General features: G+C 44.9%; 2 protein-coding genes across 3 annotated transcripts; both read left to right on the forward strand.

Annotated features, from left to right (window-relative positions):
• Window positions 1-8,423: 8,423 nt before the first annotated feature.
• On the forward strand, window positions 8,424-28,706 carry LOC115097514. 2 transcript variants are annotated; one of them, XR_003858295.1, is made up of 5 exons: window positions 8,424-8,523; window positions 8,721-8,786; window positions 21,405-21,479; window positions 27,513-28,349; window positions 28,482-28,706. XR_003858295.1 is itself a non-coding variant. In XM_029613433.1 (4 exons), exons 2-4 carry the CDS (start codon window positions 8,774-8,776, stop codon window positions 28,283-28,285), a joined length of 861 nt encoding a protein of 286 aa, XP_029469293.1. In that variant the 5' UTR covers window positions 8,424-8,523; window positions 8,721-8,773; the 3' UTR covers window positions 28,286-28,415. The 2 variants fall into 2 exon arrangements, 1 of the variants encoding a protein (XP_029469293.1); XM_029613433.1 differs by lacking the exon at window positions 28,482-28,706 and having other exon boundaries at window positions 27,513-28,415.
• Window positions 28,707-34,638: 5,932 nt separating this feature from the next.
• Window positions 34,639-43,332, forward strand: LOC115097580 (phospholipase A and acyltransferase 2-like). Its single transcript, XM_029613516.1, is given in 5 exon segments — window positions 34,639-34,786; window positions 42,589-42,691; window positions 43,035-43,099; window positions 43,101-43,211; window positions 43,213-43,332. Coding segments are annotated over 5 exon segments (414 nt in total). The 5' UTR covers window positions 34,639-34,771.
• The last annotated feature ends 28,757 nt before the right edge of the window (window positions 43,333-72,089 follow it).

Consider the following 72,089-nt stretch of genomic DNA (forward strand, 5'->3'; position numbering starts at 1 on the left):
GCGTGAGAGAGAAAGGGAGCTTGTGCGGACTGATTATAGGCTGTATATGCAAGAGAGAGAGACCCTGTATGAGGGAATGTGTGAGTGAGGAAGCCTGTATGAGGGTGTATGTTAATGTGTTCTAGAGAAAGGGAGCATGTGTGTGAGAGAGGGAGGGACAGTACTGAGAGCGGGGTCAAACTCTGGGAGTGGCGTCAGAGTGGAAGAGATTGAGCCTAGAGGTGGAGGGGAGAGATACTGGTAGGTGTAGGAGTTGGGGCCTGAGAGGGCAAAGTGGTCAGGGGAGTAGGGAGAGTGAGTGGAAGGGTCACTCTTACAGTGAATTTAGAAATTCTGCTCAAAATATTTAAAATTCTACATCTTTAAGTAATAACTTTTTTCTGAATTAATTTAGTTTAAAACATTTTTTTATTGAGCATAAACACAAAACATCATCAACCATACGGCCAAGGGGGGCCTACACTCTTGAACCCCCCTGGATCAAAAGGCTTACAGGAAGGTGATTAGCTCATATATACAATATTCTCCCCCCCAAGAATCATTCCTCTCATCTCCCCCCATCCCCCCACCTCCTCCCGAATCTCCAGCCCCCCTTCCCTCTCCCTCCCAAACCCCAAACAGCTTGAATTTTTTTAAATGATTGCCAAGGAACGTTGCCAAGGTGGGAGCCAAACCTGTATTACATTCCCGTATGAGTAAAGGTTCTCGGAGGTAGTTCGCCATTGGTCATTAAGGATCTGACTGTGGACCTGATGTGGGAGCGATTGCACATCGACATTCTAAATCTTTAAGAAGTTGCGGCGATGTGGAGGTGAGGATCTGGATGCCAAATTCTCCATCTGGAGTAGCTGATGGAACGCATTTCTCCACATCCAGTAGGTTGGTACCACCGTGGTTTTCCAATGCAGCAGGATTAGTTTTTTCCCCACATAGCAGGCCTTCTGGATTAACAGACAGAAGTCCGCCCCTCGAACCACAGATGGGCCCTATACAACCAAATAGAAGGGCGGTGTGGGAGAGCGGAACAGAGGCACCCAGCAACTTCTCCAAATGGGCTGTGATGGCGGTCCAGAATCATCGGATTCGAGGGCAACCCCAAAACGAGTGAGACAGAGTACAAGACTCAGTAAAACATTTTGTACATTGACTCGTCTCTCGTAAGTGGGATCTACACAGACGTGTGGGAGACAGATAAGCCCGCCACAAAAATTTGTATTGCATTTCCCTGAAATAGGAATTGCACTTGAGCAACTAGTTTTAATCACCTCCGCGGAGACCTTGAACACCCCATCACTGTACCACCTCTCTGCCAACCACCCTCCTTGCGCAGTGAAGGCCAGGTTCTTCAAGCCTTTGTAAGCTTTGGTCAAAGTTAATTTGGACATCTATCCAGCCGCAGTACCCTATCCATTGCCTCAAATACCGTGGGCGCCTTACACTCTACTGGTAAGGAGCCAACATAGTGCTGCAATTATGAATAAGGAAAAACCTGAGTGGGTCTTAGATTGTATATAGCACTGAGTTTAGGAAATGGCAACATGCCCTAGCTGTGTGATGCCTTTCTGAGGCCAGGTCCGGAAACTGGCCGTCTGTCAGCCCGGTGTAATCTATAGGTTACCTTGTATGGGTAGTAAATAAGCACAAAGTGAGGGAATATGTAAGTAATTGCATAACTGTTTCCTTGCCAACCAACCGCAGCGGCTCCAATAATTTGTGTGTCCATATTGATTCTGGTAGGCTCTGGGTGGCGGTTTGCACCGTGAATCTTAAATCTAAGGGAGAAGGCTTGATCAGCCTGGATATGGGAATAGTGTGAGGAGCCCAGGAGCCACTCCCAGACGATGCGGAGGTTGCTTGCAAGGTTATATAGTGCAAAATCTGGGACTCCCATCCCACCCCATCCCCACCGCCCACAGAGTGTTGCAAGGGCAATCCGAGGCTTCCTACCCTGCCAAAGGAATTTTCAGAGAGTGGAATCTAAATTCTTCTGGTCCCGCCGGAGGATTGGAAGCGGTAAATTCTGAGGTATGTACAACCACTGCGGAAGGATCACCATCTTAAAAATATTTATGCGGCCCCCCCCCAGCCAGAGTGGCAGATCCCGCCATGTGTGGAGCCTATCCCTTGTGTGGTGCAGTAAGGGAGGGATATTAAGGGAGTATAAGGCACTGGGGTCTGCAGATATTAATATCCCTAGATATCTAAAATGGCCCTCCGCCCATCTCAAGGGGAAAGGCCTCTCCCAGTGGTCCTTGACGGTATGTGGATAACTAAGGGCTTTGGATTTGTCCCAGTTTATCTTCAATCCGAAGAAGGCACCATAGATATTAAATAACTCCAAGAGTGCAGGGAGTGACCTCGCCGGTGTAGTGAGGAACAGCTAGATGTCGTCTGCAAAGGCGGCGTATTTAAAGATTTGTTTCTGTAACCGGATCCCTCTTATCTCTGATGTAGCCTGTATAGAGCGCAACTAGGGCTCTAGTGTCAGAAGAAATAACAGCACCACTGATTTCTGTATTAATTTAAAATGTAATTACTTAAAGACTGTCATGTAAATTGTGTTATTTTGATCAATATAAAGTTTGTAGAATTTTAAGTTTTTGTACACAGAATTTTAAATTTTTTTGCGCAGAATTCCCCCAGGAGTAAATGCATCACTTCCTGGAAGAACTAAGGACCTGAGGAAAATTATTGGGAGCCAGCCTCTAATGTGCAAGCTCCACAACTCTTCAAGGACTTCCACAAGAGATTGCTCAATAAGCCCAAACCCAGAAAACTGGGGAAGGGGCTTTGGAGATGGTGTATTCTTCTGTTTTGGTGGCCCATGAGATGTTCCGTGAGCCGCAGCACTCACTCAGACCCAGCGGGCCTCTTCTCCCGGCACAGACGCCGCCGATGAAGAAACTCTGTGGAGTGTAGGGCACCACACCAGGACTCTACTACTCTCCTCAGTCTCCTCCAGGCCCTCCTGTGGGCGCACACACAGGGCGCTGAAACACTTAAAGGGCCCGCGGAGTTCTGGGGGTGACATCATATGCTGGGGCCTATTTGAGGACCCCTGACCCAAAGTTCCCTGCCTCAGCAACAGGTCTCCTGTCATGCTTCCCTCGTCAGTGCATGTTGCCTTGTCCTTTCATTCTTGTCTGGCTCCATGTCCTTGTGTTCTTCTTCCAATTCTGTTTCTGTCTCTTGTTCTTGTGTTCCTGTCTTGCCCCCTTCCTTGAGCTTGTCCGTCTTGTCTTGTCTTTCCCTTCCTCGGCTTGATTTCCTGGATTCTGACCTTGGCTCTGGACATGACCCATGCTTTGGACCTGTCTTCTCCTTGTCTGCTGCCTATCCTGACCTCTGGCCCATCTACTGGCTCCCCTGGTCTGCTGCCTTCCCTGACTTCCATCTGGCTGTGGACTTTTGTTCTTGCCACTGTGCTAGGGACCCACCTAAGACCTGCCAGCCACCAGAAACCAAGGGCTCAACCTGCAGGTATAAGCGAAGCTCCAGTCCATCCCATTACAGGGCATGCTTGCCTGTTGATGGAGTGGACCTAGTGAGTTTCCCATTAGGTTGCACCAACCACTCCTCTGCATCAAGGGTCCACCATCCAGATCTGTTACAGCATGTGTATGTATAGTATGTGCATAGCATGAGAGAGAGCGCGAATGAACATGTGTGGGTGTGGAACTTCACCTTCCCTTCCCTCTCTATGCCCTCTTCCCCAGGCATTATCATCTTCTCTTCTCTTCCCTTCCTTCTCCCACCCTCCAGCAACATCATCACTTCTCTTCTTTCTCCCCCACCTCCTGGCATCATTATCATCACCTTCCCTCTCCCCCAGCCCTCTCCCTCAACCCCCTGGCATCATCATCCTCTCTTTCCTCTCCCCCCCCCCCGGCATCATTATCATCTTTCTCTTCCTTCTCCCTTGGCATCACCTTCTTCCCTTCCCTGTTCCTCTCATTCCCTAGCATCATCACCACCTTCTCCCTTCCCTCCCTCCCAGCATCATTATCATCACCTTCCCTTCCTTCTCCCCTACTCCCTGGCATCATCATCATCACTTTCCTTCTCCCTCCACCCCTTTCCCCCTCCCCAGGCATCATCGCCTTTCCTCTCTCCTGGCATAATCACCTTCTCTTCCTTTTCCTCTCCCTCAACTCCTGGCATCATCATCATCATCATCACCTTCACTCTTACCAACCCCCTCCCCTGGCATAACCATCTTCCCTCTCATCCACTCCCCTTCTCATCCCTTTCCGCCAGCACTTCGTAGCACATTCAGATTTCCCTCTCCCCACCCCCTTGGCATATTCAGCTGTAATTTCTCTCTCCTATTGTAAGTTAAAGGCCAGCATAAATTTCCTTTTGGCCTAATTTTTATATATTCCTTTTTATGTACACATTAATAGTTAGTAATTTTTTTAGGTAGATAATGTAATCTTGTTTTTCTCACATTTCTCTCTTTGAATTCTGCTGACTTCTAGCAGAAGTCCTGGTTTTCTCCGTCCAGCTGACCTTTTACCTTTATCGTCTATTATCTCAAGTTTCCTGCTACTTTTCTGTTCTGTGAGATAAGGAAGAATGGAGACACAAAATTTTCTTAAGACAGATAGAGGCTTAGATAGTAATCGCAAGCTGAACTGTTTATTAGCCAATGGCTGTGAAACTGTTAGTGGTCATGAACTCATCAAAGATGGACATTTGAAATTGTAAAACCAACAGTTGCAGTTTTTGCAAAGTGCTGAATGTCTGACTTTTGTAAGTGGACACTGTTTCAAATCCTGGACATTGGAAACAGCAGCTATCAGATGGCATGTAACTCTTGCTGAACTGGGAAGAGTTTTCAATATCTTGCATGAGCAATGCTGGTATGATGTCATGGCAAGATTTCCGCTGCTTGGTTTGGGAAAGTATTAGCACCTAGGAGACCGCTGCTAGCAGAACTCATTCTTTGCAGAACTCACTTTGAACACTTACTCACTCTTGAAAGAACTTCTTTCATACTAACAATTCACTTACACACAAAACCAGTGCTTGGCACCACAACAATGCATGTAAATATAATAAACATGTTGTAAGTGATATTTTACCTCAGCAAGTCCTTTTTCATGTAAAATCTGGTATTATAAATGCATAATTTTTAATTGGGGTCGACTGTAAGAGGGTGATACCTATAGAAGACCAGTGAGCTTGACTTCAGTGCTGGGAAAAATAGTGGAAACTATTCTAAAGAGCAAATCACAGAGCATATAGAAAGACATGGTTTAATGGAATACAGTCAGCATGGATTTACCCAAGGCAAGTCTTGCCTCACAAATCTGCTTCTTTTTTAAAGGGTTTAACAAACATGTGGATAAAGGTGAACCAGTAGATGTAGTGTATTTGGATTTTCAGAAGGCGTTTGACAAAGTCGCTCATGAGAGGCTTCTAAGGAAACCAAAAAGTCATGGGATAGGAGGTGGTGTCCTTTCGTGGATTACAAACTCGTTAAAAGACAGGAAACAGAGAGAGGGATTAAATGGTCAATTTTCTCAGTGGAAAAGGGTAAACAATGGAGTGCCTCAGGGATCTGTACTTGGACCGGTGCTTTTCAATATATTTATAAATGATCTGGAAAGGAATATGACAAGTGAGGTAATCAAATTTGCAGATGATATAAAAGCATTCAGAATAGATAAATCATATATGGTTTGTGATAAATTGCAGGAGGACCTCGCGAGACTGGAAGATTAGTAATCCAAATGGCAGATGAAATTTAATGTGGACAAGTGCAAGGTGATGCATATAGGGAAAAATAATCATTGCTGTAGTTACATGATGTTTCCATATTAGGAGCTACCAACCAGGAAAACGATCTAGGCCTCATAGTAGATAATACATTTAAATCGTTGGCTTAGTGAGCTGCAGCAATCAAAAAAGCAAACAGAATGTTAGGAATTATTAGGAAGGGAATAGTGAATAAAACAGAGGATGTCATAATGCCTCTGTATCGCTCCACGGTAAGACCACACCTTGAGTACTGTGTACAGTTCTGGTCACCGCATCTAAAAAAATATATAGTTGTGATGGAGAAGGTATAGAGAAGGGTGACCAAAATGACAAAGGGAATGGAACAGCTCCCTTATGAGGAAAGGTTAAAGAGGTTAATGCTGTTCAGCTTCGAGAAGAGACGGCTGAGGTGGGATATGATAGAAGTCTATAAAATCATGAGAGGTCTAGAACAGGTAAATATCAATCAGTTATTTACTCTTTCGGATAATAGAAGGACTAGGGGACATTCCATGAAGTTAGCAAGTAGCACATTTAAAACTAATCAGAGAAAATTCTTTTTCACTCAATGCACAATTAAGCTCTGGAATTTGTTGCCAGAGGATGTGGTTAGTGCAATTACAGGCCCATTTTATAAATTTACGCGCGCGCGCGTACTTTTGTTCATGCACCAGGCCACGTAGCCGCGCGTATCTTATAAAATCCGGGGTCGGCGCGCGCAAGGGGGCGCACATTTGTGCAACCTGCTCGTGCCGAGCCCGGTGCGCGCTGCCTGCTCCCTCCGAGGCCGCTCCGAAATCGGAGCGGCCTCGGAGGGAACTTTCCTTTCACCTCCCCTCACCTTCCCCTCCCTTCCCCTACCTAACCGAGCCCCCCGGCCCTATCTAAACCCCCCCCCCCCACCTTTGTTGGCAGATTTACGCCTGCCGAAAGCAGGTGTAAATCTGCGCGCGCCAGCGGGCTGCTGGCGTGCCTCACCCGACCCGGAGCCTGGTCCGGAGGCCTCGACCACGCCCCCGGGCCAGCGTCACATCCCCGACTCGTCTCCCGCCCCGCCCTGAAATTCGTTCCGCCCACCCGACACGCCCCTGACATGCCCCCTTTGCAAAGCCCCGAGACTTACGCGCATCCCGGGGCTTGCATGCGCCGCCGAGCCTATGCAAAATAGGCTCGGCGCGCGCAGGGGAGGTTTGGGGTAGGTTTTCGGGGGGTACACGCGTACCCCTTTGAAAATCTACCCCTCAATGTAGTTGGGTTTAAAAAAGGTTTGGATAAATTCTTGGAGGAGAAGTCCATTAACTGCTATTAATCAAGCTGACTTAGTGAATAGCCACTGCTATTAATTGCATCAGTAGCATGGGATCTACTTGGTGTTTTGGTACTTGTAACCTGGATTGGCCACTGTTGGAAACAGGATGCTGGGCTTGATGGACCCTTGGTCTGACCCAGTTTGGCAATTTCTTATGTTCTTATGTAGTGGTTGGATTGGGGGTCCATGATTGCAGGGTTCTGTAGGTCCCCAGCCCAGGGCTGCCAATGCAATGTCTGAGTAAATAAAAGTTGGGAGCGGATATAAAATAAAGGAAAACTAGATCCTTGGTAGTTGTTAATGAAGGTTCATGGCACCAGGATCTCTGTACTGGTTCTGACTGAGCTGGAAGCCCAAAGGAGCAGGAGGAAACTGCGGGGTTAAAATAAAAATCAAATCCCCCTACATAGGTGCCAAATAGCCTGGCTATGGCTCTAAGAGAACCAGAATAATTCTGATTATAGAGGGTCCTACAATTGTTTGATGGTGGATGGAAAGATTTATTACTTTATGCATTCAGCTGCTTTAAAATATATCTGAGTATCAAACTTTAAGACATTTTATCCAGTCAGCTTTATTTATTTTTGGAAAACCAGACCCTGTCTCTGCAGTATTTCTTAGGTCCCTGAAAGTGACCTGCCCTGTGTTGCATTAAGTCACAGCTTCTCCATAGTCATCCCCACGCTACAGTGAGTTCACAGGATTGGCAGAGACATAGTTATAGGAGGTCAGTGCCTCCCCCAATGATCTGGATGCTAATGCTAAATTGGCAGCCAACAACATCACATTCATAATCATACAAATAGACCCACATTACACAAAATACAAATAAAAACATCTCTTAAATAACACTCAGCATCGTATCTCCCTCTGAATATAGCATAATCTATGTTATATGGTTAAAGTTTTCCTGAATAAGTCTTCATGAGTTTCCTAAACCTCAAAACTTCATTTACAAGGTAGAATTGTTTTGATTAAATTCAGCTTTTCAGGCAATTCCATTCAACTAGTGTAGGTATTTTCCTATCCCCAGAGGGTTTATAACCTAAGTTTATATTTGAGGCAATGGAGTGTAAAGCGATTTATCCAGGTCACAAGGAACAGCTGTGGGATTTGAACCCTGGCTTCCCCACTGCTCTAAACACTAGATTACTCCTCCACTCCTGGGAAAGATGTTTCCAGCTGGCTTGTGGCCACACTTGACACACACTTCCACAGAAAGAGGAACATCTGACATATTGCAAGAACTGGCAGCATTCTGATCTTACGTGTGGACAGGCTACGTGTCGTGTTTCCTGACCATGCACTACACCTCCTTCCAGAGAAAAACCACAATGTGTCACAATAAGAGAGTGCTCGCGCGAAAGCTATAAAATAAAATCCCAATGAACCAAAGAAGGTAGGCGAGTACACTCTCTCTTTGTGGACCTGTTTGACAGATGAGCTGCAGGGTAAGTCTCAGGATAGGCAGTTAGAAGAGGAGAGCCATGTAACTAAACTGGCTTCAAAAATTGGCAATTTTTTTTTGTAGTCAGTTGCTGTGAATTTCAGTGCAAAGCACTGAAGCCCTGAGGATGGGAACTGCTGCTAAGTTCTGAACTTATACAAAAGCCAGCTTTCATGTACTGACCCTTCTCTCCCTCGGCAGGTTTAGGTTCCTCCAACGTTGTTTCCTCACTGGAGGGCTAGGATCCCAGGACAATGGCATTCTCAGGTGAGAAGTTGGATTTTAACCAGCTTGCATGGTAAATTATCGCTTATTGATCTCTTTAAAACAGAGTAACAAATAGTTCAAAATATGTATGCTGTATGTTACCAAGGTGGTATTTGTCAGAACAGCGTATGAAACCAAACCAGTCTCTTAAATGTCTCTCTCCTATCTCATTCTCCCTCAAGGATGTCAATGGCACCTTTCTCTTAAATATCAGAGTCACAAGAATGTCACTCACTGTGGTTACTCTGTACACATACTGGTGACCACCTAACCCTTTCCCTCGTCAGTGTTTCCATGAGAGTCCTCGAAGCTGATGTGACAAGGGTTCTTGTCCCCATGAGTGTGTGTATATTGACAAGCTGCTTTTAAGCCACATGCAGGGAAAATATCCATCACCTATGACAGTTTTTTACTGAGATAAATAGGATTAATAGTAAAAATCAGATCAATATCCTAGATGAACCGATGTCCACTTTTCTATTATTAAGGTAGAGTACAAGTAAAAATGAAAAATGCTCATAGATGAAAGGAAGGTAACCTGCTATCCAACGATTATGGTCAGCTGCTTCCTGAAGGCACCCCGGATGTTGCAGGTAACGTCTGATGTCTAATTGCCATTCAGTTTAATGGCCGGACTGGTTTCTGGTTTTTAATGTGATAATGCTACAATTGAGGAATCACGGCGTACTGCCATTGGTTTCCTGGCTGATGTGGAGCTGCCTTACCAGGAGGGTCATCCTCCTGTTAAAAACAAGATAGCCCGGCTGTGCTTAGGAGGGGAGAGCAGTGAATATTTATTCTGCATTCTCTGCAGGTTTTCTTTAAAGAACTCAATTGGGTACAATTGTTCAAACTTTTATAAATATGGATATATTCATTGGGGCTCACTTTCAGTCCATAATAATTTGTATTTTAATGTTTAGCACTGCTGGCTCTGGCCAGGGCAGCCCAGGTGCTGGGTCTGGGTCATTGTTTCCTGGGAGAGAGGCATTCTGCTTTTTGACTCTCTTGGTCTCCCTTCTGACATTTGTGGCGAGCTTTTTCCTGCTCCTGGTAAGGCAGTTAAAAACGGGGGAAGGAAAACTCCGGGCGACTGTGCTGCTTTCCTTGCAGGCGCCGCTCCCAATGCCCCAGCGAGTGTGATGGTAAAGATGGTAAAGAGAGTTTTTACTCTGCAGTCCTGGAGCAGCAGGAGTGAAGGCGGTGAGCCCGTGCCTGCAGGGAAGCAGCAGCAGGTGGGCTCTGGCTGGTGAAAAGCAGCAGGCAGAAGGCGGGGGAGAAAAAACCAAGCAAGCCTGCGTGTTCCTCCTTCATTGGGGGGAAAAGGGGAGGAAACAACTGGTGCAGCGGTTGAAAAAGAGAGCTAGAGGCGGGGGGGGGGGGGGGGGAAATGATGAGCAGTAATTTGCAACAAAAAGGCTACCCCCACTGCTGGCCAGCAGGCTCCTGCAGCCCCACAGCTGGGCTATCCTGTTTCTAACAGGTGGACGCTGGGGCAGCTCCACTTCAGCCAAGAAAACAATAACAGTAAACCAAGATTGCACAATTATGGAGTATCACGTTCAAAGACAGAAAGCAGTCCGGCCATTAAACAAAATGTCTCAGCTGGCACTTGGACGTCAGACGCTACCTTCAAAATCGGGGGTGCATTCAGGAAGCAGGAGTATTCTCAGCTGACCATGATCGTCCTGTGGCAGGTTAGCTTCTTTTCATCTACGAGTATTTTTTTTTACTTTATGCTCTACTTTAATATTAGGAAACTGGTCAAAATCAGTTCATCTGGGATATTTTTCTGGGGGTGGCTGGTGGCTTTCAGCTTTGAGAGGGGTTATCTGAGGCCTAAATATAGCCAAGGAGTTCCCATCTTGGGGTTGATCTGATTTTTTTAAGGATCTCAATTGTATACAATTGTTCAAATTTTTGTAAATATGGTCATATACATTGGGACTTGCTGTCACTGAAGCCAAAGTCCATTCATTTACATTTTAATTTTTACTATTAGAGGGGTTAAGCCCCACTCCTTGTTTTTTACTTTAAAAACCCCCCAAAAAACCCATAATATAGCAGGCTCTATGGATCTTTCTTTCCTAAGTATAAGGACTGTGGAGCTTGTACTGGCTGCACAGGGACCAGGACTAGTTTACAGTACTTGGAACATGCTATAAGGTGCCCACATTGTCGGAATCCAGATGGTGAGTGCCCCAATTAAAGTCCAAATGTGATGTATCTTGTAGGAGAGGGGGATTATCCCATCCTGCAAGTGAAACAGAGACGACCTCTACATTCAAGGGAGCTTCTCCTGCCATAGGGAAATTAGGCCTCCCGGTTCTTGGTTGAGGTCACTCTCCTTTCCTCTCCACCTTCTATGCTTGGAGAGGGGGAGATGGTTCGACCTAAGGAACCACGGGAATGTGTTCCGCGTTCATCACTAAACAGCGTGTGGCCTCTTGAGATTGATTCTCCTACATTTACTCGTAGGTCCCTTTTATCCATTTTTGGGTTCTGTCACTGGGTGGGGAAGGCAATGATGGTGGCCCTGAGATCTCTGGGAAGGGAGGAAAACCTGGAGCTGACCCTTCGTTGATGTGAGAGTCCTCCTCTGCTGCTTTCCCTTCCTGGTTCCCTCCAGTACTTTAGGGTAAGGATATAGCAGAGGAGTAGCCTCGCTCAGTGCAGCCTCTTTTCTGCTCCTGGGTTTTGAAGGGTCCCTGGAGGAGGAGACAGCCGTCTGAAGCATCTTCCCCTTCTGTATTAGTTGCCTTATCTTTCTTTTCACCTGTGATGTTTCTAGGTTTTCGTTTAGTAAGGATGTCAGAGGCAACCTTCGGGGGGAACTTTGCTGCTGGCTTCTGGCAAGAGCGGGGTTTTCCATGGACGTCAGAGCTCCACCAGAGTGCTTCCGGATGTAGATGGTTCCACAATCCTACCACTAGGTTTTTTGAGACCTGGTTGTGGCAGCCTTTTCTGACTTAAAAACCTTGGGGAACGAGGGGGAGGCAGTGCTTTTGCCTCAGGGCACCACCGTTTGGTGTGTTCAGGCTTATAGCACTGAAAGCACCTTTCCTCAATTGTGGCATAGAATATTTTGTAAATGTGGTCCTGGTAAGAGACCTGGAACCACCCCTTTGTCTCCCACTGTCCCTTAGGCAACCGGATGATAACTTGGCACCTGTAGGACGTAAGGGACTGCAGCTCTGCCTCTCTGTGCCTCAGGGGAATTGAGTAAATTTCCGACATGACTTCCCCCAGGGTGCTTAGATGTGACCGCAGTGTGTCACCTGGAAGGTAGGGTAAGGATATACACTTGACAGTACCGCCCTACCTTCCGGACACAAAAGCATATGCTGCCAGCCAACATCTCTGCTGCCTTGTGAATTTTTTATTTTGGCGAGCCAGACACATTGACCCAGCGTCGGCTGCAGGCATAGCTATGTACTTGCTCTTGCATGTTGACTTACGGCTCTCTCCCCCCCCCCCGGGGTGAAGGTGCGTCACCCTCCCTTGAAGTGCTGCTCACCCCAGTAGGAATGTTACTTGTGTGGGGTGGAGTCTTTCGGCGTGTCTCCTCCTCCGCCACACTTTCACTCTGGATCCCTGAGAGCCTAGGGCCCTCTCCAAAGGAGAAGAACTGATCGGAGGTCAGAGACGCCTCAGACAGTCTAATAGGGGCGGGAGACATTGTCAGTTAGGGGTCTCTCGGACACACTGGCATCCTCCGTCACCAGGATGGTCTCTTTTGGTTACCATCTCGTTTGCTGGTCCATCAAGCCCTGGGTCTGGGGGAGGTGACAAGAAGCTCCTCTCTGTGCAGTGTCAGACAGTGTCAGGCATTCTAGGTGGAGGAGGAAGGGTTTGGGGGCACTTATCAGAGTTCTGCCGCCTGTTCATGTTTGGAAGAGGTGCTTACCTCCTCCTCCTCTTCTTCCACCTCACTTGCACCATTTTTTGGAGAGGATAAAGCCCCTAAAGGTTGTGCCAGCTGCCTGAAGTTCTTCATGCACCGATTCAGTTAGTGCATCCTCCCCAATGTCAGGGGGCTCATTGCTCAGAGATAGGGGTGCTGGCAAAGGCAGTCAGCAGAGGGGTCCTCCTCAGCTGCCTCCAGGTTTAGCCTCTGTTGCTCTGGGCTTCCTTCTAAGGGAGGGAAGGCCTGCATGGTGTCTTTGGGGAGGGGGAGTATTGCGTGCTTCCTCATTCCCTGTTACACCCATTATGGCCCGACCCTCCAAGAGTCCCCTTGCAGTGTAAAAGGCATCTTCAGCAAGGGGAGAGGTGGTACCTCCCTGGGGCTCGTGAGTGGTTGTGAGGGAAGGGGGCTGGGGGCTGGAAGCAGCTACAATATCTTTCTTCCAGAGGAACCTAGACACATAGCTCTTCCCTCCCTTGCTGGCTGAGGGGAGTTGGACTTCACTTTGCGAGGAGATAGGTTTTTTTTCCATTAGGGGATTGGTGGTTGCCCTGATTTTAGTTATCACTGAAGGTGGAGTAGTCCGAGTCTTATTGTTTTCTATAGTTAGGGTCTCTTTTTGGCTGCTCAAGACGTGACGTCACGACGTTTGACGTCACGTCTTGAGCAGCCAATTGAATGCACAGGGGCCGCTTTCCCCCGTGCTGGCAGCCATCTTCCCGGGGAGGTAAGGGAGCAACGATATCTTCTACAGATGGCCGGACGGCTGCAAAAGTAAGTCGGGTCGGGTCACCTTTTGGTTTTTTCGCTTTTTTTTTTGGCTTCGCCACTGTCGGGTCCGATCAGATGCAAAAGTAAGTTGCTTCGCCGCTGTCATCTCTCCTCCCGGAGCAGGCTGCTTTTCGCGCCCTGCTCTGGGAGGAGGGAAGAGTGAAGCGGTGAAGCGACTTACTTTTTGCTTTTAAGTTTTTTTCACTTTTTTTTTTTTTTGCGCTTCGGGAGGAGGGGAGAGGACTGGGGCTGCCCCGGAGACCGGCACCCATGATCACGGCCGGGGCAGGTGAGCGGGGGCTGGGGGAAAGCTTGCCACCTACCCTTACCCCTGCCTCTACCACAGGGGTCAGGGTAGGCGATAAGTTAGCAGGTTAAACGCGCGACAAACAGCAGGGAAAACTAGCGATAGTCGGGGCGCGGGTTACGGGATGCTAGGGAATAGCTAATTCGCTCGTTTGCATGCAATATGCATGCCGCGTGCGGAAGGGGTTGCCCGGGGAATTTAGGACGCGGTAGGAATAGGTTAAAGGGGATTCGGGATCGCAGGAAGGGCTAACGCGGCCGGAAAGTGAGTAGAGAGCCGGTTAGGGACGGGAAAACTGCGGACGCACTTTACAGGATAGACCTGTATGTGCCTTTATTGCATCGGCCCCTAAATCTTGACTCTAAGAGTGAGAACCAGAGGGCTTTCCCTGAGCCGAGGGCGTATTCCTGCAGTGGATGCTCCTAGTTATACGACTAAGAGCAGCACTAGGAGTTCACTTTACACTTGCAAATACTACAGGAGGGACAAACTGCAGTTTGCTCTTTCTGGGGTTGTGTAGTTATCAAAAGTGACATCCTGCTACTGTCAGAGAAATATATAAAGGGGTTAGATTTTAAAAGGTGCAGCAGCCATGGACACGCGGATTTTATAAACGTATGTGCGGGCGGCGCGCACAGGGGGGGATTTTAGTAAGTTACGCAAGGCGACTCAATCATGCCTTGGAGCAGATTGGGAGGGAACTTCCCTTCCCCCCCTGCCTAATCTTCATTCCCTTTCCCCTCTCCACCCCGACCCCAAACTCCTACCTACCTACACGCAAATTTTTTATTTTACCACTTACTGCTCCCCCGGAGCAGAAGTAGTTTGGGAACGTCAGGCGACCGCCAGCGTGCATTTCCCTGGGACAGCAGCACTGTCCCAGCAGGCCTCTGTCCTGCCCCGCCCAGGCCACGCCCCCTGGCCCGCCCCTTTTTCAGGGCCCGGCAGTTGTGCACATATCAGCACTTACGCGCGTGGCCAGGCCCTTCTGAAAATGCGTGCGGCGCGCACAGGGCCCGGCCACACACATAAGTCCCAATATTTGCGCACGTGGCCATTTTAAAATTCGGCCGATACTGTATATCCATCTATCTATCTATATAAATAAAACTGCTTTTCCTGTCTGTCACTGTGGGACACTATTCTACCACTGTTTTGATTGCCATTGCATTTATGTCTCTTCACCTTTGACAAAGAGAAAAGTTGTGTTGAAAATTTCAGTGCGTTGTTGTGTATCCTGGTTCACCTGTTCAGGAATAGGGGTGCTAACTGTATTGAATCTGGGGTGCCTGGATCATTTCCCTCCAGAATATAAAGAACCCGCAACCCCCACCTGGCCCTATTACATGAGGGCTGGAGGGGTCTTCTGCTGCAGCACACCTGGCAGGTTTCTCTGCATTTCGCCTGGTGGGGGCGCTACACCGAGAAGTCTTTCTGGGTCTGGGGGGAGGGGGATGAGGAAGTTTAACATCATGTTACATATTCCTTATGATGATGATGATCTCTTGTACCTGAGAGACCCGGCTAATTCACTTACTACTCATGTAGATGTTTAGAAAGGGTTTAGAAATCTCTCAGGTTACAAAAGTAATTAAAATAAAATAAATACTTGCGGCCCCTGCTTGGCCACTAGATGGAAGTAGGCTGCAATCTATGAGGCCAATATCACTGGTATACACATTTTTATATGTTGTCTGCCATTTACTATTGATGTGGATGTGCTGAATTCAGATATGACAATTAAACCAGCTGACTGACTACTGTTTCCGTGATATTTAAGTTTTTTACATTTTATGTCTATGGCTGTGGTGTAGATAGTAGAGTTTTAGGTCTTTTCATGTTTTTATGGTTGCATAATATTTCAACTTGTCTTGTTTATCTAACACTTTAAAAATTAAATCAGCAAAAGGATTACAGAAATACAATTTACTATGAAACAAAAGGCCTAAAACTATTATGTGTATTTAAATGTACATAGTGGCTACTTGGCTCTTCTTGGCTTATATTCATTAAATGAAAGATCTGTCACAGTCCAGCAAATACTCTGCAAGCTTTGACGGGCTCCATCTGCCCTGATACCATTTTTCCATTGCTGCGATGTCCTGGTGAAATCACTCGCTTTGCTCATCGCTCACTGCTCCGTAGTTTGGTGGAAAAATATCTAGATGAGCGTGCAAAATCTGTACCTTTAGTGTCCTGTTGCAGCCAAGGCTTTTGTATGCCTGAGGTGGTTTTTCACCAACTCCTTGTAGTTGTCTGCCTTGGTGTTTCCAAGAAAATGTGTTACTGCTAACTGGAAGGCTTCCCACATAATCTTTTCCTTGCCACGCAATGCACGGTTAAATACATCAACTCGAAAAAGTTCACGAATCTAAGGGCCAACAAAGCACCTCCCTTATCTTAGCTTCAATTAATCTTGGAAATTTACCACTGAGATACTTGAAGGCTGCTTTAGTTTTGTCCAGGGCCCAAAGAGCAAGTACTATCCAAACCCAGTCATAGATTCAGTCAAAGATGTATATTAATCATTTTTAGTTTCATTTGATACTCCTGGGGGAATTCTGCGCACAAAAGCTTAGAATTCTGCAAACTTTATATTGGTTAAAATAACACAATTTACATGACAGTCTTTAAGTAATGCTGTAAATAGTCCTTTTCTCTAAGTCGACGATAGAATTATTACAATTAAGATGAGCACCACGCTCTCCCTACTCCCCTGACCACTTTGCCCTCTCAGGCCCCAACTCCTCCACCTGCCAGTATCTCTCCCCTCCACCTCTAGGCTCAACCCCTTCCACTCTATCGCCAGTCCCAGAGTTTGACCCCGTTTTCATTACTGCTCCTCACACAGGCTCCCTTTGTCTCTCGCTCTCTCACACACAGGCTCCCCCTCTCTAGTACACATACACACACCCTCATACAGGCTCCCTCACTCTCTCGCACACACACACATCCCCTCATACAGGGTCCCTCTCTCTTGTATACACACCCACACAAAGCTCCCTTTCTCTCTCACACATACATCCTTTTACAGGCTACCTATGGGGGTCATTTTCTAAGGGGATCACACGCAAAAAAGGGACTTTTCGCACGAGAAATGTCCCTTTTCGCATGCGATACCTAGATCGGGGCGGGTTCTGGGCAGCGTCCGCACCAGAAGGGGAGGAGTCGGGGCAGCACCGGGGTGGACGCTGCGAAGACATCGCTAATGGCGAAAAGGTAAGGAGCCTTATAGCCATCAGTAACGCGGCCAATAGCACCACCTTTCACTGTGGCACTATTGGTTTGCGAAAGCCGGCAGTGATCGCTCGGTGGTGCGATCGCTGCTGGCTTTCGCCGGCCCGCCCCCCCCCCTGCTGGACTTTCTAAGTTCTGCAAACTTAGAAAATCCAGGCCTATGTCTCTCTCTCATGCACCCCTTCACACAGGCTCTGTCTCACACATACACAATCCCTTCACAAAGGCTAGCATCCTCACATACACAATCCCTTTTTCATACACACAAGCTCCCTCTCTCTCACACATACATCATCACACAAGCTACCTATGTCTCTCTCTCACGCACTCCTTCACACAGGCTCTGTCTCACACATACACAATCCCTTCACACAGGCTGGCACCCTCACATACACACAACCCCTTTCTCATACACACGAGCTCCCAATCTCTCACACACATACACACTCCTTCACAATCTCCTCATATAGGCTCCCTCTCTCTGAAACCCACACTCAAGCATCCCCCTTCCCCCCCCCCCCCCGCTCTCTTACCTCCCATGCTCTCACCCTCCCCTCTCCCACACCCCCTCACCTCTCTCGCACCCAGCTCCTCTCTCACACTCCTTCCCTTTCTCACACCCCTCTCCCTCTCTCTCACACACACACACACACACACACACACATATTCTCTTTCACCAGGGCCTTTATCTTCACCGAGCGGAGCACACTCCGTTTGCAGCACACGCCCGGGCCTTCATCTTCGCCACAAGCGGAGCGCGTCTTGCAGCACATGCGGGCCTTCGTCTTTGCGCGCTCTGTTCGCGGCATGCCGGGTCTCCTCTGCTATTTTCTGCGCAGAATTTGGCAATTCTGCACGGGGGAGGGGGAATTCTACGCAAATTCTGCGCTCCACAGTAGCGCAGAATTCCCCCAGGATTAATTTGAGATCCTTTCCCTTCTTGACTCACTTATCCTCTGCAATTCCCAGATCAAAAGTCATATACACTGACCGAGTATCGTATCTTGAAAAATAAAGCCAATCAACAATTTTAAGCATCATTTTTGTGAAGTTTGACTACATTCGTTTCGGAAGCATTTTGGCTGTAGACCACTGTATTCAAAGAAGCAGAAAATAATACAACTTTTAGCCAGATAATTTATCAGAGGTATTCAGTCAGATAAACCTCCTGCTGAATATCCCCTAATAAAGTTATCAGGCTTAACCATAGACGGATAACTTTAAACCTAACTGTCTATTTTTGAGTATTTACGGTTAGGTTTAAAGTTATCTGTCTATGGTTGGCTGGTAAACTGTAGACTTAACTGGCTATTTTCAAAAGAATATAGCCGGTTACTTGCTGATCTGCGGCGTTTAAAAAAAAAAGAGAAAAAGATTGCGGGCCTAGTGCCCTACTACAAGTCCCCTTGCCCTTCCCACCGAGCTCCAAATGATCGGGTCCTGCAACACCAAGTCTGCAACTTCCCCCCCAAACCTCCTCCGTGCCGTCGGGACCCCACCCCCACCTGCCTGCTTCCAGGTCCAAGCTATTTCTTTTTTTAAAAGTTGCCTCCAGGCGCCCTATCCCTCTCCCCCCTCAGTGCTATCTTTCCCACCCTCCCGGTTCTTCAGCCAGGACTGCGGAGACCCGGGCTTGACACTTCTGCAGCTGCTACAGAAAATGACGATATTTTTGTTTTTATTATTTCTTTGTCTTTCATTTCATTTCATTTTATGTTTTATTTTAAACAAAACAAACAAAAAGGAAAAGAGGAAAAAAAACCCAAAATGAAAGGAAAAATGTTGCTGGGTCCGACTGCCACCCTCCGCTACCAAAGTTTAAAAAAACCAAAAAGCAGCTCTCCCTTGGCTTGTGCACATCCTCCACCTCCCCCCAAACTTCCCTCAGCAATTTACCCATCCGTGTGGTCAAAATGGGGCAGGAACAATCTCCTGCCCCGCAGGTACCGTAATCCAAAATAGTGCCAAGCTCGGGTAGCTGGCACCATTTTGTATTATGGAACTGGCGGGGCAGAAGCAATAGGGAATCACTCGTGGCCTATTTTGACACCATGGCTGGGGTAAGATGCTAGGGGAGAGGGGATCCTGGAGGGATGTGGGCAAACCTGATATTTATTTTTTTTTAAAACTTTGGTGGCAAAATGTTGACAGTGCATGTAATGACCCTTTGGGATTCATTATGAAATGGCCCTGGGTCTCTAAGTCCCATTTATTTATTTTATTTTTTTCTATACTGGTATTCGAAACAGCATCATATCGGTTTACAAAGAAAACAAATAGGAATGTAGAGTTAGGTAGCAGAGAGAGGGGCGCACTCTTTTTGAACAGCTCCTCCACTCAGGTGCCTGGAATGGCTGCCCCCTAAGGGTATAAAAACCACTTGCACCAGTGCAGAGTGTGGTATTTTGAGTTAGTGTGCTGAGAAGGTGAAGTGGTCTCCTATTTTTTTTTTTTTTTTATTCAGATTTTTATATTCTGCTTGTCACACTTTTTTTTCAGCATTTCAAAGCCGATTACATTCAGGTACTATAGGTATTTCCCTATCCCCTGAAGCAATGCAGGGTAAAGTGACTTGCCCAAGGTCACAAGGAACGATGGTGGGACTTTAACCCTGGTCTCCTGGGTCATAGCCCTCTGCTCTAACCACTAGGCGACTCCTCCACTCTACTCCTTCCTGAGTTACATTTGTTCCCCTGCTCTTGGTACTAGGCCTCAAAGCCCAGGAGTGGGAAGGTGATGAGCCCCTTGTAAAACTGGAGACAGACGTTTGGTTGCTGTTTTTTCGGAGGTTTCCTTCCTGTAAGAGCCCTGGTGCTCCTGGAAAGAGGACTTCGGGAAGTCCGACAGTTGGGTTAGATCAGGAGGTAGGGAAGATTCCTCTGCTCACTCGCTGCAGGAGCAGTCCAGATTTTTGCCATTTTTGTGAACATTTTTGTTTTGAATTACTGGGGCAGAAACCCTTCTCTACCTGAAGAGGGGACATCTGAGTGGGCTGTTGCATTCCCTGCTTTCTGGACGTTTCCTGACAAAGATCATGTGTTGTCATCAGAAGAGAACTGTGAGTGAGAATTTTCTTCATTCATCTGAGGACGCCCAATCGGAGTCTTCACCCTGGGGAGAGGTTAGAACTGGTAGACTGTGCAAAGACTTGATATTTTTTCCACCAGTATTGTTTGGAAGGGGATTTATTCCACTCATTTAGGATACCCCTGTCCATCTGAGAAGCCTAGATTCTCCGCATATACTTTTACCCCTGCACCAGGTGGCCTGTTTATCCAACTAAATGGCGTTCGAAAACTGTCTCTAATTGCTTCTAATTGTTTAGCTGAAATGTTTCATTGTATTTTATTAATTGAACTTCAGTAAACATTCTTTCAAAATTAAAACATAAAAAAAGAAGATCAGATGTCCATGGACCTCAATCTTCTTGTGATTGCCTGATAGCCGTTCTCTTTCGGGCCGATACAGTAAAATCTGCGGGAGAGCCGGTGCTCCGAGGCGAGTACCTGCTCTCCCAACACGAGCCCAGGCCACTCTCCTGGGCACGCGATTCAGTATGCAAATGAGAGCCCACGGTAAAAGGAGGCACTAGGGACACTAGCGCATCCCTAATGCCTCCTTTTTGACAGGAGCGGCGGCCGTCATCGGGTTTGACAGCCAACGCTCAATTTTACTGGTGTCTGTTCTCGAACCCGCTGACAGCTATGGGTTCGGAAAACGAATGCCGGCATAATTGAGCATCCGTCTTCCGACCCGCGGGCTGCCGGCCGATTTAAAAAATTTTTTTTTAATTTTTGATTTTTTTTTAATTTTGAGGCCCCCGACTTAATATCGCTATGATATTAAGTCAGAGGGTGTACAGAAAAGCAGTTTTTTCTGCTATTCTGTACACTTTCCCAGGGCCGGAAGAAATTAACGCCAACCTTTGGGCAGGCGTTAATTTCTGAAAGTAAAATGTGCGGCTTTGCTGCACATTTTGCTTTCTGTATCGCGCAAGAATAACTAATAGGGCCATCAATATGCATTTGCATGTTGCGGGCACTATTAGTTTCGAGGGGGGTTTGGCCGGCCGCGCGTTTTTGACGCGCTATTACCCCTTACTGAATATGGGGTAAAGCTAGCGCGTCGAAAACACGCGGCCAAACGCGGGCTAACAGTGCGCTCCACCGGAGCACACTGTACTGTATTGGCCTGTTTAAGAGGTATTTCTGGGGAAGGCAAAAAAAAAATAAAAATCCTTATGTCTGCAGGCAATACTGCAGCAGGGATTAAAGAAGTCCTTCTCAACTCTCAGTGAACCTCCCTCTCCTCAGATATCGATGTTATCTTTGGCAACACAAAAACGATTTCTGTGAAAGAGAGAGACTTCCACCAACTTTCCTCTCTGTTCCCACAGACCTACGACTGAAAAGGGGCCTGCATGTCACATGCCTTCTCTGGTGCCTGCACCTTGTGAGCGAGTGCGTCAGCCGTAAGTACCTGCAGTCTCCATGGTCATGGAGCACGTGCTGAATCCCTTTATTATACCTATCTGTTACATCACGGGGAGCCTTGTCTTCTAGTGCCCACAAATACGAAATTAAAATCTCACCCAAAGGGAAGTTGCATTTGATTTTCCTAGCTGTATAGGTCCAAATCAGGTTTCTGTGCTGCTCGGGGTAAGAGTAGGGGTGTCAAGACTACCCACATGAAGAAATGGCCACTCCTATTCTCTCTCCCCCTTGCAGAATCAGGCTCTTCTTTTTCCCTATCAGACCTCATTTCTACCCAACCCCACCCTGGTGGACCTCATTGCACTTGAAGCAGGGGCAACCTTCGGGGCTGATATTAGCTCCAGTGTTGGCAGCAGTATGCAGTGAGCACAGGGGCTGGGCCAGCGTGTGCTCACAGGCCCACTGCCCTCCTGCTTTCTGTGCAGGCCTGGATTTGTCAACAGGCACACTAGGCCTGTCCCTAGGGCAGCAGAAATCAGGGGGGGGGGGGGGGGGCAGGATGGCTAGCTGAAGATTTGCTGCCTTCACCGAGATTTTGATAGTTAACCAACTCAACAGTCATGATCAGTAGCTCCCCCCACCGAACAATACTGGAAAAAATACATAATTGAACATCACACTTCTAAATATTAAACTTCAAGTAATCTCTTTTCTGTGTTCCCATGAAGTTGTCATCCGAGTCATCATAAATGACTTGCAGTGGAGGAGCCACAAAAAATGTACTCAGAGCCTACAGAGCAGTGATTCTCAAAGGCAGACTTGGAGTACCCAGAGTCAGTCTGGTTTTTAGGATATCTACAATGAATATGCACGTGAGAGATTTCTGTTTAGGGGAGGCAGTGCATATTTATTGTGGATATCCTGAAACTTAAAATGGCTAGAGGGTACTCCAGGACCTGCCATGGAGCAAATCTGCCATATTATAATACACTAACAGCCAGACTCAAACAGTAATAGCCCTACCCCCAAAAAAGGTAGCACTGCAAATATTATAATGGGCCCCTGCACGGCAACATACTGTAAAAACAAAACAAGCTGGACTTTTTACAGACTCCTACATGGACCCTGCACACAAGCAGAATACCTCACCTGGGTCACAGACAGACCTTGACCACAACTTAGAAATGTACAGACAAAAGCTGAAATAGAAACCTCGAGAAGCCAGACTCTGCATGTAGGGTAACACCAGAGAAAGAGAAACAAAAATGTATCCCACTTGTAATGAGCAAAATACAAAGCTATCAGATATCCCAAAGCTACCATATTCTAGTCATTAAACTGAAAAGAAAATGCTTTGCTGTCTGTACAATTCATTATTATAATTATATTGGCCCCAGTCGTTTTTTTTCCTCTTTCCCATCTTCTAACTCCTTTTCCAGGGTCTCCTATCCATTTCTCTGTCCTCCTGTCTCCTTCACTTCCTCCCCTATATCTGTCTCTGACATTCATCTTTCTCATTCATCTCTTTTTTCCATTTCTCTTTTTGTCTCTTTATCCATTCATAGCTAGACTTCAAATCTTGTTCCCCCTCTCATTCTCCAATCCTCAATCTCCCTCTTTTCATATTTTACTCCTTCTTCAGCCAGTTTCCCCTCATCTTTCACTCAATTCCAGCAACCATTTCCACCCTCTGTAGTCTCCCCTTGCCCAGCCCTCAGCTACTTTCCTCTGCATCTTATCCCCTCACCAGCCCAAGCTCCTTCTGTCACCCCTTTCCTGCTTCCAGCCTCTTTCTTCTTTCCCAGCCTTCATCCCATTTTCACCCTCTCTCTCCTTTACAGACCCATTTTTTTCCACTGCCTCTCAGCCCATTGGAATCTTCACGCCATATCTCAACCTTTCCACACTCTTCAGGCCACTTCTCATTCTCCACATCTTTATCTCCCAGCCCATTTTACATCCTCCAGCTCATACCTCCGACACCCAATTGCTAAGTCCCTATTCTCCCCATTCATCTCCAAGTTACCTCTGTCCCACATAATCCCTATCAAATTTCCAAGTGCCCGGGGGAGGAAATGACGTCACCGTAGTGATCAGATGCCTGGGTTTGAGCTCCTTCATGGAGCAGGCTAATCTAATAGATATCGTGTACATCTTGCAATGAGACTTCGTGATTTTCCTCATTCAGTGCTCCCTGATTGGCTGTAATGTTGATAAAAAGGAAATCTGTTGATTTTCGCAAATTTTCTTATACAAAATTGAGCAAGGATCCAGAGGCCGATCCCGAGAACATAGTGGATGTGGCGGGTGTTAAGGCAGAAGTTGGCCCCGAGGCGGTGTTTCACATCCCAGGCATGGACCTTCCAACAAGAAAGGAGTTCTGAGGTTGGTTCTGAGACTTGCGCCAAAACCTTATAAGCAGGAACTCACCTCCTTAATATCGGAATTAAGAGAGGAAATATCTGAGCTTCGACGCCGGGTCAATGAGACTGATCTCTGAGTAGATAAGCAAGCTGAGGATATGAAATGCCTACAGACGAAACTTGCAGCTAACTGAGCAGAGTGGGGGCTGCTAGCTGAAAAGCTGGAAGTCCTGGAAAATCGGTCTCAAAGATGTAACTTGAGATTTAGAGGCATCCCTGAAAAGCCCGAGTACTCTGACTGCTTCGAGGTGGCGCGTCCTATTAGGCAAACTAGGCAGTCACCTATGGTGCCAACCATTAGGGGGTGCCGAAGAGCAGCCGTGTGGGGCTGCTAGTGGAGCCTAACCCTCGGGGCAAAGAGGAGTGGAGTTTCGGCGGGCCACGAATCAGGGCCGAGACTAAGGGTGGTTATGTGGGTGCAAGGCAGAAGGTTCACCTAGAGTGCCTAATACCCTTGCACCAGCCCTGTCCCCATCCCTGAGCTGGATGCTTTCCTCCAAGAGCTGAGAGGAAAGGCAAGTAGGGTGGACAGAGCTCTCAGGAGGTGTCTCCACCAAAGCCCTTCTGGACCATCTCTTGAAGAGCAAGACCATGAGCTTGATGAACAAAAAATGAGCTTGCTGGTTCTGTTTGCAACCAGAGCTCCTTCCATAAAGGACCTAGACATGCAGCAGTTTAATCTTTATAAAGGATGACTTTGATAATCAGCACCTTAAACACCAGTGGCTGCAAGAAGAGTCTCCACTGGAGCTGGATACTCTCTCTTCTTCAGAAGGGAAAGTACTCCATAAGTCTTCTGCAGGAGACACACACCACTTCAGAAAGTGAAGCCAACTGACTCCTGGATTTGCCAGGCCAGATATTTTTTAGCCACTCCAGTCATGCATCGGCAACGGCTGTCTTGCTTGCGGAAACCCTGCAGGCCAATGTGCTGGACATATGACTGTCATGCCAGGCTGTTTGCTGCACTTGCAGCTCCTCATCCAGGACTGCTTGATCAATTTAATCAATGTCTATGCCCTGATCAAACGAACCACCAGGTTGACTTTCTTTTGATGGTTGTCAACTCTATTGCATACCTTGGATGCTGCTGAGGAGGTGGTGTTTAAGGGTGACTTTAACTGCACCTTTGAGGCCCATGACCATCAAGTCAGGAGCACCATCCCTCCTTGGCGGCATGCTTGGGTGAGATGGTCACCTGCTTCTCCTGACTTGATACCTGGTGGTTAGATCACTGGCTGAGTTCAACTCCTTCAGTCACAAACAGGGCAATCAGTTGAAGATAAGCAGTTGTTTTTCAATGCGGGAACTCGCAGGATGCAGGACTGCAGAAAGGTCGGTACTTGTTGTTTTGGCCGCAACAAGCCACTAATCAAATAGGGTAGCCAGCTGGGAGAGCTCTTTTATTGGTCAATGGCAAGAAATGCATGCAACTGGGAGAGTTCTTCTATTGGTTAGAATGATGATCCTATTCTCCATTGTTACCAAAGCAAAACTAGGATTTCTCTGTACACACTGAAGTCATTGTTAAAAAGCCCACTGAACGTGTGAGATAGTTAAATGTACCTAATTATCTTTATTCAGGCAGTAAGCTGCACATATCTGACTAAAAGTATCACTGAATATAGGACAGGTCTTTGTGCGGACAGAATTGTACACACAAATACAGTTTTCTGGTGTAACAGAGTGCCTCTTTTAGCCTTAAGGAAGTATTCCTGTCCTTTACAAGCATGTAGAATGTGGCTTCGTTTGAACTAAGTGCTCTCAGTGTGACAGAAGTTTCACCAGACCCTGCCTGTTAGTGATGTCAGGTTAGTGTCAATGTGTTAAGCAGGATCATCACTCCCCAACTGGGAGGAGTACAGTAGTGGTATAAAATCCCCTGCTCTCACATGAGTAGGAAAAGAGGGAAGGATTGGGAATAAGCAGGGAAGTGAAGACTATTTCAACTCTGGAGTCTTGGTGATTTAGAGCCATCTTCCACCGAGGGGCTCCATAGGGCCTGTCTTCCCCAGAGAGGGTCCTGAGAAGTTTGAGTGGAGGAGAATTCCAGGGTAGAACTGCCTGTGAGTCTAGGAGAGAGGGAGTGTTTGGGAAAAGTATACTGGGAATACTAGAAAGACAAGCCCTGCCTGGGAAAGTTCAACAGACTCCGAGTCTGATTCAGTTAAAATCAGCCTAAGAGAGTGAGAGGAAGGGAAATGGATTCCATCTCCCAAACAGGTACTGCGAGAACCCAGGGACGAGGGAGTGCCTGTCCCAAAGAGCTGACATGTTTGAGGGAGAGTTGGAAAGAGACTATAATTTTGTTTTTGGACTGAAGATTCTGTTCTGCTGCACTGCTCTAAGTGGACTTTGTGTTTTGCCATCAGTTTTGTCAGTAAAGATTTTATTTTGAACAACAGCTTGGAGTATGAGAGATTTATGTTACTGGACTTGTGCACAGATGAGCTCCAGAGAGACAAAACCCTAAGGGATTTGTAAACTTGTTCCCCCCCCCCTCCCCCACACCCACCTATGCAGGAACCACAGGATAATCACGGGGCTTTGCATGCTCCGTACCTGCCCCTTTCTTCCTCAGCTAAATTTTTGCGTGTAGCGATTTTAACCATACAAATTTAGCTGGGGGGAGGAGAATTTTAAATGGGTAAATCTTTTGAATATCCACCTCATTGTTTTTATGCTTTTCTTTAAAAAATCACTTATGTATTCATTTTGTCTGTCTGTGTACACATGATCTCCCAAACCATTCAACCTTCAGCAACCAAATTGTCAGGGTAGCAGCATCTATACAAAAGCTAGAAACCAAAATAACTTTTTTCCCATCAAAGTTATGGATCTAGCCCCAAAAGGAAACAATGACAACAAAATGAAAAAAAAAATACAAATGATTGCCCATCTCAGCAAAATAAGGCTGGGCCCAGGAATGGGCTCTAATCTCGGCATGTATATTTGCACCAGTTTTGAAGCAGCAACTATGGGAGAACTTTGATGCAGGTGCAGAAACACCGGTCGAAATAGTCGTGCACAGGGTGCTCAGAACGAAAGCCGCATGTGTCTTCTCCCCATGTCTACCCACATCTCTTCCCTGCTCACAGAGAGGGGATAGGCAGTTGTCAGCAGGAGTTTTCACAGATGTTCACCTATGTAAAACTTCTGGAAAATGTGCTCTTCCTGAGACCAAACCATCAGCATCTTAGTCACGAATGCAATTACATAATCGCTTCAGTTCTGGACCAGTACTGTGGCCCTAGAGTGGTGCTGGGCCCAGGGCTATTCAGTCTCAGCAGTTCCCACCTTGTGAGATACTGAACAGCTGGCATGTGTGGGGTGGGCCTCAGATTGAAGAGTGGGAGGAAGGAGGCACTCTATCTTCCAGCTGAGTGTGGACGATTTTGCATAAGTTAGACATCAAGGAAGAGGGTGGGGGAATGCAATTGCAGTAGGATAGCCTACAAAGCTCCAACTTGATTTGTTCCTAAGGCTGGCCTTGCCCAGGGGTGGTGATGAGAAAGGACTTAAACCAACTTATAACATGTTTTACAATCATAGTTCTTTTTTTTTAAGGAATAAAATACTCATTCAAGTCTTTTCTTGTTGTGGACTATCTCAATCCTTAAACATTTGTTTGTTTTATGTTTCTTACAGAACCTCCCTCTGATGGGCCCAAAGCTGCCCCACGTGGTTTCAATTTTGGTCTTAATATTGGCAATCCTTTTGGGTTTGGTTTAGGTATTGATATAGGCAGGCCTTCTCCTGATAGACCAGGTGGGGTAGGAGTAGATGTTAATGTGGGCAGGCCTTCTCCTGATAGACCAGGTGGGGTAGGAGTAGATGTTAATGTAGGCAGGCCTTCTCCTGATAGACCAGGTGGGGTAGGAGTAGATGTTAATGTAGGCAGGCCTTCTCCTGATAGACCAGGTGGGGTAGGAGTAGATGTTAATGTAGGCAGGCCTTCTCCTGATAGACCAGGTGGGGTAGGAGTAGGTGTTAATGTAGGAGGTCCTTCTGCTGATAGACCAAGTGGGGTGAATGAAGTTAGTAGTTCAACTGAGGAGATTTATGTTCCTGCTGATGTTGGAAACAGCCCTGTAATGTACTACGAAACGTCAGTGAATGATGCTGTAAGCATTATTCGCCATGGGTTCGGCCAGTCCCAAGTTGGCAGATTAGGGCATGCCCTTTGTCTAAATCAGGACATTGCCAGCATCCAGTCTCACCACCTGGGGAGGAATCCCAAACGTCTAGTCATCCTGAAAGTCAAAATCAACCTTCCCAGGGACCAGGTGATCCCAAATAACTTAGGGATGTACTGCATCCTGGATTCCACAAAACTCCAACCCATAGAGGTGATGGAAGCACCTGGTCTCCATCGGGTGCGGCTGGAGAACCTGCTGGAGCGTATGGCAGAAAGGCATTGAGACCAATATTCTCGCTTTGGAAAAGCTGGATCATTTGGAAAAGACATCGCCTTTACCATCAAAGATCTTTCTTTTTTTTTTTTCCAATTAAATGTTTTTATTGTGATGCAATAAAACAGTACAAAAAACAGCAATTGAGTGGTGCCATTATTATAAAATAATACATTGTATAAAATAATACATTGTACCATCAAAGATCTTTCATATCCAAAATGTGCGTGTTATGAAATTGGTCCAACCCAGAATCTATGCATTAATAAATATTTTAAGGTCATTTATCAGTTTATCTTAGATTTGTTTCAATAAGATTAACTTGGTTTTGAAGCTTTTGAGCATTTTGTGGAAGGTGTGGAGGTTCAGAAATTCTTATGTAACAGAATTGCTCTCCAGTTATTGTCAATAAAAAAGATGACTCATCCTGGTTCTTGTAGCCTTGTGTTGCCTGTCATTTGGAAGATGTTATTTTCCTTTGCATATTATTTATTGCTGTCTTCTGATGAGGGTTGGGTCACTCTGAGTCTGGAATTTCCATGACATGCTCAGTTGGAGGGTGGGTTAACATAAGAACATTAAGATATACCATGTTGGGTCAGACCAAAGTCCATGGAGCACAGCATTCCAGGTACTTGTGACCACTGCCAGTCCAGATCACAAGTACTTGGAAGATCCCAAAAAGAAGATCTAATTTTTGTTAGTCACTCCCAGGCATAATGTCATGAGGTGCCCAGCTGGGGTTAGGATACACCCCCACGGGTATAGTACAGGACTGCAGGGTTGAACAAGGGTTAGTCTTGGGTCTAGCCAGCCCCCCTCCCCGCAGGTTGAGCCCTTGGGTTCTAGGGACTGGTAAGGCTTAGCTGGACAAGGCAGGTCAGGCACAAACTGAAACTGAGATTTGGCATAATCTCAATGCTGTGGGCAGAGACAGACTGGAAGCAGAGATCTAGGTATGGTACAGGCAGGGAGTTGAGTACTGGATACTGGAACAGGCTGGACAAGACTGGACAGGATACTAAGCAGAGATGAGAACTGGATATAGATACAGACTTGGACAGGACACTGAGTAGAGACTGGGACTGGATACAGACTGGGGCAAGGTAAGGCAGGGAAGGTAAGATAGGGAATGGATACTGGGACCTGGATTGGGCAGGGCAAGACAAGACCAGGCAAGAGCAGGGCTAGACAAAACAGCCCAGGACAAGCCCGGCCAAGGACTAGACAACACAGAACAAAGAACACTGAAGCTGGAAGGCAGCAATACTGAAGGCCCCTATGCTGGTAAGCATAAGGCCCAGTGGCCACTAGGCAAGGAGAGGCCTGATTAAGCCATCGAGCAAGGTCTAAGGCAGTCATTCCCAACCTTTTTGTGTCATGGCACACCTGGCACAGACATTTCATCGTGGAACACCATCACCTTCACAATCATCTTCTCTTCCCTGTCAACTTACCTCTGGCATCATCACGCTTCCTCTCCCTCTACTCCTTACTGTCATCACTCTCCCTTTTCTTTACCCCTACACCTGGCACCATCACCTTCTCTTCCTTCAACCCCTAGCAAAATCATCACCTTATCCTCCCTTCTTTCTTCTCTCTTCCTTACCACCCTGCCATGAGTACCTTCCTTTTCCTTTCCCTCCACACCCCCTGGCATCATCACTACTTTTCCTTTCCCTTGACATCATCACTTTCTCTTCCCTTCTGGCATCACTACCATCTCTTCCCTTTCTCCTAACATCACCTGTTTTTTCCCCTCTCCCCCAACCCCTCTCCCTCCACCCACTGGCATTATCACCACTTTTCTTCTTTGTCCCTCCACCCCCTGACAATATTATCACTTTCTCTTCCCTCTCCTTCCACCCACCTGATATCATCACCACTTTCTCTTCCCTTCCCTTTCTCTCCACCCTTCTGGCATCTTCAACTTCTTTTCCCTCTTCTCTGGCATCATCTCCTTCTTCCCTTCTCTCTCCCTCCACCTCTGGAATCATCATCTTCTCCCTCTACCCCCACTTTCTCTTCCCTTCCTTCCACCCCTCTGGAACCATCATCATCTTAATCTTCCCTATCCCCTGGCATTTCATATTCTTCCCTTCCCTCTCCTTGTATATCATCATCTTCCTTATCCAATCATCCAACACCTCTAGCCCTTGTCATCATCATCTTCCCTCTTTTCCACCCCCTGTCATCATTACCTTCCTGCCACTCACCTCCCTGGCATCACAACCTTCCCTTCCCTCTGTCCTACACCTTATGGAACATTCGTCTTTCCTGCTTCCCACACCCCTTGCCACATTTAGCTATTTCTCCCCTCCCACTCTCCCCTCAGAGCCAGCATAAATCTGAGCAGCACTTGCTGCTGCTTCTTCTTCTTCCAGCTTGCCTCTGCAATAGTAACAAGTAGCAGCACAAGGCAAGGGTGTCTTGTAAGAGAGAGCTTGCAGAGTGGAAAGTGGCAACAGCAGGTAGGCACTACTCTCCAACACCCTCTGCTAACAGAACATCCTGCAGGCCAGGAAGGAAGAAAAATGAAAGACTGCCGGCGCCTCGTCTTTTCATATCCATCTTTTCTCACATTACACCTGCAGATCAGTCATGGATGGGAAACACCAGTCTAAGATAAGAGCTGGCCCAGAGGCAGCAACATGAGGTAAGGCCTGAGTAGGCCATACAGCAAGGTACTAGGAGATAGAAGGCACAGAGGCCACAAGGCAAGGTAAGGCCTGAGTAGGTCACAGAGCGTGGTACAAAGTAGAAGCAGAACTGGAGGCCACAAGGCAAGGTAAGGTCCACAGAGCAAATTACAAAGAATCAGAAGGCCTGGAGGCCACAAGGCAAGGTGAGACCTAGATAGGTCACAAGGCAAGGTGAGACTTAAATAGGCCACAATACAAGGAGCGAAGGCCTGGAGGCCACAAGGCATGTAATATGGTAAGAGCGGCCAGGTCAGAGAGCCAAGGGAGACTCCATGAAGAGGCATCTAGCTTCTGGCAAGGCAGGGTTAAATAGGGTTGGAGCTTGGGTGTGGCGTGAGCAGTGAGGCAGAACTTGGCAAGGCTATTGGTGAAGCTTGATGAGGACCCCTAGTGGAAAGGAGGCTGCATCAGAAGCTGAATCAGGTGACCAGTGAGAGATGACTCAGGTAGCTAGGAACAGAGCTCACTGGAGGCCTCTGCTGGTGGGGAAGTGTCATAGTGGAAAGTGTAAAGGGGTGCCCTAAATAAAGAATTTTAGAAAAAGCTGAAACTTACTTGATCCTGAGGCTCCTAAGAACAGCCATATTCAGTTGAGTTGTGAGTTCATGAGGCTCAAGTTGAGAAGGCTGGAAGCAGTGACAACAACAGGACAAAGGCTGAAAACAGTACCCTGTGAGCATACCTGGGAACTCTCCAGATTTGGCCTGGAGAACATAAGAACATAAGAATATGCTATACTGGGTCAGACCAAGGGTCCATCAAGCCCAGCATCCTGTTTCCAACAGTGGCCAATCCAGGCCATAAGAACCTGGCAAGTACCCAAAAACTAAGTCTATTCCATGTAACCATTGCTAATGGCAGTGGCTATTCTCTAAGTGAACTTAATAGCAGGTAATGGACTTCTCCTCCGAGAACTTATCCAATCCTTTTTTAAACACAGCTATACTAACTGCACGAACCACATTCTCTGGCAACAAATTCCAAAGACTCCGGAATTATAAAAGAATTAGCAGGTCTCCGAGCCAATACCAGAAATCTCCGGGTGCTGCAGCAAAGCCAATCTGCTTGGACCCAGAAAGAAGGAAGGAACGTCATTGATCTTGCGCGGCTGAAAAAGGAGGAACTAGATAGTGATTTCTACCATCTCCGGACCTTTTTAACTCTTAACTTCACTTCCTTGTGACACCACCTGCTCCTGCACAGCCTATTTCCTGTATCCAGCCACTTGCCCGCCCCATCCTGTTTGCCTTGGCCAATCGACATGGCGATTTCATGCCTGTACATCAAACGAGGAGTAAGAAACAGGCAGCGTCCACTTCTGCAGCACAGGAGGAGAAGGAAGAGGTTGCTGCTGCTCCAGGAGCCCAAGTTAGAGTCTGCTATTGCTAGTGTGTTTTGAAAGGGGGGGAGAGAGAATGAATGCGCATGTCTGTGAGAGTGAGTGAGTGTGTATTCCTGTAGGAAGAAGAGATCTGAGAGTGTATGTAGGTGAACAGGAGAGTAGGAGAGAGCTGAGTGCAAGTGAGCAAGCAAGGGTGTGAAAGTGAGTGGGCATGGGTGTATGGAAGAGGTAGAGACGTTAGTGAGTGAGTATGTGTTGGTGGGAGAATGGCAGAAGTAAAGGTATAAATGGACATGTGAGAATGTGAGAGAATGAGCAGTGAAAATAAGTGCAAACATGTAAGAGGGTTTATGAGAGCAAATTTGTGAGCATCCAGTCCCACTGTGCAGTTGCCCCCCGCTAATCCATGGTAATCTCAGGGTGACCGGAAGTCAAAAGTTACCAGGTATGCCTGTGAGGCTATGATATACTACAGAGGCTGGAGGCCAGAAATCAAACATTCAGAAGAGAAGAAATCTGTAAAAGGAAAAGAAGAGTAAACCAAGTTCAGAGAAGGAATACTGCCAAAGAATAAAAAACAACAGCCAGTCCAGATGAGAAGAAGCATTAACAAATACTCCTAAAATTAAGACGACAGTACAGAAAGGTTATCTGAAGTTGTGTGAAAAGGCCATATTGCGGAATCAGCAAAAGAAATACCCCAAACACTGAAAGAAAAGAGCCAGCGAAGAAAGAAAGTTCAGTTGGGAAGAGGAAACATGGTGAGAGACAGGCCACGATTCGGCAAGACACCAGACTGAAGAGAGCTTTCTTGATTTTATCTAATGTTTTATGAAGAATGGTAATGTTTCTGTTTTTCCATTGTTGCTCTGCAGATAGAGGCTGGGGCTTGTTGTGGGTTCCAGTTCATCTCTTCTCGGCACAGTTTCTGTTTATACTTTCTGATCTCTTTATTCTGTATTTGGTCAGGGTCTCTCTGTGTTCTGCATATGTGATCAAGGTGAGATATTTTGCTAGCATGTAATTTCTGTGTAGGGATCTATAGCAGCCTGGTTTCCTAATAAGAGTTTTATTGGTGTTTTAGGGCCTGGTGGAATATGTGCAGTGTTGCCTTTTCATAGATACGGTTGTAAGGGAGGTTCTGGTATGGGAGGTTCACTATATTGTAATCGTAATTATGTTTATTCATGGCTTTCTGAGGGCCAAGCCCACACCCAACACACATTACAAAAAGTCTAATTCCATAGGAGCTCCAAGTGTCTTTTTTGCAAAGTTTTCTGTTGGCACCACAGCAGTGCATGTAAATATGCACGTTGTAAGTCATATTTTTGCCTCAGAAGACTGTGCTTTTGAATGTTCTTTTTAATGTAAAATTTGTTATAAAAGCATTCATTTAATCGCGTGTGTCTATAAAGGGTGTGGGAATGTGTGTGTATGGGGAGGGGGTTGGCATGTGTGCAAGGCTGTAAGGTTTGCCTAGGGTACCTAATACCCTTCCCTATCCATGGCTTCCGGGGGGGGGGCATGTCAGTTTATAAAAATAAAGATTGCAGGAGGGAGCTGGGCTTTATTTGACAGACCCAGGACAGGGACTGAATGAACAGGGGCGGCAGCAGTATTGTTCGCACAGAGCAGCAAAAAAGCTAGCACTGGCCTGTCGCAGCATCCTCCTCCTCCAGCCCTGTCATCCAAGAAAAAAGAATCCCATTGGCTGCGTGGGCTAATGCTGCCATCTCCCTTACTGATCGCTGGCTGCTTCTGATTTTGTTCTGGACCCCGCGCGGCTTCTTGGAGCCAAAGCAGCCGCTACTTTTCAATGCAGCATGGCCCTTTCTTCTTCCCGCACACCCCATGCACATCGTTTCCTCTTCCGGGCCGCAGGGGCGGGAAGAAGAAAAGGCCATGCTGCAGTTGCCAGCTTCCATTTAGACTGCTGCCATTCCTGTCCGGGCTTGAATGGGCTCGCAACGGCCGCAGTGGAAGAATGTCTGCCTCTCGCTTGCTGGAGGAAAGGGCGGGAAGGGCAGCCAGGCCAGCGGGAGACCAGGTAGCACGCAACACGCTTGCCAGTGCTTGGCAACTGCTGGTCTAGACAACAGGAACATGAGAAAAAAAAAACTGTGAGGTTCCATGGATTGTTCTGTTATATTGGCAGACTCTTCTATAGAGAAGCTGCATAATGCAGACAAAACCACAGGGCACAAACATGCTAAGGCAAAATTCAAAATTGCAAAGCCATTGACTTCCAGTGCTTGTTTAGAACTCAGATCCTATGGAGAGCTTCTGGGGCAGGATTAAACTTTCCTCTGGCATGTGAAAGAGTTAACTCATGCTTCCGTTGGATGTTTTCATATGACTCAGATGGAAACAGAAAGTTGTCAGGAAATAAAAGTCAGAAATAGCAGCAAAGCCAAGCTCACTGCAGCCTGAACTCTACATTGTGACCAGAGAATGCCTCCCATCAAAGTAAGCATGCTTGGGGTTATTAAGTATTCTTTTGAAAGCTTGTGTTGCTGAGATAAAGTGGTTAGCCATGCTGAAAACCCATATTTGGCTGTGAGATGAGGAGGAGGGAGCGAAGGAGGAGGGGAGCTTAAAGGACACTGACATGTCTCTACTTTTCTTTTTCTTTTCTGTCTCTCTCGCTCTCTACTTTCCTTCTTTCTGAGACCACACTGACATGCCAGTCAAACAAAAAGTGAGAGGCGGCTGCTGGGGCAGATTTGAGGTGCTGCACCTCTCATCCCGGGATATTTTCCCTGCAAGTTCTGGCACGGGTGGATTGGATCCGCAGATGCCCCTAAGCACCGACTCAATGCCAGTATTATGTCACCATCCCTGCTCCTCCCTCCCACACCCCGGGCAAGCCTCCAAGAAATCTGCAGCGCTGGTGTCCTCGGCTCCCATCTTCAGAGTGATCTTCAGAATAAAGAAAGGTCCCCATCCACCACGCAGAATAAGGGAGTTATGAAACCTCCTTTCTCCTGGACAGTCCCGCTTTCTCTGTCTTAATCCGGGAGTGCCAGATGAAAAAAAATACATTGTCTAGGCACAGCGGACTGCAAGCAATGTGTGGAAAGGGCCAGAACTCGGCAAGGCTGTGTGGGATACCGGCGCGGCCATTGGGAAAACTCGGTGGTGGAGAAAGTGAAAACAAGCCTAATCTCAGGAAGGGAGGGGTGAATTGGGGAAAACGTCTGTGCCAGCCACTGTAACAAAGAAGGGTAGGGCAGGGTCCTCGGCTCAGAGGAGAGGAGTAGCAGCCTTCAGAGCAGGGGCCAGTGCTGCGGGCAGCCACGGCTCAGAGGAGAGGATTTACAACAAGGCCAGTGCTATTTTTTTGCTGCCCTGTGCGAAAAATTACTGTGCTGCCCCCCGCCCCCGATTCATTCAGTGCCTATCCCGGGCCTATCAGATAAAGCCCAGTTCCATCCTGCAATCTATATTTTTAAAAATTGACAAGCCCTCCCGGCCAGAACCCATGGATAAGGAAGTGTATTACGTACCCTAGGCAAACCTTACAGCCTTGCATACACACACACACACACCCTTTACAGACACACAAAATTAAATTATGTATTTATAACAAATTTTACATGAAAAAGAACATTCAAGAGTAGTCTTCTGAGGCACAAATATCACTTACAACATGCATATTATATTTACATGCACTGCTTTGTGCCAACCAGAAAACTCTGCAAAAAAAGACACTTGGAGCTCCTATTGAATTAGACTTTTTGTAAGGCATATTGGGTGTGAGTTTGACCTTCAGAAAGCCATGAACAAACAGAATTATCATTACAATATAGTGAACCTCCCATACCAGAACATCCCTAACAACCTTATCTATGAAACGGCAACACTGCACATATTCCACCAGGGCCTAGAACTCTTATTAGGAAACCTGGCTGCTATAGATCCCCTACACAGAAATTATATGCTAGCAAAATACCTCACCTCGGTCACATATGCAGAACACAGAGAGTCCCTGACCAAATACAGAATGAAGAGATCAGAAAAAGTATAAACAGAAACTGTGCTGAGAAGAACTGAACTGGAACCCACAACAAGCCAGCCTCTATATGCAGAGCAACAATGGAAAAACAGAAACATTACCATTCTTCAAAAAAATTTAAATAATAAAATCAAGAAATATAAAACATTAATCATACTAGTAAAGTCATATTGATAAAATAAAAATATTTCAAACCATATAATGATTAGAATATCGAAATTTTCCCAAACACCAAAAAAATATTTTAAAAGAGCAGAATCATCAAATTACACCCAATAATTAAATTACACTCAATTATTAAAACTAATAAGGATTTAAAAATCCGCTCTCCATACCTGGGATCTGATTTCCAGTCACTCTGTTATTGTCGTGGATTGGGGGAGGTAGGACTGCACAAATTTTATCTTCTCTCTCACACACATGCACAATAACACATTAATTTTCTCTCACACACTCCCTCTCTCTAACGTACACAGGCTGCCGCTCCCTCACCCTCACAGGTACATTATGTATGTGTGTGTGCGTGCGTGCCTGTAAAAGCCTATATGTGACACATAGGCTCTCACCGGCACACAAACACACAAGCTGCCACACAGACACATTCACAAGCACACAGGTTTGTACACAGACACACACAGAAGTTCTCAGACGCACACAGATATTGCACACAGACACACACATAGGATCTCACACAGACACACATGCATGCATACACAAACAGGCTCTCAGACACACACAAGCTCACACACATACATGGTCTCCTGTTATCATTAGGCCATGGTGGGATGAGCTCCGCTCATTTTCCTGTTTGGGGGGGAGGGGGGAGGGAGCAGAAGCTGTGCCCAGATGTGCACACATGCATTCCCATACCCGGAAGTTGGGTCTTTCCTTCCACTGCCGGCGCTCTCCTTCTTTGGCTGCCGTCTGGTTAGGCTCCACTTTGGCTCGTGGCCTCTCCTGCTGCCGCCAGCCCGCTGCCTCCCCAGGTGTGCCGCTCCGTGCAAATGCACGGTATGCACACCCAATCACGCCGGGCCTGTTTCTGAGGACAAAACCAGAGAGTGTGTTGGGGGAGGGGAAAGGCTGTCAGCTGTTGTTGCCTGTCTGCTGGGAGGTGGTGGAAGCACTCGCTGAGTGAATACGTGAGCCACAGCACAACCGCAGAAGACTGTGTCAGAAAGAAAGTGAATGTGTCAGAAAGAAAGTGAATGTATGCCAGAGACAGAGAGAGATCTGATGCTGGGAGGGGGTAAGGCAAAGAGGAGGGGGATCTGCTACTGGGCAGGGAAAGGAGGAGGACAGGTAGAAGAGAGGGACTGGTGCTCTGGAGAGGGGACCTGTACCTGTTGCTAGCCAGGGAGAGGGAGGCAGTGATCTGCTGCTAGACATGGGGAGGGTTGAAGGACCTGGTACTACTGGGCAGGGGAGAGAGAGAGAAAGGATTTTGGAAGGGGGAAGATGGGGAGGGAGGATGAAGAAGGATTCCTTCATAGATTAAGAAGCTTATGAGACTAGGGAATTAGAGCAAGTGATGGGCAAGGAACCCACTTAGATGATAAGCTCTATGGAGCAGGGAATTATTGTACCTGAATTCTAAATATGATGTAATCTTCATTACTTGGTTAGAATCTTCCACAATATACAGGCCGATACAGTAAAAATCACAGGAGAGCGGGCGCTCGCCCGCTCTCCTGTGCGCGCGATTCAGAAAAAAAAACTATTCAAATTAGGGCCCGCAGTAAAAAGAGGCGCTAGGGACACTAGCACATCCCTAGCGCCTCTTTTTTGACAGGAGCGGCAGCTGTCAGCGAGTTTGACAGCCAATGCTCAATTTTGCCGGCGTCGGTTCTTGAGCCCGCTGACAGCCATGGGTTCGGAAACCGGATGCCGGCAAAATTGAGCGTCCAGTTTTCAACCCGCGAGCCGCGGGCCGATTTAAAATTATTTTTTTTTTAATTATTTTTAACTTTTGGGACCTCCGACTTAATATCGCCATGATATTAAGTCGGAGGGTGCACAGAAAAGCAGTTTTTACTGCTTTTCTGTACACTTTCCTGGTGAGGGCAGAAATTAATGCCTACCTTTGGGTAGGCGCTAATTTCTGAAAGTAAAATGTGCAGCTTGGCTGCACATTTTACTTAGTGAATCGCGCGGGAATAACTAATAGGGCCATCAATATGCATTTGCATGCATTTGCATGTTGTGTGCGCTATTAGTTTTGGGGGGGTTGGATGTGCATTTTCGATGCGCTATTACCCCTTACTGAATAAGGGGTAAAGCTAGCGCATCGAGAACACGCGTCCAAACGCGGGATAACAGTGCGCTCCACCGGCAGTGGAGCGCACTGTACTGTATCGGCCTGATAGTTATATTTATAGTTATAATTTTAAACATATTCACGTATTCAAATTCATTCATCCTAATTACATATGCAAATTTAATGCGATTTTTTTTGTCTTGCATTTTGTTCTCCTTTTTGGAGGCAAGTGTCATCCTTTTCCAGTACTCTGAGCTGGCCACGCTAATATAAAATCCAAGAGGGTGCAGGGTCTGTGAACTCAGGCTTAGTCCCTGCTCTTATTTCATTGTGAGGATCACTGCTGGAGACAGTAGCCAAGTCTTGGGGGAGAGGCAGGAGCAGTGGTGGCGGTGGTGATAGCAGCAGTAGACGGGGCAGGACATTTGCCAGCTCCGCAGATTTTGCTGCCTTGGCACAGGCTTACAAGGAAGAAAGGTGGAGGGCAAACCTTCACTCCAACGTAGTGGAAAAAATGTGCACCCTAAGGGTAAATGTAAGGATTGGGGCAAAACTCCCCCTCGATAAGGCAGTCATGTATCCTCCTTTTGGAGGGACAGTCCTGCTTTCTCTGCCCCGCTCCGGGAGTCTGGCCCCTCTGCCCTCCTAGCAGCCAAAATAAAACATAATTTCATGTAAGCACAATAAACTGCAGCAGTGTGCGGGAAGGCCCGGGAGTCAGCAGATCTGTCTGGGAAGCCAGTAGCACTGTGGACCCAAGGTGAAAGCAAGCCTAATCTCAGGCAGGGAGGAGTGAGTCAGGGAAAAAGGAGTGTGACAGAGGGGAAAGGTCCCTCAGTCACCATCTGTAAGACTATCTACAAGCTGCATGTGTTTGAGGGGTGGGGTGGAAGCACTCGTTGATTGAATATATGAGTAACAGTAAGAGTGGGTATGCTCGTGTGTCAGAGAGCGACATCTGGTGCTGGGTACGGAGGAAGTAGTTTGGCTGCTGTGTTAGTCCCCTTGAATGCACAGAAATAAAAGGTTAACAAATAAAATAATATATAGAAGGTGATGCCTTTTTATTGGACTAAATGCATTTCTTGACTAACATTTGAGCGCCAGTACTCGTCTTCTTCAGGTCAGAATTAAAATGAGCAAAAGATGACATTACCAGGAAATGTGGGGTAGTGTGGCTGCCATCAGGGAATCACAAAAGGCTTTCCAGTGATGGGATGAAGGCGAATGCCTTTTGTGATTCCCTGATGGCAGCCACACTATCCTGTATTTCCTGGCATTGTCATCTTTTGCTTATTTGAATTCTGACCTGAAGAAGAGAGTATTAGCTCTCAAATGTTAGTCAAGAAATGTATTAAGTTGGTTGAGGGCGGGAGAGGGAGAAAGGAACAGGGTACCTAATAAAAAGGTTGTTGTAATGTTCTGGCACCATTATTTTTGTATTTGTACAGTATATGTATGTGTGAGGTATGAAGGATTGTCTTGTCTTGTCATGGGATTTTGGCTGCACAGAAGGCACAGCAGGAGAACCTGTTGCGAAGGTGCTGGCTAGAGGTGCAGCGAGGGTTTAAATACCCCGCTGTGTTTGACCTCTTCACTGGATGCTGGGAACCCGTTTCCTGCTGTGGGGCCCTTTAAGGTTAGGGAACACGTGTGCATGCCCAGGGAGAACAGTGCCTACGTCTTGATGGTGGCCTGTAGGCTCCTTGCACCAGCGTCAGCATCCTAGCTTGAGTGCAGCCAGTCATGGTACTGAACGCGATTGACCAATTGTTACAAGAGGATGGATTACCCTGTCATTATAAGATGACACGAATGCCTGGGAATCTCCCCATACTAGAAAGTTCTTGGTATTGAAGTCCTGAGAAGCTAGACAGGCGTCAAACTCACCCCCCCAAAAGAAATAAGAAAACAGGAACCCATAGTGAACCTTTTTTTTAACATAATAACAATATTACAGAAAGGAAAAGAGATTAGCAAACAAAGATAACACAACAGCCACTTTCTCCCAAGTATATACTAAGTTGCACCTACTCAGTGCCTACTGTAACCAGCACAGAAGAAAGCAACAGGTGTTTCTGAGGACAGCAGGATGTAAGTCCTCATACATGGATGATGTCATCTGATGGAGCCTGCTGCAAAGATTTTACTAAAAGCTTCAAGAAGTTTTTAGCAGGCTCCTGCGCAAGCATGTGCAGCCCAACCTATGTCATTGTGTCATGTGCGCCCCATTCAGTTAATTCATAGCTAACAACAGAACTGGGAGAAATTAACTCCAAAGGGAAATAAAAGGATTCCTGAGGATGTGCATCCTGTTGTCCTCGGAGAACACATGTTACAGAATACGTGTTGCTTTCTGAGAGAACAAGAAGGATGCTAAGTCTTTACACATGGGGAATCCCTAGCTACAGACTTCCTTTAACAGAAAAGCGTAAAAAATATTACCAATGGGCAAAACTTCTTGGTTAGCAATGGTAATTCCCTTAACTATTTTCCTTCACTTTTTTTCGATGGGCATGAAGGGGAGAAATCCCTCCATTCAATAGATTGCAAGTGCGCTTTGGCCTACTATAAAAGGAGAACTGAGCCACATTGTCAAACTTTGCAACTATTTGTCTCCTATGACCCCAATAGGCATATCCGGATATCTGAGTGTAGTTGCTACTTATCTGGATATATGAGCGTAATTTATGCTTTCAGTGCAGCTTGACAGAAGCTGCATTGGATTTCGCCAGGAGCAGGTAAGTGCAGCCCCACTCCCGAGAGGGATTTGTTAGCATTGGGAAGTGGGGGGGAAGGTCCGGCGGGGGGGGGGGGGGGGGGGGGGAGTGTTGGAGGAGTGGAAGGGTGCACATTTACATTTTGAGGGGGGATGGGAGGGCCTGGCCTCGGTTGCTCTTAGGAAAGGGTTTGTCGGAGGAGGGGTGCAGTGGGAGGATGGGACTGCTGCAACGATCACATTTTTCTATTTATGTGCTGTGGGGTGGGGGGGGGGATGCAAGGCCTGAGAGGGCATATTTAATGGGGTCAGCTAGAGAGGAAATCAGCCCATAGGTCCCTCTATTTCTTCTTTTTTTTTTTTGTTTAGTAAAAGCACTACTTACCCAGATATCTTTTGAAGATATCCAGATAAGTAGAAAGATATCTGGCCTCAAGGCTGGATAACTTAGCCAGATTTATGCGATATTTGGCTAAGTTCAACCAGTCCCAGGAACACTTCTGTGATGCCCTTTTTTGTATCTGGCTAAATTATTGCCAGATAACTATTTATCCGGCTATAATTTAGCTGGATAAGTGACTGATTATGCCTGTATTTCCATTTAGATGGATTACTTTTGAGTTATCCATCTAAATGGCTTTTGAAATTGAACCTCCTAGTGTCTTCCCAACAAAGCCTTTATCTTCTCAGCCCCAAAGGAAACACTGCAGAATCCCCTTTAGTCACTCTGAATTACTCACTAGCGGCGCGCTCCCACACCCCCACCCCGATCTGTGAGTCAGGTTTCTCCTTCTTTCAACCCTTCACTAGTCTTAGAGATAGTCTCCCTCTCCTAGAGATCCAAAAGCCCCAGAGAAGAGCCAAGCCCCTTGGCTGTTCTCTTTGGTCTTTTCAACACATCTTCACCAATTGTTTAGTCTTCCCAATGATTCATCGAGTCAATCTTTATGGTCCTTCTATTACAGACCCACCCACAGGGGACGGACCACTCTGTCACTCCAAGGTGACACTGCTGGCTGAGAACCTCCCCATTCTGGAAAGTTCTCAGTATTAAAGTATAGTGAAGGCAAACAGGCATCACAAAAGTAATCCAGGAGACTCTTCTAGCTAGAGAGCGCTCACCATTTTAACTCTGAACATAAGAAAGTTGAGTTAATTGCAAAAGGAGAGGGGGACAGGGACAAGTGTTGGGAGCTTCTGAGTTTCATGCTTTCTAATCACAGAGGCACCATATATCAGGCCTGCAGGAATAACAGAGATTTCTTTTGTCTTTACAGAGAGAACCCAAGCTTGGAGATCTCATTGAAATTGACCGCTTTGGCTACCAGCATTGGGCCATTTATGTAGGAGATGGCTACGTCATCCACCTGGCTCCACCGAGTAAGAAGATATGGGTGTTAGGAAATTACTGTCCTGTAGTAAATTCTCTAGGACAAAGGTGTTAGGAATAGTTGTTGAAGAGGAGAACAACATTGCACTCAAGGAAGAGAATGACATGGGGGGAAGATATTTAAGACGGAGATAGTACTGAAGTCCATGGAGATGAATGACACAAGGGATAAGGTTGATTGTTTTCTTATGCACTGAATGGAAGTATGATGGGGGAGGTGGGGGGTAAAATTTTAAACTGCAAAATAAAATTTCTAGTTTGCTAAAAAAAAGCATCTGAGTGGGATTTTCAATTTTCTAATGCTTTTCTGGCCTTTTTTTCCTGTGTGCTTAGGTGAGTTTGCTGAAGCAAGCTCTTCTAGCTTCATGTCTATCCTGACTGAGTTTGCAGAGGTGAGGAAAGGACCTACTGTCCAAGGTTGTGGGAAACTCTAACTATCGGATTAACAACAAGTATGATGAGAAATATACTCCATATCCTGTGAACAAAATCCTTCAGCGGGCTGAGGAGAATGGTGGGAGAGAGGCAGCCCTATAGTGTGTACAGCAGAAACTGCGAGCACTTTGTGACGGAGCTTCGATACAATAAAGCAGAGTGTGCACAGGTGAGAATTCTCCCATCTTACTTCTGAAATCCAGATTTTCAGACCACCAAAACAGGTTTTGAATATCCAAGGAATTGATTCACATTGTCTAAGAAATATGGTCATTTGTTTATTTTGCCACCCTGAAAACCTGAGTTTAGTATAAACAAGAATTACTTTATTCATTTCAATTTCTATTCTATTTTACCTACTGAAATCTTTGGGGCTTCATGGGTCAGCGAATGCAATACAGAGCTTTTCCCTTGTTAAATTGAATGAAATGTTTGAAGATGTACTTTAATCCCTGTGACATGTGAAATAGTGAGATAGAAGGAATAGAAACACCTGGGGATGCTCTTTGCCCCCTGCACTGTGTGATGCAGTGAGACAAATGGGAGAGAAATGTTCAAACATGATTTTTATTCCATGTGATATGTGACCTCCTAAGAAGGTCTGAACTAACAAAACTGAAAGTGGGTAAAATCATAGGGCTGGATCAGATGCAGATGCAGATCAGATGTTCAAACAGATCTTTGGAAATAGTAGTGGATTCATGGAGGAAGCTGCAAACTATAAGCAGGTGAGTCTTATGTTAGTGGTGGGAAAACTATTACTAATGGAGACTCTCCTGAATAAAAGAATAGTGGACTATTTCAAATCTAGTGCATGGCAGGAACTGAGACAGATTTGTCAGATAAATTTGATTGATATTTTTAATTGGGCGACTAGAGAATTAAATCAAGGGCATACACTGAATATGGTTGGATTTCAACAAAGCTTTTGATATGGTCCTCACATGAGAGGCTTATGAATAAATCGAGCAGTCTGAGGGTATGTCCCAAGGTTAAGGACTGGGTTAGAAAGTGGCTGAGTGACAAACATCAGAGGATGGTGGTAAATACAGGTCACTCTGAGGAGAGAGAGAGATGATTAGTGGGGTGCCCAAGAGATCGGTCCAATGACTGCTTCTGTTCAGTAGCTTTGTGAGTGATACTGTAGAGTTAGAGGGAAACTTTTTTTTTTTCTTGAATGACACTAAGATCTGCAAGAAAGTAATACCTCCGAGGTTGTAGACAGAATGAGAAGTGATCTAAGAAAGCTTTAGAAATGGTCAAATGGTTGACAGTTAAGATTCAGTACATAAAGTGCAAAGTTACATGTTTGGGCTGCAGATATCTGAGGGAGCGGTATACAGTGTAGGGAGGGGGCAAAGAGAAGCTGATGTGCACCAACCAGGAGAGAAACCTTGCTGTGATAGTGTCTAATGAATTCAAGATAGTGAAACAGTGTAATAAGGGTGTAGCCAGTGCTAGTGAAGAATGCTTAGGTATAAAGGGAAGGAGGCGATAAGATAAGGTCTCTGTAGAGCCTGTTGCTGCAACCTCACTTGTTGTACTGTGGTCAGTTCTGAAGGTCATATGTAAATGTAAGGCAAGCCATACATTTAAGGCAGTCTAGATAAAGGCAACCAAAATGGTGCAGGATCTGGACCTAAAGCTATTTGAAATGAGACTGAAGGACCTAACTATGCATGCCCTAGAAGAAAGAAGAAGCAGAGGAGATATGACAGCTATAGATTCCTCTTCTGGTATTATCCAGGAAGGCAAGGGTCACATTCAGTTCTGGGGGCTAAGTCCTCACATATACTTCAAATGAGGGAGGGGGGATAGACTCCAAAGACCAAATCCTAGGGTGTGACTCGTTCTGTGGGTGCTGTATCAGAGTGCATAAGCTGGATAAATGTAGGTAGCAGAATAAACAGGCGGGACACTCGGGCTGGGTGCTCCAACTTAAAACTTTACTGCAGAAAATCATCAGATAAATTATCTGGCATGATACATATTTATTCCTTCACATCCATGTCCAGACTCAGATTTCCAAAACTTCTTCATATCTATGCAAGTGTCCCTCAGTATCAGAGTCCCAGAAATATCTCACCCTCCATGGTATGAAAAAATAAGAATCCCAGGTGGGCAGGGTCTCCTAGATGTGGAAAGGAATTCCCTTCCTAAAAATACCTGTTTTCCAAGCCATACAACTTTTATCCCAGGGCAAAGACTCCAGGGGGAGTTTACCGCTTATTTGCGAGCTCGGTGAGCAGACTACGCTACCCTGAATAAGGAGCATGTGGACAACCCAGCATTGTTCTGGTACACAGCTAAGGCTGTGCTTCGGGGGGACATTATTTCCTACATGGCTAGACGGAAAAAAATGAGAGATAATCAAATTTTAACGTTGAGCTCTCAGCTCCGTCGGGCGAGGGCTGCTTTGGCCAGTCATAACTCTCAGGCTAATAGAGATGCGTTTCGGACTGTACAGGGGCTCTTAATACTTTGCTTCATCAAAGGGCTGCCAAAAACATGCTTTATTATCAACATAAGCTGTTCCAGTATGGAGACAAGCCTGGCAAACTCATGGCTAATCTCATAAGGATCCACCGGGGCTCCCGAGTTGCTCCTGCAGTGCGGACCCGAATGGGTCATGTCACCTCGGATATGGCCGACATACTAACCACCTTTCGCAGCTTTTATGCTGACCTTTATACGACTGGACAACGGAATCTTGATAATTCCGCAAAATTCTTATCTACAATAAATTTGCCTCGACTGACTGCCGATCAGCTCTCGGCACTCAACCATCCTATTACTGAAGGGGAGGTACAACAAGTCATTCGGACGGCCAAACCTTATAAAGCCCCCGGCCCCGATGGGTATCCTGCTGAATTATATCAAGCCCTTATGGACTCTATTATCCCCTCACTAAGATGTTCATCTCTCTGGTTTTACAGGGCTCTTATCCCCCGCATACTAATCTAGCTCACATCACTCTCATTCCTAAGCTGGGGAAGGACCCGCTAGAAGCCGCATCCTACAGACCCATTTCCTTATTGAATCAAGACCAAAAGTTGTTGGCTAAAATATTAGCAGACCGGCTGGCCCCTATCCTTCCTACTTTGATACAACCTGGGCAGGTGGGCTTTGTCCGTCGCCGGTATGCTCTCACTAATATTCGGAAAGTCCTGGTGGTGATGACTTTATGTCAGCGGACGGGTACATCTTATTTGGCCATCAGCTTTGACGCCGAAAAGGCCTTTGATAGGGTGGATTGGGAATACATGTCTACTATCCTGGCCATGATGGGTTTTGAGGGATATTTTCATGCTGCCATCAAATTATTCTATTCTAACCTGGTAGCTAAAATAGTGGTCAATGGGAATCTGTCGGATGAATTTAAAGTGGGGAGAGGTACTAGACAGGGCTGTCCGCTTTCCCCCTTATTGTTTTTGCTGCAATTAGAGCCTCTTCTTCTTGCCATCCAGGGTCATCGGGGGGTGAAGGGAGTGCGGTTTCATAATGAAACTTTTAAATATGCCGCATTTGCGGATGACATTTTGGTGTTCCTCACAGATCCCGCCAAATCGTTACCCCCACTTCTTACACTCTTTGAGAATTTTGGTAGTTTTTCGGGGCTGCGACTGAAAATGGGTAAGTCGGAGGCCTTGGCATTCCCTACTACGCTTCGAGAGGGTTGGGATGGCCCATTTCCCCTTCGGTGGGCTGTGGATAGTATTAAATATTTAGGTGTTATTATCCCGTCCCAAATTTCTCAGCTATATCAATTTAATGTTCCTGGTCTTCTCTCCTATACACAGGATAAATTGAACCTCTGGATGACATTGCCTTTATCGTTGGGTGGGCGAGTCCACTTGTTTAAAATGGCCATTTTGCCTAAGTGGCTTTACTTATTTCAGAACATACCTTTGGTCCTTCGACATGGGGATCTCTCATTGCTGGAACGCTCTCTCCGTCGGTTTTTGTGGAGGGGGAAGAAAGCACGTGTCCCCCTTTCATACCTTAAAGTTGCCTGGGGGAGAGGAAGTCTGGGGGTCCCAGATCTAGGGCTCTACAATGTGGCAAGTAATCTACGTCTCTTGCGGGATTGGATATTAGAGAACTTTAATTGGGTAGATTTAGCAGCAGAAAGGACTCTTATTGCACCGTATGACCTACACTTTATATTGCAAGTAGATTCTCGGCGATTACCGATTTCTGGGGTTCTAGGCCTTTTGGTGGCCCCCGTTTGCCATGCCTGGTCTTATCTCACTAGATACCTGGGTATTCCCCGGCTTTGTGCATATTTTCTCCCCATAGGGGGGAACCCGGAGTTCACCCCTGGGTCCCAAACGGCAGGGTTTAAACACTGGGCTTCAAAAGGGGTGACACTATTGGGTCATGTACTGGATACTCAGGGCAAGATGATCCCTTGGGTAGAACTGCGAGAGCTCTATGGGCTGTCTGCAGGCCATGTGTTTTCATATCTGCAATTGCAACATTACGTTATCTCTTTGCCAGCTGAGAGTGTGCAGGCCGAACCTTTTTATAAGTTGGAGAGGTTTCTATCTTTGGGTCACACTTTGCCCCCCTCCCTCTCTCATTACTACAAACATTTTGAGGTGGCTGAGGGTCAGGGGTTGTGGCGGTTATTGCGGGACCGCTGGGAAAATGAACGTCATTTCCAATTGGCTGACAATATGATTAAAACCGGATTTCACTCGATTGCAGTGGTGACTTCTAACCAATATTATAGGGAAATGCAGTTTAAATTCTTGTGGAGAGCCTATGTTTCCACTTTGACGGTCTGCCGCTCTCAGTTAACACCCTCGTCCTTATGTGGGAAATGTAACCTTCACGTTGGATCTTTGACTCATTTGTTTTGGGATTGTAAATATATCAAGAAATTTTGGGCACAAGTATTACGCTATTTAAATGGCTTGTTGCAGGTATCTGTTTCACTCTCTCCACGTGCTCTGTTATTTGATTATCTCCCCTTACGGACAATACGTACTGTTTTTATACGTATTCTTTTCCAAAAAGCGTGTTATGTGGGGAAACAACAGATCCTACTGCAGTGACGAGAGTCGACTTCACCGTCCTTCTGGCAATGGCGAAATCACTTCCACCGTCTGATGCATATGGAATCTCTCTCACTTCACCTTTCCCCCATTTACAAGAGGAAATTTCTGAAGATTTGGGAACCCTATTTGCAGTCTCTGCCTCATAGAGCTCGCAGTTTAACTCTCAACACTGCTTGACATAGCCCACCTTTTTTAGGTTTCTTTGGATGGGCTTCACGTACTGCAGATTTCAGTCTTCTTTCCATGACTGCTGGAACATTTGCTGTCTCGGAGTAATGGTTGGGGTGGGTGGGGGGGTTGGGTATTTAAGGGACTGTCATTTCCTTTTACTTGTTCATGTTTACGGTGAGGTCTAAAGAGACCCTTTCCTCACTGTACTGGTTGTATTTGTTTATCTGAAACTAATAAAATGTTTTTTCCATAAAGACTGCTATATCACTGGCGGCTCCAATTCGTTTTTCCGGAGAAATCCAGAAGACCCGGGGTTGTTTAAACCAGTGCTGCATGCATTTTGCCTTACAGCCATCTTTATTTCCTACGGCTCTCTCCAAGACTACCTACATCCTTTCATACCTGGATGGTAGGGCCTTGTCTTGAGCATCTACCTTGTGGGAACGCAAGGCCCCCATTTTGCAGGACATAGAAGGATTTATGGACTTATTTTAAATCCATTTTTGATGACCCTGCTTGAACTTCTGTCGCCGGTTCTGCTTTGGTTGAATTGAAGCAAGGCAACAGATCATTGGCTGAATTTGCCATAGAGTTTAAAACTCTTGCGGCAGAACTCTGCTGGGACCCCAAATGTCTCAAGACTCTCTTTTTCAGAGGCCTGGATAACTGTGTAAAGGACAAGCTGGCTGCTCATGAAACACCTGACTTGCTGGATGATTTAGTAGCCTTGGCCACTTGGATTGATCACCGACTTCGGGACAAGGTGAAGGAACTCCAGCCTAAGGTGTTACCTGGGTTGAAACAGGCTAGTGCTATACCTGCACCTCAGATGGTTCCAGTAATCCCTGCTGCTGATAAAGATGAACCGATGCAACTTGGTCATGGTCGTTTGACTTCCAAAGAGAGAAGACTTTGGAAGAGGCGCGGCCTTTGCATGTACTGTGGTCAGCCTGGCCACGATGTCTCTACATGCTCCATTTGTCCAGAAAACGGACAGGCCTAAGTCCTGTAGGAGGACTGTTCTTAGGCCTCACTACGCTCTTTCCTCCGCTCTCTCTCCCAGTCTCCTTGACCTACGGACCAGTCACAGTTCAGACTCCTGCCCTGGTGGATTCAGGGGCAGGAGGCAACTTCATTCTCAGACGTCTAGTGGAATACTTGAAGAGTCCCCTCATCAAGTTGAAAGATATACTACTGTTATCCTCCATTCATGGAGAGCCCTTACCGGGTGATATGACTTGCCAAACCATACCAGTTACTCTCTGCACCGGAGCTCTCCATACGGAATTGCTCTCCTTCCTTGTACTGGAAAGGGCCATGCACCCTATCGTCCTGGGGTTACCCTGGTTGCAAGTGCACCAACCCCAATTTGACTGGGCATCCTTGGATCTCTCCCGCTGGGGCCCAGAATGTCACGGGAGGTGCCTTAAGGAGATCTCGCCTATCATTTGCATGCCTACGACTCCAGTGATGCCAGAACTGCCGCCCCAATATGCATCCTTCGGGGATGTATTTTCCAAAGAAGCGGCTGATATTCTTCCTCCACATTTATTTATTTATTTATTTATTTCAGATTTTTATATACCGGCATTCGAGACAGCAGTCACATCGTGCTGGTTCACATAAAACAGGGGTGCATAGTAAACATAACTATAACAATGGTGCGGAAAAGACACATAGGCCCTATGACTGTGCCATAAGACTGAAGCCCAATGCTGAGCCACAGAAAGGATGGGTGTACCCTCTCTCAGCCATTGAGAATAAAGCAATGTCGGAATACACTGAAGAAAATCTCCAGAAGGGCTTTATTAGACCATCAAAGTCGCCAGCTGGCACAGGCTTTTTCTTTGTGGGGAAGAAGGATGGTACCCTACGTCCATGTCTAAACGAAATCATGATCAAAGACCATTACCCCTTGCCGTTAATCTCGGAGCTGTTTGACCGGCTGCAAGGGGCCAAGATATTTTCACAGTTCGACCTGAAGGGGGCCTACAACCTCATTCGCATTCGGAGTGGCGATGAATGGAAAACGGCCTTCAACACGCGAGACGGCCACTTCGAGTATCTAGTAATGCCGTTCGGGTTGTGCAATGCACCCGCCATTTTCCAAAATATGATGAACGACATCTTGCGGGATCTGCTGTACAAGAATGATGTGGTCTACCTGGACGACAATTAATCTTCTCCCAGGATTTGGACACCCACATTGCAGATGTCAAGCAAGTACTCCACCGTCTTCGCGAACACTGGCTGTACGCCAAACTTTCTAAGTGTGAATTTCACAAAGACTCAGTGCCTTTACTAGGCTACATAGTGTCGCAAGAAGGCTTCCAAATGGACCCTCACAAACCTGAAAGTATCAAGAATTGGTCCCAACCTACCAGCCTGAAGGCTCTAAGGAGATTCCTGGGCTTCACCAACTTTTATCGAAGCTTTATAACAAACTATTCTTCTTTAACCGTACCCTTGACTGCAATGACCCGCAAGGGTGCCAACGCTTCAAAATGGTCAGCGGAGGCCATTTCTGCATTCGAGAAATTGAAGACTGCCTTCTCCACAGAACCGTGCTTGCGGCATCCAGACCCCAACAAGCCCTTTATCGTCGAAGTTGATGCTTCAGATGTGGGTGTAGGGGCTGTGTTCAGCCAAACAGGAGACTCGAAAGCCATACTTCCCTGTTCCTTCTTCTCACGAAGATTTTCTTCAGCCGAGAAAAACTATGGGATCGGCAATAAAGAGCTCTTGGCAATAAAGCTTGCATTTGATGAATGGCGGCCTTGGCTCGAAGGCGCTTAACATCAAATAACCGTATTCACGGATCATATAAATCTAGAGTATCTCCGCCATGCACAATGTCTGAATTACAGACAGAGCAACAAATTTTTTTTGTTTTGTTTTGTTGCTGTGTCATAGTATATGAGCATGGCCAATGTAGAGACCTTAAAGACTTTGAGTTTCTCCAAAACTGAGTTACAAGAACTTTTAGCGAGACCATCTATTTTCACCACCTCTGAATCTCATTCAGACCCTGACCAGTGGACATCACTTTCTAAACTGATGAGACGTTCTGTAAGAGGTTCTTTACATGCTGACACTCTCTTAGAATATTGTTGGTCACAACGCATTCCTCGAGGTTTGAGGATGATTAAAGCACCACATCTATATAATGAAGATCCAGGCTTTATTCAGGATTGGAATGCAATCCTGAATAAATGCAGTTTAGATCTTATGATTTGATAATAAAGACAGCGCAGAAAAAAGACATAGAACTTCAAGAGGAAATTACTACCATTAAGGACCAACTTTGTGCAAACACTGTACTTGACAAATACACTGAACAACTGACTAAATTAACTGAATCAATTGAAAAATTCCGTTCAGATTTGAAGCAGTCCAAATTAGAAAAAATACAACATGATGAACGCGATTATACCCAAGGCTACGTTTATCCTTGGATGGACGAAACAAAGAAAAAATCTAGACCCAATAAAGTTACTTTTGATTCAGCAAGTGATGAATCTTCAGGTGATGATTTAGCCAATCAATCCAGGGGCATTGGACAAAGAAGAGATTTTTCATCTGAGAGTCGTTTTTTAGGCAGAGGACGAGGACGCACACGCTTCACAAGAGGGAGGAGAGGCACATGGACAGACGATCCACCACCATCCCGTCAGACACGATCACAGGCCCAACACAATCTCTGATATTAAATTTATCTGACATTCAGCTTTCTCCTTGTCAAATCCAAATTTTGAATAAAGGGTTGACTTTCATTCCGACTCCGAAAGCTGATCTTTTTGAAATAGAAGTGGCCTTGTATAAATTTGTCCGAAAATTGTTTATTAAACATTTTTTTGCTCAACAGCCTAGCGGACCAGATTTGTCCATTTTGCGGAACAAATCCACCTGGTGCCCTCCTGGCCCCCCAGATGCAATTATTCAGACTTTTTACCAAAGGACTCTAATGGATGTTAGGTCCCAGTTTTCTTGTCAGCGTTCATATTCCAATCTTACTAAAGCTGAAGCTGTGGCTCTGAAATCCCTACGCACTGAGGAACATCTAATAATCAAACCAGCAGACAAAGGAGGCAAGATCGTCCTGATGAATCGTGTACAATATTCCACAGAAGTCACACGACAATTAAGTGATTCTCGGTTTTACAAAGTATTATCAGGAAATCCCACGGAATCTATTTTTACTGAGATTGAATCCTTGGTCAAACATGGATCTGAAACCGGTTTTTTAACATCCCAAGAAGCATCTTTTCTCCTCCGCAAACATTCTCAGGTTCCAGTTTTTTACATCTTACCCAAAATTCACAAAAATATTACCAACCCTCCAGGGCGGCCGATAGTTTCGAGTAAAGGTTCTCTCCTGGAACCCCTTTCTCAATTTGTGGACTTTTTTCTTGCCCCCTTTGTATCTGCATTGAAATCATATATACATGACTCTCAACATCTTATACAATTTCTTGAAGAATACCATGATGATCAAGTAGACCTTTCATCCACTTTGTTGGTCACTTTGGACGTGGAAGCATTATATACAAACATTCCCCAGGAACAAGCAATTGAAATCGCCACCTCTTTTTTTGAACTGAGACCACGACCACACCGGATTCCCTCATCTTTTTTGGAAGCTCTTACACGGTTAGCTTTAACAAAAAAATTTTTCGCATGGGAGGGCACATATTATCAACAGATTTGTGGCACCGCTATGGGTGCCACGATGGCCCCAGATATAGCCAATCTGTACATGGGATATTTTGAAGACAACTGGATTCACACAAATAATCCTTTCAGTCAATATATACCTGTATGGAGAAGATATATTGATGATATTTTTTTACTTTGGACAGGATCTATAGACGTTCTCCATGAGTTTACAACTTGGCTCAATAATTGTAACCATCATCTAAGATTCACGGCTTCAATACACCACGCATGTATTGATTTTTTTGGACATTCACATCTCCAAAACCAGCACAGGTTTTGAAACCACTTTATTTCGGAAACCAGTTGCAAGTAATACCCTGTTACATTTTTCCAGTGCCCATCCCAGACCACTAAAAGAGAGCTTACCCACAAGCCAATTTTTTAGGCTTAGGCGTCTATGTACTACTCTCTCTGAATATCAACATCAAGCGAAAGATTTGTGGTCCAGATTCTTTCAAAGAGGTTATCCATCCAAATGTATAAAAAAGGCTTATTTACGGGCCAAATACACTCACCGTGAATGGCTATTTTTACCATGACCCGAGGATTCCAATGATTCTCTTACATGCATTTTACCTTTCTCTTCAATGTCAGCGAAAATTAAGTCGATCATCTCCCACAATTGGAACATCTTACAACTACATTCTGAATTCCAAAACAGTCCCAGATTTGCGTACACTCGAGGAACCAACTTAAAAGATCAGTTGGTGCATTCAGATTCCACGGTCCGTGATTTATCCCACCAATCTGGCTCACATTCAAAATGTGGTTCCTGTACTGTCTGTTCAGTGATGATAGAAACTAGTGTTCTACATTTTTCAACATTAAACATTAACATCTATTTACATCACAACACCACCTGTATATCTTCAGGAGTTATATACATTATACAATGTCCCTGTCGATTATGCTACATTGGCAAAACGAAGAGAACTTTAAAAACTCGACTAATAGAACACCGATCATGTATCAACATGCACAGAATCACAGCGCCTTTGGTTACTCACTGTATAGACTTCACTCACACTTTTGAAGATCTAAGGGTCTGCGTACTAGAACAGCTGATTCCATCCTGGCGAGGCGGAGATTTTGACAAAAAACTGCTTCAAGCTGAACAAAAATGGATCCACCGACTAAACACTGTCCATCCTCAGGGTCTTAATAACACTTTGGAATACAATGTATTCTTATGATGGCCTTTTTTCAGTTTTGAGCAAACATATTTTGACGATCGAGTACGTCCTTGATGACGTCATGACGTCCGCAAAAGAGCGGGCTATTTAATCAGTCAGGCTAGTTTGATGCAGTCTCTAGCTCGGCGTTTGCTGGAAAGGATGATTTGAGACTCTGGTCCTATTTTCAAGAGGTGATCGCACCGTTGCCAGTTAAGTATCAGTTTCCTATTAAGAGATACATGCTGATTATGTGTTATGTTGTATCTATTTCTCGTTTAGAAATCAGACTCCTGAAGAAGCAGCCGGTAGGCTGCGAAACATGGCCGCTGTCGAGTCGGCATCTCAGACACCGTTCATGAGAATGCATCGTCATGATGTTTTGTGTATGAATGGAATTTAATAGAGTGTTTGAGATATGAATCTATTATGTCATCCTTCTAAAGCATTTCAACTTTAGAAAATGTTGCACATCGGAAACTGCTGCTAGAGACATCGGTTTTGAATCCTGCATTGCCCCATTGAGAGATATTCACTGTGGGCTTTTGAACACTTTGGAAAACACAGGCTGCAAATGATTGAAAAGACCGGACGGCGCAATAGAGTTGTTGTGCACGTTGTCAAAGGCTTGCTGATGCAGTCCTGTTCCCTCTAAATTATTATTTCAAATTACAGTTCTAATTAATTCTGACACATACGGTGTGATAAGTTTATATATGTGGCGATACCTTTTGTATTTTTGTTGTTTGTGAATTACAGACAGGCCAGATGGTCCTTATTTTTCAATCGTTTTGATTTTATGTTGAGGTTCTGCCCTGGAGATAGAAACACCAGAGCAGACGCTCTGTCACGCTCTTTTCATTTGGAGGATGTGCCTGAGAAGCCACAGCACATAATTGACCCGACAAAGATCCTCTTGGCATCCACCCAGTCTGTACCCACTGTTAAAACAATCGTTCCTAAAAGACTCAGGAAGAAAGTGCTCTTTTGGGCGCACGATTCCAAGCTGGCTGGCCATCCTGGCTCAAGCCATACCCTGCTCAAGATACAGAAGATGTATTGGTGGCCTACCATCAAAAAGGATACCTATTCCTACGTGGCATCCTGCACCAATTGTGCCAAGAACAAACTTGCTTCTGAACAACCATGGGGTCAGAAGCAACCACTGCCAGTTCCGGAACGGCCCTGGTCGCACATCGCTACTGACTTTGTAGTCGATTTACCCACTTCCGGAGGAATGAACACCATCTGGGTGACAGTGGATCGATTTAGCAAGATGGCACACTTCATGGCACTCCCTGGCATACCTTTAGCCTTGGAGCTTGCATAGCTCTTCATAACGCACATATTCTGCCTCCACGGACTACCTTCTCACATCATATCTGACAGTGGGTCCCAATTCATGGCACGATTCTGGAGGGCCTTGTGCAAATTGTTTGACATCTCTCTAGACTACACCTCAGCCTATCATCCGCAGTTGAATGGCCAGATGGAACAGATGAATCGAACAATGAAGCAGTTTATTCGAGCTTATGTCACGTCCCGACAGAATAACTGGGCCGAATTGCTTCCATGGGCTGAATTCGCCATCAACTCTCATCCAGCAACATTTACTGGATTGTCACCTTTTGAAGTGGTTTTTGGACGTTCTCCAACACCACCACTTCCACTGAAGCTCTCAGTGACGTCCCCAGCAGCTCAATCCACTGCTGATTATATCCATAATCTGTGGGTTCAGACAAAGGATATACTAATCAAAGCGAGTGACCGTGCTAAGAAGTACTACGATGCGCACCATTCACAAGCTCCAGTCTTCAAGCCAGGAGACAAGGTCTGCTTGTCAACCAAGCACTTCACACTTAAACTACCCTCCTCTCGGTTTGCTCCTCACTACATGGGACCATTCCCAGTCCTTAAACGTATTGGCAAAGTCACCTACCGTCTGAAGCTACCACCTGGTCTCAACATCCATAATGCTTTCCATGTTTCACTTCTGAAACCGCTCATACTCAGCGAATTTTCTTCCAAATCTCAGGATCCACCTGTCATCAATGCAGAAGACGACATAGAGTTCAAAGTAGAAGAGATTCTGGATGTTCGAAAAAGAGGCAATACTTTTGAATATCTTCTCTCCTGGGAAGGTTTCGGCCCCGAAGAAAACTCTTGGGAGCCTCAGACCAATATCCTTGACAAAGAGATGCTAGATGATCGAGGGGTTAAAGGGGCACTTAGAGAAGATAAGGCCATCACGGAAAGATTAAATGTGCCAGGAAAAATAGTGGAAAGTGTTCTAAACATCAAAATCACAGAACATATAGAAAGACATGGTTTAATGGAACAAAGTCAGCATGGCTTTACCCAAGGCAAGTCTTGCCTCACAAATCTGATTCATTTTTTTGAAGGAGTTAATAAACATGTGGATAAAGGTGAACCAGTAGATGTAGTATACTTGAATTTTCATAAGGTGTTTAATAAAGATCTTCATGAGAGGCTTCTAGGAAAAGAAAAAGTCATGGGATAGGTGGCGATGTCCTTTTGTGGATTACAAACTGGCTAAAAGACAGGAAACAGAGAGTAGGATTAAATGGACAATTTTCTCAGTGGAAGGGAGTGGTCAGTGGAGTGCCTCAGGGATCTGTATTGGGACCCTTACTTTTCAATATATTTATAAATGATCCGGAAAGAAATACGACGAGTGAGATAATCAAATTTACAGATGTTACAAAATTTTTCAGAGTAGTTAAATCACAAGCAGATTGCAATAAGTTGCAGGAAGACCTTGAGAGACTGGAAAATTGGGCGTCTAAATGGCAGATGAAATTTAATGTGGATAAGTGCAAGGTGATGCATATAGGGAAAAATACCCGAAGAGGAGATCGCCCTTTGAAGGGGGGTACTGTTGCGACCATCGCTGCCCGACGTCTCCACTCCGCCCACCTTACTTCTTTTGCAACTCCCTCTTTGGTTGATGGAAGTTTGGCTGCCGCGGCGTCATCTTGCCGACCTCCTCCAGCGTTCCCGGACCAGTTAGATGCTGCCGTCCGCCATGCCAAGGCAAGGAAGCATAGACAGGAACTTTCTTATATTGAGGGATCAATCAGGGCGCGCCGCAGAGCTAAGACCCGCCCTTGGCCCTACATGAGTCCGGTGGTCAGTCCGCGCATGCGCATAGAGGTGTGGCTAACATGGCAGAGGACGCCGAACCTCGGCGTGAGGCCTGGCTCACGGTGGAAGGCCCGGCAACCACCACTGCGGGACGCCAGGGGCCTGGCAGGGCTGGCTACTACCGCGAGGGAGGTCGTCCCAGGACCCACTGTGGAACTATGAAGGTGAGCAGGCCCGTGCGCAGGATGGCCGTGGGCGGGGCTCATGATCTACTGGGGGGCCTTGGGCGGGCGCATGATCTACTGGGGGGCCCTGGAGCAACCGCCCACTCCTGGGCTGGTGGCTGCCAATATTCAAAATGGTGCCAGCAGCCCTTACCTTATGTCAGGGGCTACTGGTGCCATTGGGCAACCCCTGTCACATGATAGGGGCAAGGGCTGGCTGATGTGATTTTGAACAATGACATGAGCCACCCATTGCCCCTACCTTGTGATAGGGGCTGCCCATTGGCACTGGTGGCCCTTTTCACAAGTTAGGTGCAAAGGGCAGCTGGCACTATTTTTTAATAATGGCAGCCATCAGCCCAGGAGTGGGAGGTTGCCACCGGGACCTCTGCTAGACCACCAGGCATTTTTGGTGAGTCCTGGGGAGTCAGGAGGGTGGATTGGGGGGTTCAACATTGTAAGTAAATGAGAAGGGTTTGGGGCAGGTTCTGGATTTTTTCTATTTTTTTTTAAATGAAATGGGGAAATTAAAGCATGGAACACCATGCCACTCGAAATAAGACTATAGACAAATCTGAAATTATTCAAAACTAATCTGAAAACCTGGCTTTTTAAACAAGCATTTTATAAAGATAAAGAAAAGGAGAAAAATAGTTGAGCGATAAGGATGCACCAAGCTAGAGGTTTTTAGTAACCTACATAAGCACATTAATGTTAAAATCAAACTGCCTAATTTGTTCCTAACAATCAGGTTTAACTTACACACCTAGTTTATTATTTTACATTGTTACAGTACTATGATGGCACACGAGTAATTTGTAATCTATACCACCCATATTTCTCTTTATCGTGCTCTTCTGTAAACCGTTGTGATGGTATTTAACTTAACGACGGGATAGAAAATTTTTTAGATAAAGAAAGAAAGAAAAAAAAACCAATCCTGGGGTGGACCCGAAGTGGCCCATCTCCAGAACGAAAATGAAAATGGCACAACAGCAAGGGGGAAACCATGGAATCTAGAGTTGGCAATGGAGAATAAGGACGTAGATAAGAGTGACTTGCCAGATGAGAAAGAAGACATAGAAGGTTTAACTATTGGTCTTATAAGAAGCAAAGCTGAAGATGGCAAGGTTTGAAATAGCTCATTAGTGAAGGTGATGGAGGCCATCACTGTAACAGATTTTGTCATGCATGGGCCAGATATGGAGGACAGTGGTAGAGAAAGGGTTGAGACAGTAGGTAAAGACATGGGGTAAATGAAGGAAGTTGATGGTGGTTCATATGCACCTCTACCCAAAGTGGACAAATCTTAACTGAGCAAACTGGATTGACCATGCTGGTCTTTATCTGCTACCATTTACTATATTGCTATGAGTTTCTCATGCAGTGATAGGCCATGCAGTCACACTCTGATGTTTTAAGTACTATATTTACTAGTTTTGCCCTTTATCTACAGGTGGAGGATGCCATCAAGATTAGTGTTTGGGGTGCGGCTGGCCTAGCTGCATTAGCGGCTGTTGGCTTTGCGATGTCAAGGAGCAAGCGACAAAAGCAATGATCCCATCCCTATCCTGGATGAATAATTGATTTTTCCAATTTGCTTTTATTGAAAAAGTGTAAAAAGTATACATGCAATATACCATAATAGCAAAGACTATAAGATCTTATTAAAAATGACAATTAACTTTTCTTGATTCGTAAGAGATAATCGTAAGAAATACCTACAGTACCTAAATGTAATCCACTTTGAAGTGCTGAAAAAAAGTGCAAAAAGTGGAATATAAATCTAAATAAAAAAGTAAATAAAAATCTGATTGGAAAACTTAACAAGATTCAAAAAATAAAGTGTGTCAAATTATCCTCCTTGATGTTTGTATCAGTTGTACACTATAAAGCACATCTTACAAAAAGGCTTTTAGAATTCACAATTAAAATTTTTGACTTAGAAACATGAGACTCAAAATATCTCAAATTATATATTACAAAAGCAAAAAAGAAAGGGTGGAGTAGTACAATCACATATAGGATATAAAAGTAGATAAAAGGAATATGTGATACTAAGTAATTGTTCTTAAGTTAAAGGGAAATAACCAATCTCTAAGTTCAGTTTCCAAAAATGGTGTAGCTAACGGATTTATTCAGATAATCTTCATAGATGGTACAGTCCATGCCTATGAAATATAATTACCAAATCCACTCAACATAAACCTATGCCTATGAAATATAATTACCGAATCCACTCAACATAAACCAAGACGCAACCATAGCCAATCTTAACTGCTTAAGAAAAATTGCCAACTGGCAACTCCAAAAGAATTTAAGCTTAAACCCAGAGAAACAGAACTGCTATGGACTGGGAAAAAAAGGACCCAGCCACCCCTTTCCAAAAGTGACCTTCGATGGAGCACCACTAACTTCCTCAGCAATCTCCTGCTTGTACTATTGTAACTGACACCATGTCAGAATCCCTAATATCCTAAACAATCACCTGCAGTTCATACAAAACACAGCAACCTGCATGATAACAAAGGCAAACAAATTTGATCATATAACTCTTGTTCTAAAAACCCTACATTGGCCCCCAACACTCTACCACACTAAATTCAAGCTTAGTCCTAGCCTATAAAATACTCAAAAGGCCTGGCCTCAACCTACCTCAGGAGATCTCTTACCCTCTGTGAGTGTAGAGGATGATTAGCTGTATAGCTAATCATCCTCTACACTCACAAACTCAGGAATATCTGATGGTGCCATCCTCAAAAATAATGCACCTAACGAGAAGAAAACCTTCACAAGTTCAGTGCAACACTGTTAAACTCCCTACTCACCCTAGATGTGTATGTTTATTAAAGTGTATTAGTTGGATCACGTGGTGCAGTGGGTGAAGTGAGATGTGATTCACTTTGCTCTGATCCCTTGTTAGCTTAATCCATCTCCATCAAGTGTTTCTTGGGCTTTAAAATTGGCAGAAAGGTGAGCGAAACAGAGCTAGCTTTTTTTTGTGTTGAAAGGCAGCAGGACTAGCCAAAGAAAAGACAAACATAAAGAGAAGACAAAATGGCAGATAATTGTCAGACTCTGGAGGGAACAGCAACACACAAAAACTAAAAGCAGTAATGGTAGACGCTCTTGAGCCTTAATTTAAAAAAGTAGTTGATAAGATTGAGGATGTGACCAAAACAATGTTAGAGTATGAATCAAGGTTTGCAGACATAGAACAACGGGTGTCGAACAACCAAGAGGCTGTGCAAACTGTCAGTGATGAATTAACTGATCTGAAAACAGCAGTAAAAAAACAGAATGAGCAGCAAGAAGATCTAGAAAATAGATTTTGCCACAATAATTTTGGGGCTTGCTGAGTAGATTGAAGAAAGAGATTTGCCCAAATTTTTAGAATCTTCGCTCACTCAGGAGCTAGGTATATCCTCGATATGAGGCCCTTTGCGCTTTGAGTGCATGTTCTCTGGTTGGGAGCCAGGAACAATAAGGCAGATAGGCTACGGGTGGTGATAGCAAGATTCTTGGATTTTTCACATAAAGCAGAGATACCTTAATAATAATAATGTCAGTCTGGTATTTCAAGATGACTCCGTCAGGCTTTCGGCGCAGAGGAGAGAAATTGTACCAGGGTGCTTGTGTCTACATGCATTGGATATGCATTTTGCATTAGTGTACCCAGCAAAACTGAGGGTCATACTTCAGAGGGAATAAAATGGATCCAATCAGTGGAGGAAGCTAAAATATATTAGTTGCCATATACCAGGGCCCTAGGCAATGTACATGATTTGACACTCATAAAACAAAATAAAAGAGGTAAAAACACAAATAGATATTTCATACAATTAAACCTCTTAAATAATTGCTAATTTAGCAAGCTACTATAAACCGGGTTCCTGCCCCCATGAACTTGTGTTGGAGCCTTACAGTGTGCACCGAACTGTGTTTGAATCTGAGTGATATGTTTCGGACCTGTCAAAAAGGGTTTTCAACCCTGCAGAGACTGTAAGCCACCACAGCCATGGTGAAGGAATATAAAAATACATTAAAACCCCGTGGGCTCTCCTGTGAGTGACAAATATTCTGCAAGAACAGGCATCCAGTACTCACAGTGTTAACAGGTTGGGAAAAGAGTTGTACTGTTTAGCCTGTCCAGAGAACATCACTACATAGCCAGCAGAGGAGGAAGCCAAAGGAATGCTGGGAGATCATTTAAGGTAGAAAAGGTGCAATTTGGCTGGCTTTGTCTGTGTATGTAGGATGGGGATGGCCAGGAGTTGAAGCTAGGAGCCAGGAAGAGAAAATTTCATTTGGCAGCCCTGCAATCACTTCTTCTCCTGAAGAGCTAATTATTGAGAGGGAGAGACATCTGTGCTCTGAGAAAATAGAGAGACAGCTGTTCTTGCTTCATAGCCGAGCTGCATGTAAAATCACAACAAGGGACAAAGGAGCCAGGAGCTCAGAGGCTTCCTTTCCAGAGATATCCAGGCCTAGGAGCACATGGATTGATTATCCTTCTAAGAGACTGAGGTAAGTAATCTAAACATTGCACAGAGAGTATTTTAGCAGAGGAAGGAGAAAGTTTATTTCTTTGCCTTTTGTCCTCAAATTCAGTATTTCATCTTAATTACTTCAGCTTTTCAGCCAAAATCAAGCATAAACCCTTGCTGGAAAAGAAAAACTGATGGACTGGGGTCTTTCTGTATGAAATATAAACCAGGCCAGCTTTCTGTTTAGTACCAAGTAAACCATTTGGGGAAGCCCCTCGGGAGAGAGGGACCTTTCACACACTGTAGTGCTCATCTATTTGGTTTTGTTATCTGGCCAGCTCCAACATCAAGAGGGACTTCTTCGTTTTCTTGATTGTTTTTTCTACCAATTTTGTATTTGGGACAGGGTGCATTCTTTACAAACTGGTGACATTGGGGTGGGTCTGTTCCATTCCCTCTCCCCCCCCTCCCCTTGTTTGAGTACCCCTACCTTTCTTTCTCTATTAGCATTCCCTTTTATTTATTTATTTATTTATGTATTTATTTATTTATTTATTGTTACTATCCATATAAGTATGTGGTTACCCTGGTTAACAGGCCATACCTGGTCTTATTTTTGCATTTCTTGATATAAAATAAGAAAACTGCAAGTTTATATTATACTTCATTACTGCACTTTTTCCATTTAATATTCTTGTTGGGTTTAGTGTCTACAAAAGAGGAGGAAGTTTACTCCTAATAACTGAAAAAAGTTTTAAATGTAAACTAATCCCAATAACACCACCAAAAAACCATGAAATTGATCTCTTTGAAACTACTGTCCCCCAACCCTACTTGAATTAAACATCTCCTCCCTCATTGAATTCCTTACGACACACTTAAACACCACTAAACCCACAATTGTCTTAGGGGATTTCAACCTGCACATGGATAAACAGCCCCTATCCAACACCTGCCAAATACTAATGGATTTCATGACAGCACTAGGATTCACCCTAACAACCAACAAGCCCACACACAAAGCAGGACACTCTCTGGACCTATCACTCATTAATCACAAACACTTAGAACACATCAACAATGAATACACACAGATCCCCTGGTCAGATCATTTCCTCATTGAATCCTCCATCAAATACACTGAACAGCAAACGAAAATAATAAGAGAACCCACTGAATTTAACTACTGCCCACCATTTAACATAGACATCCTGAAAGACAATTTAGAAGAAAGATTAACAGAAATAGATTATACCAACTGCTGCTCTGCCACCTCAGCATGGTTACAAACCACCAGAATCTTAGCTAACAAAATAAACCCAATAAAATCGCTTAGTATCAAAGAACTCAAAGAAACCAACCCATGGTACAATGAAAAGATAAAGGAAGTAAAAAGAAATCTGAGAAAAAAAAGAAAAAGACTGGAAGGCAAATAAAACAGCTGAAAACCTGACAAAATATAGGAAACAATTTGCCTACTATAAAAAAGTAATTCTCAATGCAAAGAAACAATATTACAGTACCAAAATTGAAAAATTTACAAACAACCCCAGAACTTTATTTACCATAGTTAAAAATCTCACAAATGACAAAACAGAATCTTCCCTAAACCTACCAGTAAATAGATGCACTGAGTTAGCTAACTTCTTCAAGGACAAAATCACGAACCTAAAAACAAAGATTCTAAAAACATTAAAACAATCAATCAAAATGCAAAAAAAAGAGACGTTACACAATGGACAGTATTCAACGAAATATCAGAACTAGAAGTAGAATCAATGCTAAAAAAGCTAAATCCCGCATCACATCCACAGGACACAATACCAACCATAGACTTAAAAAAAATTAGCCACCGGGGGGAGGAGCCAAGATGGCCGCGGCTTGAGACGCTGAACCGAGTTGCTCCGCAGATCGCTTGTGTTTTTTCCTATTTAAATTATTTCTGAATCTTACAAACTATTCGAAATGCCACACAAGCGTAAAGGCAGGGTACGGGTATACCCTCCAAACCTCCCTAGCCCGGCGGGGCAACGATACATCACGGAGTTCGCGTCGGTGTCTCCGACAGTGGAAGCTCTTAACGCCGCTGCGGTGGAGCCGAGAGAAGCGGCGATATCGCCTGGCGAAATTTCTTTGAGCCCACCAGCGCCCCGAGGACTTCTGAGCAGCTTTCCCCTCCGCCCGACCAGAGGAGTTGAAAACCCGGACGCTAAGTTTGTCGCGGAAGATCAACGTGAGGGCTTTTCTGATCAGATAGGAGCAGGGTTCCCCTCCCCCCACCTGTTGGAGGTACGTGAAGGGTCCTCGAGGACTTTGGGGGACGAGGATAAAGGTGGAGAATCTCTGGAAACAGCAAGAGAGAGCCCACAGGAGCAAATGGGGGGAAATATCCTGCAACCCCTGGAGTTTAAAAAGCCAGAAGTTATTACTCTGGAAGCCATATGGGAACTTATGGTTACTATGGCCCGGACTCTGAATACTCAGTCCCAGTTGATCAGCAAATTTGAAAATAAAGTGGGAAACTGTGGAAAAAGAACACTTGCTATTGAAACAAGACCATTCAACTTGCATCCAAGATCTAACTACTAAGGTTAATCAGACCCAGTCCCTCAATTCCTCAATAATGAAGGATTGTATAACATCTCAAAGGAGGCTGGAGTCTGTTGAAAACTATTTGCGTTGTGCAAATGTAAGATTGGTTAACTTTCCAAGAGTAATGGGGGAGCCAAGTTTGGTGACTTTCAAACGTTTCGCAATGGAGACCCTCAAGATTGAATTAACAAAGATTCCTACTGTGAAAAAACTCTTCTTTTTTAGGAGTAGTTCTCAGATTACTATGGGTGAAGGAAGAGAGGATTCCAATAACTTAACACAATTTTTGGAGAATTCAGAAATGGAAATCATTGAAAGGGCTACCCTTTTTGTCCAATTCTATACAGAAGCAGAAAAAAATTTCCTAATGAAAGCTTTTTTCCAGAATATGAATAATGATTTCATGGGAGGGGCGGTGAGGGTTTATCCAGATCTCTCGCGTCCCACCCAACAACGCCGGAGGTCATTTTTAGCTATGCGCCCGGAGGTTTTGGCCAAAGGGGCTAGCTTTGCCCTTCATTTTCCATGTAGATGTATTGTAAAATACTCTGGAAATCTATATGTTTTCTTTATGCCAGACCAACTGAGAAAGTTTTTAGATGGAAGGGCCATAACATGAGTATTGGAGGTTAAAATGTGTGAGAACACCAAGCCGGTTTAAACATATAAGTTTGTTTCAATAATGTCTTCTCTTATTTCCTTTGGGTATCCTCCCCCCTCACTTCCTATGAAAAAACAAATGAATGAATGAACATTATGCTATCCATTATATATGATTATATGTATTATGGAAATATATATTCTCCTTTGTTAACATTTTCTGTAATTTCAGTCAAGATATATTCTTGTAATTATTTTGAAAACCCATAAATAAAGAATTAAAAAAAAAAAAAATTAGCCACCACAGTCTCCCCAACTCTAACACATATCATTAATCAATCCTTAACTGAAGGAACCATGCCAGATACACTCAAAGGAATTAAAACCAATTTTAAAGAAAATAAAAAGTGATCCACTCGTCCTAAGAAACTATAGACCAGTATCAAATCTACCTCTACTCGCAAAATTAATAGAAAAAACTGTACAAAACCAATTAGCAGAACACTTAGAAACTAATAACATCCTATACCCATCACAACACGGATTTCGCAAAAACTACAGCACTGAAACTCTCCTGCTTGCACTAACTGACAACATCATAAGAGGCTTTGATAACGTTAAACATTACATACTAGTTATGCTAGACCTATCAGCGGAATTCAATACAGTGAACCACGAAATACTTCTAGATAGACTAGAAGAAATAGGACTAAGCAATATAACAATTAAATGGTTCAAATCATACCTAAATAACAGATATTTCCAAGTACAGATAAAGGATGTAATATCAGATAAAATAGACCTTCAAACAGGAGTCCCACAAGGGTCCGCCCTGTCTGCCACACTGTTTAACATAGACATGCTATCACTTTGCCACCTACTAGCTGGACTGGGCATATCACATTACATATACGCTGATGATATTCAACTAATAATCCCCATTGAAAACACAATCGAAAAGACACTGCATCTGGCCAATATGTACCTAGATATCATTAAACAGCTTCTCAACCAAATGGAATTAATTATAAACATAGAGAAAACAGAATTCATACATCTAGAAAGAAAAAATTTAGAGGTCATTCAGAACCCAATCACACTCAAAAACAGACAAAAGATAGAACAAGCTGAGAAAGTACAAAACCTAGGAGAGATATTCGATACTGAACTAAATATGAAGCAACATATATCCTTTAAAATAAGGGAAGGTTACAACAAACTAATGACTCTTAGAAGACTAAAACCCTTGCTAACACCAAACAATTTCCGATCAGTGCTACAAGCATTAATTTTTGCGAGCACTGACTACTGTAACGCCATACTTCTGGGCTTACCATACACAACAATTAGACCACTCCAGATACTGCAGAACACAGCAGCAAGAATTCTGACAGGAAAAAGTAAAAGAGACCATATCACTAACACCCTCATTGAACTACACTGGTTACCCATTGAGCAGAGAATACAATACAAGTCACTATGTACCATACATAAATTAATCCATGACGAAAAAACAGATTGGCTAAACACTGCACTTCGAGTACACGACCCCAATAGGAACCTGAGATCTGCAAACAAAGCACTTCTAACTATTCCCTCAGTCAAAACAGCAAGGCTAACGCAAGTAAGAGAAAGAGTGCTATCATTAGCAGGGCCCTCATTATGGAACACCATGCCGTTAGAAATCAGATTGCAAAAAGACATCAAACTATTCAGAAAAAGCCTAAAAACATGGCTATTTAAACAAGCATACCACAAAGAGAAGGGAGAACAGAATCCAGGGAACTGTAGAGAGCAATTAGTTTGTACACTAACAAAACACACCTAAGCAACACGACTTTGTTTTACTTTTAAGCAGTAACAGATAACATGTAGATTATATATATTGTTAAAAACTGTTCTAATAAATCTAAGCATATCTATCTCACTTATCATCCTATAGTTATTATGAAACTTTGTACCGTAATGTACAGGCACCTGTCTAGTTGTTATACTAAACGCATTCAGCAACATTAATTTATGTGCCTCATTGTTAACCGTTGTGACGGCTCCTAGCTTAACGACGGTATAGAAAAAAATTTAAATAAAATAAATAGATAAATACTTACACAAATACTAGTAAAAGGGTTAAAAGCAAGTTTGCTTACTGTAAACAGTGTTTGGTATAGATGCAGGATGAATTAGCCATGCTGCATGGGTGATGTTATCAGGGCGGAACCAGCCAGAGCTGTCTCTCGAAGATTAAAGGTTTTTGCCCTACTGGGCATGCACGGTAGTTTCCCATGTAAACGAGTCTTCCAGAAGTCTCCTCAGTTCATATGAAAGAAAAAAGACATCCATATCGTGTAGAAATGCTGTTTAGGGAGGAAGGGCGGGAACACATGGCTAATTCATTTTGCTATCTACTGAAAACACAGTTTACAGTAAGCAAACTTGCTTTTTTCCATCGATAAGAAGGCTGAATTAGCTATGCTGCATGAGGAGTCCCAAGCTGAGGGTTGTGATCAAAAACACACTCTGGATGAGAGTACAGCTATGTATTGATTTTTTTTTTGTTTTTACAATTTTGACCCCTCTGTGGACAGCATCTGCCTGGATGATATACAGTGCAATACTGCATTTCCACTGCTCCAAGTTAGCTTGCTTGTCTAGGCAGTAGTGGGATGTGAATGTATGGATGGATGACCATGTGACCACCTTGCAGATTTCATCGATGGGCACATTTTCCAGATGTGCTAAGGAAGCTGCTGTTGTTCTGACCTGGTGTGCCTTCACAGGGTGTGACAAACTAAGGGATTTTGTCGCATAACAATCTTGAATGTAGGATGCAATCCATTATAGAGAGCTCATTTACTAACTAGTATTCCCAACCTGTTTATAATAGGCCAGGGCCCTCTTACAGTCCAGCGAATGCAATTTCCTTTCTTGTTCATGTTTATGTAGTTTTGGAAAAAATGTGGGAAGCGTAATGCACTGAATTTAGTGAAAAGTGGATACTACCTTTGGGTGGGTATGTAAGATTACTTTGTCATGGAAAACCTGTAGGTAAGGTGGGAAGTGCACAAGAGCCTGCAGCTCCCTCACTCTTTTTGCCAATGTAATTGCCACTAAAAATACTACCTTTCAAGTCAGGAAATCTGCTGTACTGTGTTAACATTCCAAGGCATGGGAAGCTTTTGTATAGGGGGCCGTATAGTTAGGAGTCCCTTCATGAACTGAGAAATGAGAGGATGGTGAAAAATGGAATGCCCCTCCTCTGAGACGTGATAAGCGGATATAACACTCAGGTGTACTCAAATGGAAAATGTTGCAAGGCCTTTCATAGAAAGGTAATGGAGGTAATCTAACAGCAGTCAAGGTTTGCATATGAATGGGTTTATGGACTGATCACACTGTTTGGTGTGTTGTTTCCATTTGAAGGAATAGTTATGATGAGTTTTCTTACCAAGACTATGATGTCTTCAACTTTGGATAAATGAAAGTGCGCTAGGGTACAGTGCTCAATTTCCATGCTGTGAGACTGAGAGAAGGTTGCAAGGGATGGAGAAGTAATCATCCCTCCTCAGTGAATAGAGAGGGGTCCGTTTCCAAACTTTAGGGGTCTTTTGAATGAGATATGCAAACCAAGATTGTCTGGACCACGATGGGGCTATTAGTATCAACTTGACCCCATATTGCATGCATTTCTGCATTGTTCTTGCTATGAGCAGGATTTGAGGGAAGGTGTAGAGATGCCCTTGGGACCATGAAATCAGGAAAGCATCCGGTGTTTCCCTGTACCGGCTTGGGTAGAGAGAACAGAAAAGGGTCATCTTTTTGTTCTGTTCAGTTGCGAATAGATCTATCTAAGGCTGGCCCTAGTGGTGGAACAGATTATTTGCGATGGTCTGAGAAAGAGCCCACTCATGAGATCAGAAAACTCTGCTGAGTATGTCCGCTTCTGTGTTTGCATCCTTGGAAGTTAGACAACCTGGAGGGTGGCAAGATGGATCTTTACCCAGTTCCAGATGGCTAAAGTCTTTTTGCAAAGGGTCAAAGTCTCCGTTCCCCTTTGTTTGCTGAGGTAATACATTGAGACTTGGTTGTCAGTATGAATCATTAAGTGCTGAGTATGTGCTGGAAAACCCTGAAGTCATGATGCACCACTCTCAGCTCTAGAAGATTTAGTCGGCAATATGATTCCTGGAGTGACCATATCTTTGCATTTTGAATTGTAGAAGATACACTTCCCAGCCCCGTGTGGAGGCATCTGTGGTCAGGATAAGTTGATGAAATTGTGGTTGAAGTAGAAATCCTGTTTCCAATACACCCACCATTCGATATTGGTTTTCATGAAATTGGTTATGACTACTCTCGTTGATAGAGGCTGATTCCATTACATCCTCAAGCCCTACTGGAGTCGCCACATGTGAAGATGGGTCAGGGAGACCATGTAGATTGCCACTGCCAGGTAGCCCAGGAAGGTGAGAATTAAGTCAAGCAGGTGTTGTAGTCCGGAATCAGAGACATCCTTCCAGGACTCGGAGTTTTTGGGCCCGGTCACTAGGAAGAAAGGCCATAGATGAGTTTATTTGGGCTTCTTTGAACTGCATTGTTTGAGTCAAATGCAGGATTGACATCTCATAGTTGATGACAAATCCTAACTCTTCTAGATACTATGTCTAAATATAAAACCTCTCTTGAGGAGGCTGTGATCAATCAGTTCTCTAGGTAAGGAAGAATCCAAATTCTTAACCTGTGAAGGTTAGAAACTGCCACAGCTAGACACTTTGGGGTAGATTTTTAAAAATAGTGCGACCGCGTACTTTTGTTCGCGCACCAGGCGCAAACAAAAGTACGCTGGATTTTATAAGATACGCGTGTAGCCGCGCGTATCTTATAAAATCCGGGATCGGCGCGCGCAAGGCTGCCGATTTTGGGCAGCCTGCGCGCGCCGAGCCACGCAGCCTGCCTCCGTTCCCTTCCCCTACCTAACCCACCCCCCCGGCCCTATCTAAATGCCCCCCCCTACCTTTATCCATGGATTTACGCCTACCGGAGGCAGATGTAAATCCGCGCGCGCCAGCGGGCTGCTGGCGCGCCAAGACCCGACCCGGGGGCTGTTCCGGAGGACACGGCCACGCCCCCGGGCCGGCACCATGCCCCCGGGCCCGCCCCCGAAATGCCGCGTCACGCCCCCGAAACGCCGCATCATTTGGCGACACCCCCGACACGGCCCTTTTTAAAAGCCCCAGGACTTACGCACGTCCCGGGGCTCTGCGTGCGCCAGCAGCCTATGCAAAATAGGCACGCCGGCGCGCAAGGGCCCTGCTCGCGTAAATCCGGCTGGATTTACGCGGGCAGGGCATTTAAAATCCGCCCATTTGTGAATACTCTTGGGGCTGATGAAAGACCAAAAGGCAGTACCTTGTATTGATAATGTGTCCCCCACCTTGAAGCAGAGGTAAACCAAGAAGACAGGTGCATAGAGATATGTGCATAAGCATCCTTGAGGTCTAAAGAACACATCCAGTCCTTTGGTTGGATAAAGGGTAGGATAGTACCTGGGAAGGTCAAGTTGAATTTTTTTTATAAAGGTGTTTGTTGAGATTCCTGAGATCTAGGATAGGCCGGAGGCATCCTGATTTCTTTTTTTTTTTTTTTGCAATTAACGTTTTATTGGATTTTAAGAGATTACAACGCTTTTACAATCTAATTATAATGACAATACCAATAACATGAGAAGGCGGCTAGCACCCAACCCATCCCTCTCCCCCCACCACCTGTTTTCTACTAAGATTCAGATGACTTAATAAAATATAAGCTTCCAGTCTATGTGAACAAAAATGCATGTGATAAGAATACAAAATAAAATAAACAACATGCTCTGAGTCAGGTAACATATAAGTACTGTTGGTCTAAGTGTGCACATAATGTCTATGATGAAGCATAGTTTAGAAAAGCGGAAAGAAGAAAGAAGAAGAAGAAGACAAAAAAGGAAGGAAAAGAGAAATGTACCTGATAGACAATTAGATCATACATTATTATATAATCAACTTGCTGCCACTATGTAACATGAATGGATAACGGTTGCCAACTTTTATAAAAAATGGCAAGGTGATTATTCTTAACTGATGTGAGGTAATCTAAGCATTGTGTGGCATAAACACGACCCAAAACATCTGCCATTTCAGGTACTTTCTCCAATTTCAATAGGAAGCGATTGTGAGGCGTGTGGCAATGAACACTTGGAAAACACAAAACCAGGGATATATTATCACTCGTTCTCTCGAGCTTAAATTGCAATATACACAATGAGAGAATCTACTGTAAAGTACAATAATATGCAAAGCATATTTTTATTAATGTAAAAACATGACTCTCATTAGACAAGAGTTAAAACTAACTAACCGCATTCACTCACTACATCCACACCATTAAAAATAAACATCAAGAAACAATGTGATGCACTAAATGTTACAATGTATCATAGTGTGTTAATCCTCACCCAGCTCTCCTTTAATACAAAATAAAGTATCCCCAAAGTACACGATCAGCTTTTATATAAATTAAAAAAAAACAAAAAAACAGTCTTTATAAATCCACCCTTCTCATCTTCTTTTTGTATATATGGGGTTACATCCGTCCCGTTCCTTCACAGGGGTTAAATCAGTTTTTTCATTCAAAAACACACCATGTACAGAATCCGTCCCATTTCTTCACAGGGACTGAATTCGTCTTCACTATTCAACATGCACTATGTCCAACAAAGGATCCTTGTTTCACCCCCACCGGGGCTTCATCAGGGACTCATCAATGCAGCAAATATCATAATTTTTCTTTT

Source organism: Rhinatrema bivittatum, chromosome 8, assembly GCF_901001135.1.
Source record: "Rhinatrema bivittatum chromosome 8, aRhiBiv1.1, whole genome shotgun sequence".
NCBI classification, from domain to species: Eukaryota; Metazoa; Chordata; class Amphibia; order Gymnophiona; family Rhinatrematidae; genus Rhinatrema; species Rhinatrema bivittatum.

What these genes read in the sequence shown, in the direction of transcription:
- LOC115097514 (XM_029613433.1), top strand. An exon ending in TGTGAGCGAGTGCGTCAGCC is followed by an intron (nt 21,480 to 27,512) that starts GTAAGTACCTGC and finishes TGTTTCTTACAG; the next exon opens with AACCTCCCTCTGATGGGCCC.